Below are 72089 nucleotides of genomic sequence, written 5' to 3' on the forward strand. Positions count from 1 at the left end.
CCGCCAGATCCCACAAGGAGTCGCTTGTGTCACTTCTCACCTACCTACGGCCACCATCCCTCGGGATGACATCTTGCCGATTGTGTCATCCATACCCTCTCCATCTGAGAGAAGAGTAGACCATGTCCGTGCGGCTAGAAATCTATACTAAAAGAACATAAACCTCCCTATATAGAGGTTCTTAGATCGTGGGGTCCAAACCGTCCCTTAGAAATCTAACGATGATAAAAGAACAAAACTCACCCTCTATTTTTTAATATATTACAATACACTCCACGGAGGTTCTGAAGAAGTACCCGTGATGAGAGCTGCGAACGCATCACAGACGGAACTTACCAGAAAGAATACAATTAAGCCCTCATCTTTTGGAACTACATCCATGACTGTAGAACTAGGGCTTGATGGAGGCATGCAGCGTTCTACTTCAAGGTCACCCTCTTCATCCCTTCCTCCTTCAATAATGATCAAATCTTCAGCCCTAACAAAATTTCAGTAGGAACCAATCGGGGCGATTCTCGTGGGTCGCTTTGCATACTTGTTCAAGGAAAGGTTCACTTCATTGAGGTATATGGATGATGAAAGCCGCTTGTTCCCACACTTCCGTCAGATATAAGCGCCCTTCATAACCAGTGAGTAGCAAAATTCAGAGCTAATGTCACAACAAAGAGAATCTGAGGGGTACATTTATAAAGAGCGGATGCATCGGTGGCATAAGCGGACAAATAAATTACCACTCATCCAATATCTTGCTAAGTTCCCTCTGCTTCCCAAATTGAAGTGTTCCATTTTCATTTTGCACACATGCAATAGGGTTCATTCCATTATCAATAATTTATATGGGACAACACTACTGAGGAAATATCAATGTCGAGCAGATGGATATGAAGCTAGAAATGAGATTTGAAGAGCACAAACAAGAAAGAGCATTTGACAAACAAATACTTCTATTGGACACATACCACAAGAGTTAGGACTAAGGAAAAAAATCACAAAATAAAATTATTAGTCACTTCATGACAAGGCTCTCATATTAGGCCGATAATTTGTCTCATTTATTATTGGAATCATACATCTCCCAATCTTGTTCTACCAAATTCGTCCTATTAGAACATTCATGTAATTAAACTTACCTTAAATAGTAGGCTTTGTATCTTTCTTTGGACCTTCTTTGAAGAGAACCCGACAAGCCATTCTGCGAATCAAAATGTCCGTAACTAGATGAACAACCAACAGTCATAATCATAAGGTGAGTATCAACATAATTTACTCGGCCAGTCGCGGATAGAAAAAAACAAAATGATAAAACAAATCCTAAGACCTCAAAATTCTAATCGATTATCTAAGCCAAGCAACAATTACATGCTTTTGCATCAAATCCCAACCCAAGTAATACACAAATTTTACGGATACACTTTCAAGAATTCTCAAAAGTCAAAATGAAGTCGTCACCATGTTGTGAATGTTGTCCTTCCATTGTTGACCCAAAGTACCGTTTTATTTTTCCCCACATAATCATATGTTTTGCATTGAGTTTCTGACAGTTTTACACAAAGGCGAGACAAACACCATCACCGAAAGCGGGAATGAATGAAAAAAACGGACTCAACATCCCCGAGACCCAAAACAAACACCACCACATGCTACAAATGCTAAGCAAAATGTAAAGGAATATTAAAAGAAAGAAGAACCAACTGAAGAATGAATGTTTCCGACTTTTATTCTCTAGTAGTAATTTCAGATTCTACACCTGTAAAATAAATTAAAAGAACCAACCAGAAAAATTAACCCAAAAAGAATCCAAAACTAAAACCAATTAACCCGAAAAGTAGTAGCAACCAAAACTTCGAAGCTTGGCGGTTGATTGGCACTTAGTCCAATTGAAGTGAAAGTGTAGGTAGCTAAGAAATATATGCAATTGAATCTTTATTCGATGGTTTTTCTTTTGGGTTTTCTTTCGATCCTTATGCTCAACCGCCCGCCTTTTGCACGGTGCTCATGGCGCTTCTGGATAACGAGGCCACCTTCACAACCTATTATTTTTTTTTTTTAAAAAAAAACTGACTGTGCTCACCAAACTATTACAATAAGAATGTCAAAAAAATTCTTCAGATTACACAAAAATTCTAGCTCAGTAAGCATCTTCTAGTGTAGCATTCCACTTGTGCCTCTTAAACACAGCCACTGGAGCTCAGATATGAGGTTAATGTTCCGCAGTAAGACGATATGAAGTGTTTACACCCAAGGTAAGCCAACTTTTATGGCATGCCACTGATTTGTCCATTACAGAAAAGAATGAGAGATTATAGAGATTGCAGACACCTAATCTTCACCATCAGAGTCGTTGAAGGTGATCTTTTTCGACTTGGGAGCATCTGCAGATATTTCTTTGAAGTGGGCTCCATACAGCTTGGATTCCTTTTTCTTCACATGAGTACCAAATTTCATAAGATCAGTAGGCACAAGCTGTCCGGCTTCTCTGAGCACATTCACCAGCTCCCCAGCAAGGCCCTTGTTTTCTTGCATGAAGAAGGTGTGTGCAACACCTTTCTTACCGGCTCGACCGGTCCTCCCTATCCCAGTGCCGTAATCTTACGTAAGTAAGAGGGAAACTGTAGTTGATAACCACTTCCACATCAGGAATATCCAATCCCCGAGCAGCTACATCAGTAGCAACCATTAAAGGGCAAATCCCATCCTTGAATAGTGAGAGTGCATTGGTACGATCCCGTTGAGCTTTGTCTCCATGTACAGAAACAGCCTTCCAACCCCTCTTTTGGAGCATATTTTCAACACGAGCTGCTTCCTTCTTGTACAAGACAAATACTAATACTCTATTCTTTTGCGACTTGTGGTATTTTTCAAGCAAAGTGACCAAACGTGCATCGCGAGATCTATCATCCAAGACCTCTACTATCTGCATGACATCATGGTTAGCAGACAAATCCTCAGAGCCCACAACAACCTTAACAGGATTTGGGTCCATGAACTCTTGAGCTAACTGATGGACAGAAGGAGGCCATGTTGCACTGAACATTACCATCTGACGGATAGAGGACGTCTGGCTCAATATAGAACGGACTTCTGGTTCAAATCCCATGTCAAGCATTCGATCCGCTTCATCTAGAACCACATATGATACCTCCTTTAAGCAGCAAAACCCCATCTCAATCAGATCTTTCAAACGGCCAGGGGTTCCGATAACAATATCAACGCCAGCCTTCAGAGATGAAATTTGAGGTCCTTTGGAAGTTCCTCCATACACGCAAAATGAGCTCACGCCCGCGGGATTTCCCGGCTTCACGGAGAGGACATCACGCAATTTGCTGAGCTAGTTCCTAGTCGGTGAGAGGACAAGGCAGAGAGGATTCAGTCTCTTCTTTCTTCCCGTTCGTCTTATATGCATAAGAGCTGGAACCCCAAACGCCAACGTTTTGCCAGAGCCAGTGGCAGCAATCCCAATAAAATCACGACCATCTAAAAGAAAAGGCCAAGCATGAGACTGAATTGGAGAAGGCTTATTAAACCCCTTACAACACTCTAATACTTCCTCGGGAAGTTTAAACTTCATCGAACGAGCTCAAAGCCATTATACTTCACTTCCTTCACATCATTCCCAGACACAAACACTTCCTTCCCTCCTCCTATTTCCACGTCATCCTCTCCACTCTTCTTTTTCTTGATGGCGTCATCTTCGGGATCATCAATTTTAAGCTTTCTTTTTAAGTTGGCGGCTTCGGTTGGTGTATCTTCTTGTTGTGCTTTCTCTTCTTGAGGCTTTTCTTGTGTTTGTTTTCTTCTTTTTTTTTCGTCTTTTTTGTCTCCAAGGTGGAATCTTGTATTGGAGATTCTTAAATCGGCCAGTTTTGTTATTCTTTATTTTCTCGTTTTCCCTTTTTTTCGAGTTCCTCATTGTGAATCAAGAAATAAACTAAAAAACTTTCTTCTCAACTGGGTGGTGAAGTTTCTTCTAGGGTTTAGCACGAGTTTCTTCACAACCTATTATTGACAGAGAGTACAACGTACTATGAACACCAACAAAATTCAAAAGGCTCTTTTACTATCTCTGTTAACTGGGTTTTCAATATGGTGGGCGGCAGCAAGAGAAAAAGATGAGAAAAATAAACCCAATTTAGGTTTTGGATTTTACTTTTTTATTTTTTGGTTTTTTGTTGGAGCGCCAACAATAAAAATAGGCCCGCCCATAAAAAAACCTTTAGAAGAAATTAACTCCCGCCCATAAAAAGTCCAATAGCAACGCTTCTCTAGCTGCAACACATACTACATCCAATAAGACATGGACATTTACAAAAGGTTTTTACAACGAAAGTGGCGTCACAAATGATTGAGTTAACTTTAACAGCAACAATGGCGTGGTAAATGATAAAGCCCTCTATAAAAATTGCATTTTCTGTTTTTTGAAAAAAAAAATTATAACTATTTGCCACGCAAGAGGTGTCACAATAAATAAATTTATGTACAGTTAAGCTAATAGCACAACAAACCTTTAGCAGCCCCATATGGCGTTGCAATAGGTGACCTTTAACAACAATTTTTTGGCGTTGCAAAATGGTGCGCTGCAAAAGACCCCTTTTGTTGTAGTGACATTTGCATATGCATATGTCAGATGTCATATGTCATATGTTGGTAATATAATAACATTATATTGTCTGTTTTCGTATGTAATTTTGTTTTCACATATGCATAGTTATATTTTCATAGTCTATATCACAACCTTAGAGGGATGTTTTTTGGATTGGTCTTTCAAATTTGTAGATAAAATCCCGTATCCAGCCCCATTGGTGGCCCTTAGTACTCACTATAGACTAGTCCTATATTTCGGCTTCTTAATGAAATAGCAGTCCTGAGGTCAGTGTTGGATTTTAGTATACTCTCTATATTACTATTGGGAAGGCCCTTGAACTGCTCAAGTTATGTTAGACTGCATGGTGTATATAAAGTACGTAGACCTGTCATTGCAAGAAGTGTTGTAATTTGCACATGGTGCTTACGGGAAGGACTCTGTACAGTCCAAATCTGAAAATTTTGTCACCTAACTAGGTCTGTATTCCTGAAAATCTAGTTTGTACAGCGCCAGTTATAAATTTATCATTGATTGATTGTAGATTGTACATCCTTTCAAACAAAAGCAAAAGTTGATCAGTCAATCAATGTTTTTGGTGGAGATCTAGTTTTACTTTTTAGCATAATATTATTTTTGACAGAATTCATGTTAGTCGAGTAATTAGAGAGTTAGTTAAGGATGACCGACCACATTACTAGTTGTAATTAGGTGTATGAAAATATGAAAATATATTTACATATGTCAGGTGTATGAAAATATATATGAAAATAGAAATTTACATATCCAATGCAGATGTCATATGTAATATGTTGGAAAAAGAATTCTATGAAAATGTTGCTAATACAAATTCACATGTTATGTGCAGTACTTTTTGTATGAGCATGTGAAACTTTGTGAGCCAGTCCGCGAGACTTGCTTCCCACGGATTGCAAAGTGGTCGATGGAATGACTAGCGGATGAAGTACCAAAAACTTTCAAGCTAGAAAATGTTCCTAATTGCAATATTAAAGTAAAATTGGAACTGACCGAGGAAGAGAAAGAGGCATTATATGATAAAAGTGATTTTACGTATTCTAACTATCTATGCGTAAACACAAATAATCAAATTACGTAAATACGTGTTTATATCAATATTCCTACTCTCAATAATGAAGTAATATCAGAGAGTCAGGATTCGTTCCACTCTTAAACCTCAAGACTTAAACAAATTCAACTAATCAAACCCAAAAGGAACAATGGTGAGAGTAATGATTTGATGTGAATTTTCTATTCCTACCATTCCCAACAATTGAATCTAAACAAGACATAATATAAAGATTTGAACTTTATTTGTTTAAACTCAATTTGAAACTACTCATGCAATAATTGAATTAAACTAATAATAACAAATAAATAAATCTAAGGATTTAAGCTAATAAATAAATGAAAATGAAACTAGATTATGGAGAACTAATTAACTTTATTTATCTAATAGAACAATAAGAACAAGATATGATTGAATGAATAACAACTATTTTATTTATCTAATGAATGATATTCAATGATTTAAATAACTAAGCTAAAACAAAGAATGAAACTAATTAATGGAATGAAAACTAAGTAATTAACTAATCTAGATCTAACTTTTTCTAACCCTAAACTCCATTAACATTAGCTTCCTAACCTAACTCCTTTTGCTACCTAACCTAATTGCCATTAACAAAGAGTTAAGCTTTTGTTTTTATACTTCCAGATCCAAAATTCGTGCATGGGCTTGGAGCCATGTTTTGGGCCAGAGAATCAGGCCCAAAACCCAATTCTTTTAGTCCAAAAAGGCCTCTTCAGCTGCAGTTGGCTTCAATAGACTTTTCGTCCACTTTTGCTCCTCTGATTGGCTCAAGGCTTAGACCATTGGAAAGCTCTTTTCGAGCCGGTCGTTTTGACATAAGCTACTCCCAATTCCGAGATCTGAGTCCAAAGATACGGCCTTCGGAAGTTCTGCTGACTTGTGCACTATTTCTGCCCATGTTGACTTTTCAGCTTTTGACCGGGCTTTACAAAGGCTTTGTCTCCTTGAATCTTGGCCTTTATTCATAGAACTCCTTAGCAACCGACCTTTGCTCCTTTATCTCGCTAAAGTGGCATATTTCTGCACATAATAGACTTTGAAGCCTGAAATACATAAAAACACGTAATCAGTATTAACTCTTAATTATTACTCACATAATTGGTCTAAAAGTATGATTGTTAAGGGGTTAAAACTACAGTTTTGGGCTCTTATCAAACCACCCCCAAACAGCATTTTGCTTGTCCTCAAGCAAAGATGAGAAATTAGAATAAGTGACCAAAAATGGAGTTCTATCTACTCTCGTTTCGCTGAGTGCGATTGCATTGACCATATGCAACAAGGCCTTAAACCACTAGGAATTCCCTAGTGGACGAAGTTATAACCTCCTAGGTGAGAGTTTTCCAGTGAAGGTACTCACAAACTTCCTCTATACTACAACGACTAAGAAATAAAACTATTGTTTTCTCGTTCATGTCTCAACTATCTATACATCTCACTAGCAAATACATAAGAATAACCCGATCGAACCACTAAGCTAATATATGCATAATAATCAATCATCTAAAATAAACATATAACAATGAGTAATACTATGAAATGTAATAGCAGGTCCGTTTCTGAAAACTCGGAATAGCGTCCTTAAGTAGGTCCTCACATAAATGTCAAGACAAAAACCACTCTGATTTTTCCACTCAAGTTTCGCTGCTCCAGTGTGCAGTGGGCACACTTTACCTTACAATCTCAATGACAACAAGGAAGCCGGGGTCGATCAAACACATCTGCCACTTACGATCACACTAACCTATTCCTAATTGAGCTAGAGGTCTTTATTAGGTGTTGCGGGGATTAGGAGATGGTTTAAGAAGGAAGGAAATGGATATTCAAAAGGACAAGTCTGAGATAATAGAGTCTTCATATTATGTAACTAGAGAAACCTTGTTATTTACTTTTGCTTCTACACTTTGTTTCCATCCTTAGCCATATTTTACTTTTTCTTTTCTTTGGCTTTTGACTCCCTTTTATTCTATTTTTTGAGTTTTGATTTATTTCTATTTTTTTTTTTTTTTTTCTTTGGATGGAAACTTTTTTTTCTTTATTTCACGAAGCAACTAACTAATTTTTATTTACCGCAGGTTTTCTCTTTTTCTTTCTTCCTCATTCTATTCTCGGACTTATTCTAAAATAGGTAGGTTGATTTATTCTTTTTTTTTTTTTTTTTTTGTTTTTGTTTTGTAACGAGGGTAAAGGAATTGTGGTTTATGGAAGGCTAAAGAAAGGCTCGAGGCGACTAGTGGAAAATAATTCATAGGTTTGAATTTTTTGGCTATATCGATCCAAAGAGGGCCTAAATTCTAAAACTTAGGATATGGCATAGTGATCAAGCAAGTGGGCGTGTGATTTCTCTATCCGGATTTTACTTCTCCCTTGTGTCATTTCTCAAATGTTTATTTCATATAAGGCTTTAGGCTATATTCTCCGGGATTTGTAGAATAAGTACTCTAGCCTAGATTTGAAACTTACTACTAACAATCATAGATACTCATGTAATATATTTATAGATAGATGCAAAAATTATTACCTACATATTAATCTAAGTTTCTAACAATTATTACGATGCAAAAGCTACATGAGACTTCTAGATTGTTAAGAGCATAGAAAGAAAACAATACCAATATTCTAAGTGTATAGCATAAACTTATTTATTTATATTTTGAAATTTTTAACTTGAAAACAAATGCATATTATACATATCTATATCCTAACAGGATGCCTTAATTACCGTGTTTCTATGCCCCCAAACAAGAAGAATGTTTTGTCCTCAAAGCATTTAAATAAAGAGGGTAGAAAAATACCATGGAAATCGTGAAATTCGGAACATCTGCAAAACAAAGGTTAGAATATACTAATATAGGAAATAAAAAACTAGCATGACTCTATAAGAGTTCCCCCATTATGGGGTTAACAGAGAATTAAATTGCTTGGGACATAGCGGACCACTAGCTGAAACTAAAAAACTTACCTCCACTCCGGCGTTTACTTTCGTCATCCTCCTCTTCTATAAAGAAGTGGGGTTCCTTCACATCTGCCATGCCATTATAATTTGCCAAGCTTGCATGCCATTTATCATCTACGGATCCTAACACATTAAAGCGCCACTTGGTGGGATGGGGTGTAAGGTGCAACTTTGATGAGGTTGTATCCTCCACCCTTGCCAAGTCGTTACCTGAAAAGATCGAATAATAGAATTGGTGGATCTCACAATGTCGACCCCAACCCAGTCCGTGAAGCGGGCACAAAAATAGGGAAGAAACATAGTCTAATCGGACAAACTAATATAGGCATAAGAAGATACTTATGCCTCATGCTATGGGCTCGTGCTAAACTAGACATCAAAGTTCTAGGAAGGTCATGGCATCGTCCCTCGGCTAAAGCAAAGGAAAACATCGCCAAAGTGGCATCATTAGCGAAGAAAAATGCCACTCCCTAATATGTTTAGCATGATAAAGAACATTACCGTATCACATTAAGGGACAAGCTACCAAGGGCTACGTTATATGTCCGCGGTCCTCTACCGCCTGGAAAATGCGGACCCATAAGCCTCATGCAAAAGTCATAAGTGTAGACATGCATATTATCTACCCAATAGCATCATGGGTCTTGTATTTCAGCCGGGCATGGCAAGTCAAGAACAAATGCTAGCAAGAACCATAAAAGCGGTTCCCGGCCTACGTGTATGATCACCTCCTTGAAACCAAGCACCATAAGTAGTGCTTTGAAACAAATCTTTGAAAGACTGTTCGATATTATTATAGGAGATGTCATCTCGAACTCTCACGCTCTAGAACAGCTCGCGAATGAACCGGGAACAACCAGCGGAAAACTGGAATTTTTCTGGTTGGCGGAAGTCGAGGCGTGGCCCAGCTAAACTAGGGCGAAAGTCGCTCTGTATTTAAATTCCAGTGTTTGGCGAGAGTCGCCTTCGGCTTAAAGCGAACGCTCTAGGTCGATAGATGAGGCCGGTGCTTTATGAGATGAGGTCGTCATTCTGAATAAATTTTCCAAAATGTGAAGAGTAGCGGCGCTCAATAAATTTGAAAACGGAGTTTAGAGCAAAAAGAAGGTAAAACTTGGAGTGGAAAACGTTTTTTTTTTTTTTTTTTAAGGGCGAGGTGGGGGTAAGAATAGGAAGTTTAGTGATCAAGCATGGAAAAACCAAACACCCACCCCAAACAAATTTTGAAAACAGGGTTTGTAAAATTTGTTTTAAAACGATCAGGTCTTTTAAAATCGATTCCCTAGACTTAAAGTGATATATATGTATTTACATGCGGTTTCCCATATATCAATAATCTAAAAGTTGTGGGTCTTTCCACAAATAATTAACATGGAATGCACCATCAAACCGGAATTAAGCACCAAGATTTCCTATGATGTAGCTTAGTGGAATGAGAGTAAAGCCTTATAGATCTAAAACCTAATCGAGCATCTGGTTTCTTCTTTGTCCTCCTACAAAGGGATGCCAAGTAAATGAACATGAGAAAATTGATGGTTGTGGAAGATCGTTAGGATGTGGATAATTTTGAGAAGGGAAAAATGGAAAAATGGAAAATTGTCGGTGTTTGTCCTTGGGTGTTACTTCTTCACCAATTGGTTTTAGATAGTTATGAAGCATAGGAGAAACACCAAGGTCAAATTACAAACTCAATGGTTCTTTGAAAGGGTAGAGAGGCGAAGAACATTAAGTGATGGAAGGTGAATGAGTGACATGAGGATGTGAGGTGGGTGAATGGTGTTCAACTAGTGTTCTTAGGTCTATATCATCGAGAGGCTTTGAGATATGCAAGACATTCCTCGATAGGTGGGTAAGAAATCAATCAACTGGGATAGAGGGCTAAAATTCTTCTTATTAGTCGTGGCGTCAAAGAGATGAATGGATGTCGATAGGAGAGAACTCAAGGAGTCGAAGGAAATCTTCCTCGATGTTATCTACGTCTAGGGAGTAGAAATTGTGATCCTTGTCTTCTTCCATAAGAGGGGTATCTACTAGTGTGGGGACTAAAGTGTCGACCGCCCGCACTAATGTGAGAATACAAAACTCTCCGATGGACTTCACTTCCCCTTCTACAGAGGCAAACCTAGTTGTCCCTGTTTTTGTCTAAACATGTTAACTTCTGAAAGATTTCCAAAAAGAAAGAGTCATTGAGCCATCCGACAATTGATTTGGGCATTGGCGGTTGCCAAGAAAGGGCGCCCTAAGATGATGGGAATGGAATCATGAGCAACCACGTGTCGAGAATAACAAAAGTCAATTTGGATAGTAAAATCCGAACTTTAACGAGAATATTTTCAACTACACCCTTGGGATACTTAATAGAGCGATGCGGCTAACTGCAAAGTCATTTTGGTTGGTTGAAATTTTGTTAGACCTAATTGTTTATATAAATAAAAAGGGAGTAAGTTAACCTTAAGCCCCAGTCTAATAAAGCGGTTGTTATGAAGGTATCACCTAAAAGGTGCATTATGCGATAGGGCGACCCGGGGTGTCTTGTACTTAACAATTCCGTTATGTTGGATAAAGGGATATTGTTCGATTAAGAATCTTGCCGTGGGGTATGTTGGTTTTCCTCTTCTTGGTGCCAACTCTTTTAGAAACTTAGCGTGTCGGGTGATGTAGACTTTTATAGCTTCTAGAAAAAGTAGGTTTATAGTCAAATTTTTAAACACTTCCACTAATCTCATCAAAATTCTAGTCATTTTTAAACCTGACTAGTCTTTGGGGATATGGTTAGCTTTATCGCTATTTTTTAACAGAAGGGATAAAAAGTATTATTAGGCTTTGCTTTATCTCTATCCGTTTTCCATCTAGGTATCCGTATTGGAACCTCTCTACGGTGTAAGGTCTTCACTTTCTATTATTGGATCTTGTAATGTTTTCCCTTTTTGGTTGTGGTTTAACCGGTACTTCTCTGATTGTAGGGTCTTGGGTTTCTATTATGGTATGTGGTATGGTATCATTTTTAGTTTGTGGGTAATCTTTAGGCATAGTCACTTTGGTTATCAACTTCTACTGCCACGAGCGAAGGGTAGTGGCCCACAATGGTCCCCTTGGTTTATATTACCATTACTGGAATACTTTTATTTCCAAGGCGGTGTTTGTTGACTTAGGATTAGGCATTGCTTGACTTGGAAAACACCGGTTTGGTTATTATTTTGGTTAGAAGACATGTCAATAACCTTTTGGCACAAAAGACTGCATCATTTGCATTGTTTGTTTCATCATATTAGAGTTTTGATCATCTTTGATCTTTCATTAAGTTGGAGTTTTGTTGCATAATTTGATTTTGTTTCTCCAACAAGGTCACTACTACTTTGTCTGTAGATGGTTGTATTGGAATTAAAGCTTGTTGGCGTTCATGTCTTGATGTTGATAGTTAAGGGTTATGGGTACTAAACCTCTATTACAGTCACCTAAGTTCCCTTGTCCTTGATGTTGAGTTAACCGGTTGAAGTGTGGTGGTTGTGGTGGTGTTTGTGCATAGACAAGAGGACAATAGAAGTCGAATGCTCAAGACTTCAACAAACATTACAACTGGAAGTAGAGTTAATGTTCATGGTAGAGTGGGTTGTTGTTGAGCAACGAGATGGCATCTACCTTTTAGTGAGGGGCATCGATAAGAGTTTTAAGCTTCGGGATCATGTTTAACCTCGAGAAATAGGAGGAGGAGGAGCCGAGGAATGCGTTTCCTCCCCATTGTTGTTATTGCTTAGATTGATCTTCTAAGAATGTATAAACTCCCAAGGCTCCTTTACTAAGAAAACTACCCCAGTCATGATATCTAGAACCTCCTATGATGATGTAAAAGCCCCTTGAAGAAGGCACAAACAAGCGTGTCTTTTCGCAAGATTATGATGTGGGCATTCATGAGGAAGATCGGTGAAGCGATTCGGGGCCTCTGAAAAGGATTCATGAGGGATTACGGGAAGAAATGAATCTTTTGAAGCATTTCATCTGTCTTTAGTGGTGGGTAAAATTATTCCATGAACAATTGAACAAGTTGAGCCCATGATTCCACGAGTTTGAAACGTTTGGGCGTTAACCAAGAGCGCCTTGTCCGACTAGGGTGAAAAGGAAACACCAAGTTTAACTTGATCACGGACTTCAGCTAGGATGATGGAATGTAGTGAGAACTTGGTCTATCTCGCGTAATGCTTTGGTAAGGCTTCTCGTGGTCTAAACCATGAAAAACCCGGTAACAAGTTAAATATATTAGGGATTTGAAAATCCCCACTAGGTCTACAGAGCGATGCGCGACTTAGGGCCATCGTTTAGGGCTTTATAAAAATCGAGAGAGAGGGAGTCTCTTGTTCTTTGCCATTGATCAGGTGTAGTGTGTGAAATTCTAGATAGGCGTGTTATATTTATTTCTCGAAAAACAAGCCTGATTATACTAAATTAAAACTCCTCTGACGAGAAAGAGGCGAGGAGTGGAAGAAGGAGTACCGAATGCCTCGCTGCTGCAGCGTTTGAATAAGCGTCTTGTATCACGATTCGATGTATTTAACAAGTTAGAAACACTGAATAACCCGAAGGAATAAAATTGGCATTTACCTATGAAAATTGGGCTGTTTACACTGAATTTTCCCTTGAGGGCGCGAGTGGGCGCGAGTTGGGCGCGAGTGCCCTACGTTTTGTCGAATGTCCGTGTTTTGGGCCTTGGTCGCGCTCGGTTTTTGAAGCGCAGGTCGCGCTCCAGGGTTTTCAAGTTTTAGGCCTTTTATCGTACTCCAAAAATCTGAAAATTTTTACAGTAATTTACTAAGACGTCTATCAAAGTAGCCTGTAAAATTTCCAGGTCGATCGGGTTGTGAAAGTCCCTCTACAGCCCTTCAAAGTTTGCATAACGGTTTTCGGACACAATACAAACAACCGAATGGTTAACCCATCAAAACAAATCCAAAATTTCCAAATTTTTTTACTAGAGACTCATGAGAGATTCTAGTTGTTCCTGTAAAAGTTTAGAGCAATTGGGTTCTACAACCTCTCCTTATTGGATGGTGTTCCAGATATTAAGTGTTTGCAACACTGCAGAAACACACTGGAAACACTCTACTATTTAGGAGGTCAAAACAAATCAAAAACTCATCAAATTTTTACTACAAACTCCTGGATTAGGATAGATACTCCTGTAAAAATTATAAATTTTTAGAACTCCTTAAGTAACCTTACTTGTCTGTTTTCAAGAACATACGGTGTGAAAACTGAAATGCAGTACTGTAAAAGATCGTATTTGTTTTACAAGGTAAACCAACTCTGAAAAATCTGAAAATATTCTAGTAAATCAACAACACATTAAATATGTATGAATATTTTCAGAATTTTCGAAAAATTAGAAATACCTTCACCGCAGTGTTTTTCTCATGTGAATCCACCAGCCTATGCCTGAAACAGTGAGCAGGTTCGAAAATTCAAGAAATGGGAATGAAAAATTAAAAGGGTGGGTGGGTAGAGAATGGGGATTGCCCTGGATTCAAGCAATTGAATTCTTGTAATGAACGAGATTAAGATGGCAGTGGCAATTTTGATAACCGTAAAACAATAGAATCGAAAACTAGATTATGGAGAACTAATTAACTTTATTTATCTAATAGAACAATAAGAACAAGATATGATTGAATGAATAACAACTATTTTATTTATCTAATGAATGATAATAACTAAGCTAAAACAAAGAATGAAACTAATTAATGGAATGAAAACTAAGTAATTAACTAATCTAGATCTAACTTTTCTAACCCTAAACTCCATTAACATTGGCTTAACCTAACTCCTTTTGCTACCTAACCTAATTGCCATTAACAAAGAGTTAAGCTTTTGTTTTATACTTCCAGATCCAAAATTCGTGCATGGGCTTGGAGCCATGTTTTGGGCGGAGAATCGCCCAAAACCCAATTCTTTTAGTCCAAAAGGCCTCTTCAGCTGCAGTTGGCTTCAATAGACTTTTCGTCCACTTTTGCTCCTCTGATTGGCTCAAGGCTTGGACCATTGGAAAGCTCTTTTTTCGAGCCAGGTCGTTTTGACATAAGCTACTCCCAATTCGAGATCTGAGTCCAAAGATAATGGCCTTGGAAGTTCTGGCCGACTTGCACTATTTACGCCCATGTTGACTTTTCAGCTTTTGACCGGGCTTTACAAAGGCTTTGTCTCCTTGAATCTTGGCCTTTATTCATAGAACTCCTTAGCAACCGACCTTTGCTCCTTTATCTCGCTAAAAGTGGCATATTTCTCACATAATAGACTTTGAAGCCCGAAATACATAAAAACACGTGAATCGATTATTAACTCTTGAATTATTACTCACATAATTGGTCTAAAAGTATGATTGTTAAGGGGTTAAAACTACAGTTTTGGGCTCTTATCAAACCACCCCAAACAACATTTTGCTTGTCCTCAAGCAAAGATGAGAAATTAGAATAAGTGACCAAAAATGGAGTTCTATCTACTCTCGTTTATTGAGTGCGATTGCATTGACCATATGCAACAAGGCGCTTAAACCACTAGGAATTCCCTGTGGACGAAGTTATAACCTGCGTGAGAGTTTTCGGTGAAGGTACTCACAAACTTCCTCTATACTACAACGACTAAGAAATAAAACTATTGTTTTCTCGTTCATGTCTCAACTATCTATACATCTCACTAGCAAATACATAAGAATAACCCGTCAAAAACCCTAAGCTAATATATGCATAATAATCAATCATCTAAAATAAACATATAACAATGAGTAATACTATGAAATGTAATAGCGGGTCCGTTTCTGAAAACTCGGAATAGCGTCCTTAAGTAGGTCCTCACATAAATGTCAAGACAAAAACCACTTTCGATTTTTCCACTCAAGTTTACCGCTGCTCGAGGTGTGCGGTGGGCACACTTTACCTTACAATCTCAATGACAACAAGGAAGCGGGGTCGATCAAACACATCTGCCACTTTCACGATCACACTAACCTATTCCCTAATTGAGCTAGAGGTCTTTGTTATTAGGTGTTCGCGGGGGATTAGGAGATGGTTTAAGAAGGAAGGAAATGGATATTCAAAAGGACAAGTCCGAGATAATAGAGTCTTTCATATTATGTAACTAGAGAAACCTTGTTATTTACTTTTGCTTCTACACTTTGTTTCCATCCTTAGCCATATTTTACTTTTTCTTTTCTTTGGCTTTTGACTCCCTTTTATTCTATTTTTTGGAGTTTTGATTTATTTCTATTTTTTTTTTTCTTTGGATGGAAACTTTTTTTTTTTATTTATTTCTGAAGCAACTAACTAATTTTTTATTTACAATGGTTTTCTCTTTTTCTTTCTTCCTCATTCTATTCTCGGACTTATTCTAAAATAGGTAGGTTGATTTATTCTTTTTTTTTTGTTTTTTTTGTTTTGTAACAGGTAAAGGAATTGTGGTTTATGGAAGGCTAAAGAAAGGCTCGTGAGGGGCTTAACTAGTGGAAAATAATTCATAGGTTTGAATTTTGGCTATATCGATCCAAAGAGGGCCTAAATTCTCGCTAGGATATGGCATAGTGATCAAGCAAGTGGACGTGTGATTTCTCTATCCGGATTTACTTCTCCCTTGTGTCATTTCTCAAATGTTTCAGCTTCATATAAGGCTTTAGGCTATATTCTCCGCAAGATTTGTAGAATAAGTACTCTAGCCTAGATTTCGAAACTTACTACTAACAATCATAGATACTCATGTAATATATTTATAGATAGATGCAAAATTATTACCTACATATTAATCTAAGTTTCTAACAATTATTCTGCAAAAGCTTGAGACTTCTAGATTGTTAAAGCATAGAGAAAGAAAACAATACCAATATTCCTAAGTGTATAGCATAAACTTATTTATTTATATTTTTGAAATTTTTTAACTTGAAACAAATGCATATTATACATATCTATATCCTAACAGATGCCTTAATTACCGCGTGTTTCTCTATGCCCCCCAAACAAGAAGAATGTTTTGTCCTCAAAGCATTTAAATAAAGAGGGTAGAAAAATACCATGGAAATCGCGTGAAATTCGAACATCTGCAAAACAAGGTTAGAATATACTAATATAGGAAATAAAAAAAAACTAACGACTCTATAAGAGTTCCCCCATTATGGGGTTAACAATTAAATTGCTTGGGACATAGCGGATTACTAACGAAACTAAAACTTACCTCCACTCCAAATAAGCATCGCCATCCTCCTCTTCTATAAAGAAGTGAGGTTCCTTCACATCTGCCATGCCATTATAATTTGCCAAGCTTGCCGCCATTTATCATCTACGGATCCAACCTGTTAAGCGCCACTTGGTGGGATGGGGTGTAAGGTGCAACCTGATGAGGTTGTATCCTCCACCACCTTGCCAAGTCATTGCACGTAAAAAGATCGAATAATAGAATTGGTGGATCTCACAATGTCGACCCCAACCCAAATCCGTGAAGCGGGCACAAAAAATAGGGAAGAAACATAGTCTAATCACGGCAAACTAATATAGGCATAAGAAGATACTTATGCCTCATGCTATGGGCTCGTGCTAAACTAGACATCAAAGTTCTAGAAGGTCATGGCACATACGTCCGCGGGCTAAAGCAAGGAAAACATCGCCAAGTGGCATCATTCGGAAGAAAAAATGCCACTCCCCTAATATGTTTAGCATGATAAAGAACATTACCGTATCACATTAAGGGACAAGCTACCAAGAGGCTACGTTATATGTCCGCTTTGGTCCTCTACACGGAAAATGCGGGACCCATAAGCCTCATGCAAAAGTCATAAGTGTAGACATGCATATTATCTACCAATAGCATCATGGGTCTTGTATTTCAGCGGGCATGGCAAGTCCAAGAACAAATGCTAGCAAGAACCATAAGCGGTTCCCGACTTTTTACGTGTATGATCACCTCGCGAAACCAAGCACCATAAGTAGTGCTTTGAAACAAATCTTTGAAAGACTGTTCCGATATTATTATAGGGAGATGTCATCTCGAACTACGCTCTCTAGAACAGCTGCGAATGAACCGGAACAACCCGCTGAAAAAACTGGAATTTTTCCTGGTTGACGGAAGTCGGGCGCCGCCTTCCAACTAGGCGCCGAAGTCGCTCGTGTATTTAAATTCCAGTGTTTGGCCTTGAGCCGAAGTCGGCTTGAGCGCCGGCACGCTCTAGGGTCCATGGATGATGAGGGCGGTGTGGCTATTTCCGATATGAGGGCGGTCGCGCTCAATAAATTTTCCAAAATGTGAAGAGCCTGGTACGGCGCCTGAATAGCTGAAACCGGAGTTTAGAGCAAAAGAAGGTAAAACTTGGAGTGGAAAACGTTTTTTTTTTTTTTTTTTTTACAAAGAGGCGAGGTGGGGGTAAGAATAGGAAGTTTAGTGATCAAGCATGGAAAAACCAAACACCCACCCCAAACAAATTTTTGAAAACAGGTTTGTAAAAATTTGTTTTAAAACGTATCTTTTAAAGTCGATTCCCTAGACTTAAAAGTGATATATATGTATTTACATGCGGTTTCCCATATATCAATAATCTAAAAAAGTTGTGGGTCTTTCCACAAATAATTAACATGGAATGCACCATCAAACGTAATTAAGCACCAAGATTTCCTATGATGTAGCTTAGTGGAATGAGAGTAAAGCCTTATAGATCTAAAACCTAATCGAGCATACAGTTTCTTCTTTGTCCTCCTACAAAGGGGATGCCAAGTAAATGAACATGAGAAAATTGATGGTTGTGGAAGATACGTGGGATGTGGATAATTTTGAGAAGGGAAAAATGGAAAAAATGGAAAATTGTCAGGTGGCTTGTCCTCGGTGTTACTTCTTCACCAATTGGTTTTAGATAGTTATGAAGCATAGGAGAAACACCAAGGTCAAGTACAAACTCAATGGTTCTTTGAAAAGGTAGAGGGCGAAGAACATTAAGTGATGGAAGGTGAATGAGTGACATGAGGATGTGAGGTGGGTGAATGGTGTTCAACTAGTGTTCTTAGGTCTATATCATCGAGGCTTTGAGATATGCAAGACATTCCTCAATAGGTGGGTAAGAAGAATCAACTGGGATAGGGGCGAAAAATTCTTCTTCCGTCATGGCGTCCAAGAGATGAATGGATGTCAATAGGGAGAGAACTCAAGGAGTCGAAGGAAATCTTCCTCGATGTTATCTACGCCTAGGGAGTAGAAATTGTGATCCTTGTCTTCTTCCATAAGAGGGGTATCTACTAGTGTGGGGACTAAAGTGTCACCGCGACTAATGTGAGGTACAAAACTCTCAATGGACTTCACTTCCCCTTCTACAGGGCAAACCTAGTTGTCCCCTGTTTTTGTCTAAACATGTTAACTTCTACGAAAGATTTCCAAAAGAAAGAGTCATTGAGCCATCCCGACAATTGATTTGGGCATTGGCGGTTGCCAAGAAAGGGCATACTAAGATGATGGGAATGGAATCATGAGCAACTTCAGTGTCAAGAATAACAAAGTCGGGTCGGATAGTAAAAATCCTGAACTTTAACGAGAATATTTTCAACTACACCCTTGGGATACTTAATAGAACGATCGGCTAACCGCAAAGTCATTTTGGTTGGTTGAAATTTTGTTAGACCTAATTGTTTATATAAATAAAAAGGGAGTAAGTTAACACTAAGCCCCCGGTCTAATAAAGCGGTTGTTATGAAGGTATCACCTAAGGTGCATTATCTGATGGGGCGACCAGAGGTCCTTGTACTTAACAATTCCGTTATGTTCGGATAAAGGGGATATTGTTCGATTAAGAATCTTAGGTGGGGTATGTTGGTTTTCCTCTTCTTGGTGCACAACTCTTTTAGAAACTTAAGCGTGTCGGTAGACTTTTTATAGCTTCTAGAAAAGTAGGTTTATAGTCAAATTTTTAAACACTTCCCTAATCTCATCAAAATTCTAGTCATTTTAAACCAACTAGTCTTTGGGGATATGGTGCTTTATCGCTATTTTTAGAAGGGATAAAAGTATTATTAGGCTTTGCTTTATCTCTATCCGTTTTCCATCTAGGTATCCATATTGGAACCTCTACAGTGTAAGTCTTCACTTTCTATTATTGGATCTTGTAATGTTTTCCACTTTTGGTTGTGGTTTAAGCGGTACTTCTACTACAAATAGGGTCTTGAGTTTCTATTATAGTATGTGGTATGGTATCATTTTTAGTTTGTGGGTAATCTTTAGGCATAGTCACTTGGTTATCAACTACTGCCTCGAGCGAAGGGTAGTGGTACTGTAGGTCCCCTTGGTTTATATTACCATTACACTGAATACTTTTATTTCAAAGGCGGTGTTTGTTGACTTAGGATTAGGCATTGCTTGACTTGGAAACACGCCGGTTTGGTTATTATTTTGGTTAGAAGACATGTCAATAACCTTTTGGCACAAAAAGACTGCATCATTTGCATTGTTTGTTTCATCATATTAGAGTTTTGATCATCTTTGATCTTTCATTAAGTTGGAGTTTTGTTGCATAATTTGATTTTGTTTCTCAAACAAGGTCACTACTACTTTGTCGTAGATGGTTGTATTGGAATTAAAGCTTGTTGGCGTTCATGTCTTGATGTTGATAGTTACGGGTTATGGGTACTAAACCTCTATTCTGGTCACCTAAGTTCCCTTGTCCTTGATGTTGAGTTAAGCTGGTTGAAGTGTGATGGTTGTGGTGGTGTTTGTGCATAGACAAAGAGGACAATAGAAGTCGGAATGCTCAAGACTACAAATGAGACATTACAACGAAGTAGAGTTAATGTTCATGGCTGGAGTGGGTTGTTGTTGAGCAGAGATGGCATCTACCTTTTAGTGAGGGCATCGATAAGAGTTTTAAGCTTCGGGATCATGTTTAACCTCAAGAGAAGAAGGAGAGGAGCCGGGAGGAATCGTTTCCTCCCGATTGTTGTTCTCTTAGATTGATCTTCTAAGAATGTATAAGCCTCTAAGGCTCCTTTACTAAGAAAACTACCCCCAGTCATGATATCTAGAACCTCCTTATGATGATGTAAAAGCCCTTGAAGAAGGCACAAACAAAGCGTGTCTTTTTTGAAGATTATGATGTGGGCATTCAATGAGAAGATCGGTGAAACGATTCGAACCTCGAAAAGGATTCATGAGGATTTCCGGCGGAAGAAATGAATCTTTTGAAGCATTTCATCTGTCTTTAGTGGTGGGTAAAATTATTCCATGAACAATTGAACAAGTTGAGCCCATGATTCCACAGAGTTTGGCGTTTGGGCAGTTAACCAAGAGGCCGCCTTGTCGGCTAGGGTGAAAGGAAACACCCAAGTTTAACTTGATCCGGACTTCTGCCAGGATGATGGAATGTAGTGAGAACTTGGTCTATCCCACGATGTGCTGGTAAGGCTTCTCGTGGTCTAAACCATGAAAAACCGGTAACAAGTTAAATATATTAGGGGGATTCGAAAATCCCCACTAGGTCTGCAAGACGATGCACTTAGGGCCATCGTTTAGGGCTTTATAAAAATCGAGAGAGAGTCTCTTGTTCTTTAGCCATTGATCACGGGGTGTAGTGTGTGAAATTCTAGATAGGCGTGTTATATTTATTTCTCGAAAAACAAGCCTGATTATACTAGAATTAAAACTCCTCCTCGAAGAGGCGAGGAGTGGAAGAAGGAGTACCGAATGCCTCCTTGCTACGGCGTTTGAATAGCGTCTTGTATCACGCCGATTTCGATTGTATTTAACAAGTTAGAAACACTGAATAACTTGAAGGAATAAAAATTGGCATTTACCTATGAAAATTGGGCTGTTTACACTGAATTTTCCCTTGAGGGCGCGCAGTGGGCGCGAGTTGGGCGCAGTGCCCTCTTTTTTGTCGAATGTCCATGTTTTGGGCGCGGGTCGCGCTCGGTTTGGGCGCGGGTCGCGCTCCAGGGTTTTCAAGTTTTAGGCCTTTTATCGTACTCCAAAAAATCTGAAATTTTTACAGTAATTTACTAAGACGTCTATCAAGTAGCCTGTAAAATTTCAGGTCGATCGGAGTTGTGAAAGTCCCTCTACAGCCCTTCAAAGTTTGCATAACGGTTTTCGGACACAATACAAACAACCGAATGGTTAACCCATCAAAACAAATCCAAAAATTTCCAAATTTTTACTAGAGACTCATGAGAGATTCTAGTTGTTCCTGTAAAAAGTTTAGAGCAATTGGAGTTCTACAACCTCTCCTTATTGGATGGTGTTCCAGATATTAAGTGTTTGCAACACTGCAGAAACACACTGGAAACACTCTACTATTTAGGAGGTCAAAACAAATCAAAAACTCATCAAATTTTTACTACAAACTCCTGGATTAGGATAGATACTCCTGTAAAAATTATAGAATTTTTAGAACTCCTTAAGTAACCTTACTTGTCTGTTTTTCAAGAACATACGGTTGTGAAAACTGAAATGCAGTACTGTAAAGATCGTATTTGTTTTACAAGGTAAAACCAACTCTGAAAAATCTGAAAATATTCTAGTAAATCAACAACACATTAAATATTATGTATGAATATTTTCAGAATTTTCGAAAATTTAGAAATACCTTCACCGCAGTGTTTTTCTCTGTGAATCCGCAGCCCCCTATGCCTGAAAACGATTGAAAATGTTCGAAAATTCAAGAAATAAGAATGAAAAATTAAAAAATGGGTGGGTAGAGAATGGGGATTGCCCCTGGATTCAAGCAATTGAATTCTTGTAATGAACGAGATTAAGATGGCAGCGGCGCCATTTGATAACCGTAAAAACAATAGAATCCTAAATATTAATGCTAGACCAATGCTAAAACTTGAGGAAACAAAATGAATAGTTTACCTACGAAATGATAAAATGATAAATAGTTTACATGATTAGTTTACATAATTTACATGAATAGTTCATCATTTTGATAATGTAAAAATGATTAGTCTACCTACGAAATGAGTGATGAATTCACAACGTAAGTAAACTAACAACTATCTTTTGTTGCTTATTTATCAAAGATATTTTCTACTCTCAATCCTATGAGATATAGTGGAGTAGAGTGATTCGTTCCACTCTTAGTCCTTCCGTATGCTTGTTTTCTAGTCTCAATACTCTACTTAAAAGTCAATGAGAGCTTTACTGAAAAGGGACTAGACTACGATGCAACTACCCACGAAATGCACTAGTCGGTTATCGAATACTAAGGGAATGCTACGTTGATTCGATGTTAAGGAGTTAGAGGGCGATTGATTCCACTCAACTCAACTTAATCCACTAGCGACGAAGTGTTAAGTAATCCGAATTGAACTGCTAGCGAAACAATCGGTTCTTCCTAATCCCTAACTACACATGGCATTTCTACCAATTAATAATTAGCATGTGAACGATTAAACCCATTCTCATGGTGAACTAAACGCTCTAGAGTGGAAAGGAAACTACGACAATCTCCGAGATTGAATCAAGCTTTCATCAAGGTTTCTCAACCCCCTCTAATGGAGGTTTAGCCTTGAATCATTCCGCAATCATTTCCATTTAAATTTAAACTAAACATAATATAAAGCATTGAAATTTACTTAATGAAACAATAATGGAATCTAATTAATAACTAAGAATTGAATGATAACAAGAATTGAAATTAGATCTAATAAATTGTAAATGACAAAAATGAAATTGAATAATAATAACTATTTATTTGTCTAATGAAATGAAGAACAAGATTCAAGGGTTTTATCTAAACAAGGATTTGAAACTAATTAAATAAAACAATTAAATCTAGATCTAGAAGCTATTCTAATGGCTACTTTCTATTCTAAGCTATCTACCTAACCTAACTGCTATTGGTCATTAGCATTGTTTACCTAAATATTACTTACGCCGCTGCCATCTTAGTTACACTTTAGCATTGTTTTCATAGTAGAAGTAGTCATTTTTAAGTCCCATTAAACCCACCCACCCTTGTTTGTTTCATACTGTGGTTCCCCATTTCAAGCGTGACAAATTCGGGCGAAAATACCGTGCGGCCCAGCTTCAAGGAGAGAGCGACCAGCTAAGTTCTTGGAATTTTGTTTACCCCCTAAACCCAGCTTACCAAAGCGACCAGCTCAAACACTGGAACTCGACTTCCCACTAAGCGCGACCCGCCCCATTTGGAGCGCGACCCGCCCTAAAAACACTGTAAACTGAAAATTACTCGGAGCGCGACCGCCCAGTGTTAAAATTTCCGGATTTCCACAGTTTTGATTCAAACTTTGATCTTTCATATTTTTCAGTGTTCTAATCTCTTATATACACTGAACACGCTGCATTACAAGACGCTATTCATAAGCCGGGCAAGGACGCTATCGGTATTCCTTTCTTCCATACCTTGCATTTCCAGTTAGAGGTTTTCTACTAGTATATCGTAATTGTTTGGAGTGTTGCATGTTTAGTTAAGCTCAACTTAGTCTTGCATGAGATTAAGGTCCGGGTCGAACAAAACAACAAACGCGTAATTACACGGCAACAAACAAGTCTATCTAGTACACAACCCACCTACACCTCTAACTACTATCACACACACCATACCGACATAATGGTCAAGAAAGAGAGACTCCTCTCTCCCGACTTTTACAAAGCCTTGAAAGATAGCCCTAAATCGTGCATCGCTCTAGCAGGCATTAATTGGGGATTTTCGAATCCCCAAACATATTTAATTTGTTACCCGCTTTTCATGGGTTAGACCATGAAAAACCTTATCAGCACATTACACGTAGGGATTGAACAAGTCCTTATTTACATTCCACCATCCTACGGTTGAAAGGAGCAAATTAAACCGAGGGTATTCCCTTTCACCCTAGTCGATAAGGCGGCGCCTTGGTTAACTTCCCAAGCCTAATTGTGTGGACTTCGTGGGCTAAACTTGTTCACTGTTTATGGAACATTTTACCCACCCCTAAAGACGGATGAGATGCTTTCAAAGATTCATTTTTCCGGCGAATCTTCATGAATCATTTTCTCGAGGCATGGAATCGTTTCACCGATCTCCTTATAGAGTGTCCACATCATAACTTAGCTAAAGACACGTTAGTTCGTGCCTTTTCAAAGGTCTTCTACACCACCATAAAGAAGTCCTTGACATAATGAATGGGGTAGTTTCCTAAGTAAAGGAGCCTCTGAGGCTTACAAATTTTTAGAAGACCAAACTAAACGGAATAATAATTGGGGGTAGTGATGATATCCCCCGCCAGCCTAGTTCTTCTTCAACAAGAAAGGCCACGGGTATGTTTGAGAAGAAAACCGATCCAGACTTAAAAATCTAATCGAATCTCTAACTAAAAAGTAGAGGCTATTTCGCTCAACAAAAGCCTATCCCCGTCATGAATGTAAACTCCAACCCATGTAATTTCGTTTGAGTCCAGAGCACCACGACGATTATTGTCCTCTAGCTTATGAACAACAACCACCAGAACAAGATAATGTTTACTCTATTAATAACTATCCTATTCCTAACGCCCCTTGGAGACAACATCCCAACTTCAGTTGGAGAAATAATCAACAACACCTCCAGGGTACAATAATCAAAACGTTAGGCAAGCAAACAATTATAACCAAGCTCCACCTAAGCAAGGACAAGGACAAGGTCAAGGGAATTATAATAATTATACCAACCAAGCGCAACCACGGCAAGGTCAAGCACAAGGTCAGAATAATTATAATAATTATAATACCAATAGAGGTATCGTTCCGGTTAATAATAATAACTATCACAACCCACCCATAAATAATCAACGAGATAGTTCCAAACACCACCCAATTGACTACTACACCTACACAACCGGATCGTATCGATGCCTTTATACAAGTTACCCAACAACTTTTCCAGACAATGACTCAATCAAACCAACAGATTTTACAATCCATAAATCAGGGCATACAACAGTTAGCCCAAGCGAAAGCCCAACCAAAAGGCGTGTTTCCAGGACAAGCAATACCAAACCCTAAAACAGCAAACACAGCCTTTGAGGTAAACGGTAATTCTAGTACGGAAACTACAATCGTAGGTGACCTAAATGCCATCACCACTCTCCGCTCTGGAAGAGTGGTTGATAACAAAGTAACTATGCCTATAGTTACCCCATCAGTACTCCCTACACCGGATATCGAACTAGATAACCGAAATAGAAACCAAGAACCTACCAATCGTAGAGGTCCCAGTTAAACCACAACCTAAGAAACGAAAAGCCAAGGTTACACTTCAAGTCTAGCCATACACTAAATATAGAGCTTAAACCACTGCTCCTCAAAAATTAGCCATGCTAACCCGGGATACAAACTTTGAGGAGATTAGGAACGCTTTTCAAGAATCTAACGATAAACCTTCCTTTTCTCGAAGCTATTAAAAAGCTACCTAACCACGCTTAAGTTTCTTAAAGAGTTGTGCACTACTAGGCGAAGACCAATATACCTAAAGACCTTTTTAACCGAACGCTTCCCAACTTTATCCGAAAAATAATGGAATTGTTAAGTACAAGGACCCCGGTCGCCCCATCAGAAAATGCACCTTAGGAGATTCCCACACGACGAATCGCCTTTATTAGACTGGGGCGAGTGTTAACTTACTCCCCGTGATTACTTGTATAAACAAATAGGTTCTACAGAAATGCAACCTACAAAAAATAACGCTGCAATTAGCGGACAGTCAATTAAGTATCCTAAAGGTGTAGTGGAAAACGTGCTTGTTAAGGTTCGTGGATTTCTACTATCCCGCTGATTTTGTTATCCTCGATACGGTCGCTAATGACTCTCAGACCGATCATTTTAGGACGCCCCTTCTTGGCAACTGCCAATGCGCTTTATAAATTGTCGCGATAGAAAGATGTCCTTATCTTTTGGCCATCTCCCGTCGAGGTAAATGTTTTAAAATGATGAAACAGCTTACCGATTCGTCCAGATGGGGAGGTTAGCATGATCGAGTTTAGCTCAAGATTATTTTAACAACACGCTTCCTGAAAACAATATGTACAAATTCCTTTCTTTTTGACCTTCTCGATTTTGTAAATGACTCCTACTTAGAGGAAGTCAACACCATCCCCGAGTCCACACCAATTGTAGACCCGCGGTTGCTCCATATATCGATTACTAAAGACTTGCTACCTAAGCAAGTCTTCATTACGCAAGATAAGGACACTTATGAAACATCAATGGACATTCCGTCCGCACCGAAGCTTAAACCTCTTCCCCGAGTTAAAATATATTCAACTTGATCCGATGGTAGTCACCCGATAATTATATCTTCTCTCAATAACTAAGGATGAAGAGACATGTTTAATAAGGGTGATTAGGAACATCGGTCTCGCGCATTGGTTGGTCCCTAGCCGATATTAAGGGAATTGACCCTAATGTTTGCACTCATCGTATCCATTTGAGGATAACGCCAAGACTTCTCGCTAACCTCGCCGCTTGAACCCTGCCATGAAAGAGGTGGTTAGGGAAGAAGTCTTGCGATTACTCGATGCGGGTATTATATACCCAATCTCCGATAGCGAATGGGTAAGTCCCATTCATGTAGTTCCTAAGAAATCGGGAGTTACCATGGTACGTAACAGGAAGGGTGACTATGTTGTCACTCAAGGTCCTATGAAATGGAGAATCTATATTGATTACAGACGCTTAAATGCTATGACACGAAAGGATCACTTTCCTTACCATTTATAGATCGATGCTAGAACGCCTAGCTGGGTCATGCCTTTTATTGTTTTCTCGATGGCTACTCCGCTATTTTCAGATTATTATTGATATTGATGACCAAGAAAAGATAACCTTCACATGTCCCTTCGAACATATGCCTATAAACGAATGCCTTTGGCCTTTGTAATGCCCCCGGTACCTTCCAAATGATGTATGCTTCATATTTTTAGTGACATGGTAGAGCTTTATGGAAGTGTTCATGGATGATTTTTCTATCTATGGAGACTCCTTTACGTAATGCTTGTCTAACCTGCCTAAGGTCTTGACACGGTGTGAAGAAAAGAGCCTCGCTTTTAAATTGGGAAAAGTGTCATTTCATGGTCAAAAAGGGCATAGTATTAGGTCATATTGTATCTAGTGATGGCATCAAGTAGATAAAGCCAAACTAGATAAGATAGCTTAATTCTACCTAAACCACGGACTCGTCCGCGAGATTAGAGCCTTTCTAGGCCATGCAGTGGTTTTATAGGCGCTTTCATTAAAGATTTTTCAAAAATAGCTAGGCCTTTCACTAACCTGCTTTTGAAGGATGCAATCTTTGATTTTAATTTTAATCAGAAACAGGCTTTTGAAACCTTAAAAGCCGCCTAACCATCGCACCTATTATACAGCCTCCGATTGGTCTAAACCTTTCAACTCATGTGTGATGCTAGTGACTATGCACTTGGTGTCGTCTTTGGGACGTAAAAACTAGATAATAAGTCCACTGTTATTTATTATGCTAGTAAAACATTAAACGATGCTCAACGGAATTATTCAACTACTGAAAAAGAATTTTAGTCTGTCATTTACGCTTTAGATAAGTTTCTCGGCCCTTATTTGGTTGGTTCTAAAACTTTAGTTTACACGGACCATGCAGCCTTAGGTACCTTCTTGCAAAGAAGGATGCTAAGCGCAGATTTAATCCGATGGATTCTTCTCCCCGCAAGAGTTCACATTAGAAATAAAGGACAAAAAGAGGGGTCGAAAATGTAGTTGCCGACCACTTATCTAGACTTACAAATGACGATAGTAGTGATTCCGAGTCCATACCGGACTCTTTTCCCCGATGAGCATCCGTGATGCTATTTTTCATCACCATGGTATGCGGACATCGTGAAACTATTTAGCGGCTGATGTTATGCCTTATAATTGGACAAGAAATGAACGTAGAAGTTCTTGGCCGAGTCAAGTTATACTACTCGATGAGCCCTACCTTTTAAGTATTGTGCGGATCGATTATTCGTCGCTGCATTCCCCTGGGAATATAATGAAGTTCTATCGCTCGCCATGACAAAGAGTGGGTGGCCACTTTAGCGAATGAAAACAGCCGCTAAAGTTCTTCAATGTGGATTTTATTGGCCTACCCTTTTAAGGATGCCCAAGTGCATTGCAAGACGGTATTCGCTTGCCAACAACTTGGGCTTAATCAATGGCCGCAATATGATGCCATTAAATCCAATCTTGATAGTAGAAATTTTGATGTGTGGGGTATTGATTTCATGGGCCCTTTCCCCGCTTCCCCCACGGTTATATTTATATTCTAGTTGCCGTGGACTACGGTCTAAATGGATAGAGGCCCTAGCTTGCCGTGAGCAAATGACCATAAGACCGTGATATTTTTTATTAAAGAATACATTTTCTCAGAGGTTTGGCATTCCTAAAGCCATCATTAGTGATGGGGAACACATTTTTGCAACAGAGTTGTTGCATCCCTAGTGAAAAAGTATGGAATTACACACAAAGTAGCAACTCCTTATCATCCACAAACTAGCGGACAAGTAGAAGTTTCTAATAGGAAAATCAAAAAGATTTTAGAAACAACAAGAAACCCCGATAGGAAAGACTCGGGTCGGCGCCTATCGGATGCCTTATGGGCATATAGAACTGCTTTCAAAACTCCTATAGGTATGTCTCCCTTTTAGACTTGTATTTGGGAAACCATGTCATTTGCCCGGCTGAATTAGAGCACCGCGGCTCGTGGGCTATAAAAAGCCTTAACTACAATATTGATGAGGCGGTGTCAAACGCAGTTACAATTAAATGAGCTTGAAGAAATCCGTGAGCGATTCTTACGATCTCGCTGAAGGATTATAAAGCTAACATGAAACGGTTCATGATAAGCATATCTTGGCGCAAAGAGTTTGTGGTCGGACAAAAGGTTTTGCTTTACAACTCCCGCCTACATATTTTCCCAGTGGAAACTAAAACCCGCTGGTCCGGTCCTTTTCTCGTTATCAAGTCACCCCCTTACGGGCAATTACCTTGGTAAATCCCAAGGACAACAAAGGTGCCTTTCAAGTTAACGGTCAACGGTTAAAACATTTTCACTTAACTTCGCCCCCCGATATAGAGGAAGTCCTTTTACAGACCCTATATATGAGGAATGACCCTTGTCATTGGTGTACTTCCTTTCACTTCCATTTAATGGTAAGTGCACCATTCAGTAACCGGCCCTCCCTATGGAGTGTGTGGTCGAAGCACCGGATCCTAAGTCCACAGCTCACATAATTCACATTTTCCACTTTCGCGATGTTTTCTCGATTTTTGAGTCATGTTCCTCTATGGAGTGAATTATGTATTTATTGTTTTTCATGTTTCTTAACAAATAAAATTAAAATTAAAATTTTAAAAATCATAGACATAGCAATCCAACAAGTCTTGGGAATCCGACTTTAAACCACGACGCTTGTAAACAAATTTTGTGTTTAAAAATTTGTTTGGGGTGGGCAATCGATCCTTGCATCCGGATTGCTCGAAACTTCCTTTTCCGCTGCTTAGGTCCATTAGTATAGTTCATTGGGTTTGACGTCATCTAATTTAGTGTTCATTCGCTCGCGATAACTTACGCCACACACGCACTTCGAGGCGTCCTTCCACCCTCTCATACGTCACCCATGGTTGGAATCGAATGTTGTATGGACCATTGGATTGGAAATTCTCTCCTGATCATTTCCATATCTCATTCGCAAAAATCGGACTGATAACGAAGCGGGAAATTTAGTTTGAAGTTGCGCTAAAAATCGACGAAAGTCGAAAAATCAAATTGGGCTTGGGCCGAACTCGCTACACCTACAAACCGGCTTTTCCAAAAACAAATCGCGACTTCATCTTCTCCAACCGCTTGACACACTTTGAAATTCAAACCCTAGCAACCCAAATAAAAAAAAATAAAATTAAAATTAAAAATAGAATACATCAAAATAGAAAGACCACCCAACCCCATTGTGAAACACCAACACAACCTCCAACCGTTTCCACCAAGAAAACGCACACCAATCCAAGTTTTTCAAACCTGCCATCGTACCTACCATAACCACCACCGTTGTGTTTAGTTAGTTTTCATCAAACTCGCATCCACCACCATCTACAAACCCCAAATCAGTCCAAACTTCAATGGCGCTACGATGTAGAATTCTCGCCGAAAAAACGCTTTTGTTCTCGATAGTTTCGCCATTTTATGACGCCAACAGATGTTTAAGAGACATTGAACGGACTGTGGTATTCGACAGAGGATTTCTATCACTATGATTTGGTAGAACAGTTTTATAAGAAACGAGAATCGGAGGGAAATAGGATTTTCATTAGGATAGCAGGAACGCGGAGGGAAGTTACGAGACAGTTGTTGGCTGAGCTATTAGGAATCACGCCTGTAACCAACCTAGATATTTACCATTCAGAACCCCAAAGATAATCGCAGCCTCCTGTTTTGATGAAAGATACGGTCATAGAGGGTGAATACAATACGATATCTCATTGCGTTCGCCAGACGACCCTGAGAACCAATCAACTGGCTGTCGCTCAGTGGATTGGTAAGAACGTCCTCGGGAAAGACAAAGTCAGCGACATCGGACTTCATGTCCGCGACGCTCTCCTGGATTTTGCAAACGAATGAGTGTAATTTCTGCATCCTTGATTTAATTTTGAATGTGATTAGAGGAGTGGGAAAGAGGCGCCTCTTCCCCCGTATTGATCACTAAGGTTATGCTCTCATTTAGAGCCGCCGCTAAATCTGCTCCTATTAAGATCAAATTGCATTCTAATGCAAGTATTTATAAGGAATGCATCCAAAAGACTTGGCCGTTGTCCGCAGAGAATACAAAAGTTGAGTCGAATAATGAAGGCTAAGATATGACATGGTTGGTTGAGGATAATTTCGATAGTCATACTTCTAATTTAGAACGAATGATAATGCCGCAAACCGGGTTCGCGATGCGCTTATCGATATCGTGAAGATATCCAACATAGACAAATTGTAATTCGAATAAGCAAACGAACTTTCAGACGAGAGTTGAAATGCTCGAAAAGGGGTCGAAGATATCTTGTCTAACTTGGAGATTATCCACCGTAATCACCAAGCCCAAGATGCGACTCAAGATCGAGATGGAAGCACGCTTTGTTCAGATAGAGATGCTACGACGATGCCACTCGTAGATGAGTCCGTCTCACCGAGTCCGAGAGGCATGAGCGCCGTCGCCCAGCCGCCGATGGCTCAAGCCATTCTTCGCCACGTAACCGGGCTCCATCTCGTGGACCATCTTCTTCACACGCCTAGGTGTTCACCATCAGTTGTGTCCTCGTTATTTCATTGTTTTATTGTTTTGTTAGTGGAATTTTATTTCAAAGAGTTAGATTTAAATATTAAGTTGTTTGTTTTAGATTGCTTGGATTTCATATTATTTTAATATAATTTATTTTGATCATCTTTCGTAAGGTTGTCTTGGCGTAAAAGTTGAAAATAGTGGTAGCATGATATGTAGGAGAGATTAGATACCAGGGTTGTTAGGAAATCAAAACTATGGTTAGTTTCCGGTTTCGGGTTTGGCAGTTTTCTATTTCCGGAAATTGCCTTAAAACAATTGGCAACTTGCCGATTCGTTTTGGAAACCCAGAACCTATTTAAAACTTCCATCATTCTACACTCACAACCCACAATCATCTCTCACCTTTCACTCCAACCTTTTTCCTCTTGTTTTTCTTGTAAACTCGATTTCGACCTCTACGAAGCCAGCTTCAAGCAGAGCGCGCGACTTCGCTCTACAACACCGCCAATCTAAAAATCTTAAGAGCTACCGCGCTTCAAGCAGAAGACCGACCAGCCAAACACCGCAAATCGAAAAATCCTCTGAGCTCCCAGCTTCAAGCAGAGCGCGACCACCAAACACTCAATTCCAAAACCTACGAGCGACTGTGTTCTATAATGAAGGCCAGCGCTCCTCCCTCCCCGTAAGCAATGTGAAATTCAAATTTTTCTCGAGGTTTCTTCCGTGTTTTCGCAGCTCCCCTACAGAGTAGTTTTGAGATGACACCTCCTATAGTGATTCCCCGAACAGTCATTTGAGGACTTGATGGGAACCGATACCTATGGAGCATCGTTCCGCGAGCGGATCGTGCAGTTAGGATGGCGGCATCTTCTGGTAAGTGATGACGATTGTTTTTCACCAAAGCTAACTGAATTCTTCTATAATAATATTACTTTCTTTTGTACCCAAGAAGGAGAACAAAAATTTTCCCTTGCTTTTGATGGCACGACTATGGAATTCAGTAAGCACTTGATAGCTTTGGTTTCGGGATTGCCATTACCTGACCCTATGCACACGTGGGGATATATGACAGATAACTCATACCTATATGAATATGCCTATTTCCATGAGTATTATGGGGGAGGGGTGTTTCGTATCATGGACAAAGACCAATATAACATCGCCTCGAAAGTAGCCTATCGCTGAATGTAGGCATTAACCATGTTGTTCATCATGATGAACATTCTAGGAACGGCAGCTTTACTACGCCAATAATATCGGGCCGGTGACGCTTTCCTTGCTTTAGCCGAGGGACGCCGCCGGTATGACATTCCCCGAAGTTTTAGTTGCTACTCTGGCGAAGGCCATACCTTGAGGCATAAGTACCTTCTTATGCCCATCGCCTTGGTTTGTCGCCTTTACGCTTTTGCCTACCCGTGAGATTCTCAGATACCGCGATTACCGATTGGGAAAGGGTCGAAATCATGAGACCCACCAATCGTGGTGGTAAGATCATTCCGAGCCATGACTTGGTCGGGATGGCAGGTGCAACCACATTTGGTTGCCCCTTACACCCCATCGCACCAAATAACACTAGAAAGGTTAGCACTAGTTGATGATACACCCACGGAAGGCGGCAAGTTGTTATGGCATGGCAGATGCGAAAAGAACCTCATATAGAAGAGGAGGATGACGAAAGTAGATGCCGGGGTGCAGGTAAGTTTAGTTAAGTTAGTGTCCGCTTATGTCCCAAGCAATTTAATTCTGTTAACCCCATAATGGGTGGAACTCTTTATAGAGTTAAGGTCGTATTTTTATTACTATATTTGTATGTTTTAACTTTGTTTTGCAGATGTTCCCCGAATTTCACGCTTTTCAATGGTATTTTTCCAACCCTCTTTATTTAAATGCTTTGAGGACAAAGCATGCTTCTTGTTTTGGGGGGGCATAGAAACACGCGTAATTAAGACATCCGTTAGATATAGATAGGTATAATATGCACTTGTTTTCTAGTTAAAATTTCAAAAATTCAAAAATATAAATAAAAAAAAAGTATGCTATACACTTAGGAATATTGGTATTGTTTTTTTCTCTATGCTCTTAACAATCTAGAAGTCTCAATGAGCTTTTGCATCGTAATAATAGTTAGAAACTTAGGTTAATATGTAGGTAATAATCTTTGCATCTATCTATAAATATATTACATGAGTATCTATGATTGTTTGGCAAGAAGTTTCTCAAATCTAGGCTAGAGTACTTATTCTACAAAATCCTGTGAGAATATAGCCTAAAGCCTTATATGAGTGAAACATTTGAGAAATGACACAAGGGAGAAGTAAAATCCGGATAGAGAAATCACACGCCCACTTGCTTGATCACTATGCCATATCCTAAGCGAGAATTTAGGCCCTTTTGGATCGATATAGCCGTAAATTCAAACCTATGAATTATTTTCCGCTAGTCAGCCCCTCGAGCCTTTCTTTAACCTTCCATAAACCACAATTCCTTTACCCTGTTACAAAACAAAACAAAATAAAAAAAAAAAATCAACCTACCCAATTTAGAATAAGTCCGAGAATAGAATGATGAAGAAAGAAGAAGAGAAAAACCTCGTAAACAAACAAAATTAGTTAGTTGCTTCCAAAATAAAGAAAAGAAGTTTCCATCCAAAGAAAAAAAAAAAAAAAAAAAAAAAAAAAAAAAAAAAGAAAAAAAAAAAAAAAAAAATAATAGAAATAAATCAAAAAAAAAATAGAATAAAGGGAGTCAAAAAAAAGAAAAAAAAAAAAAAAAAAATATGCTAAGGATGGAAACAAAGTGTAGAAGCAAAAGTAAATAACAAGGTTTCTCTAGTTACATAATATGAAGACTCTATTATCTCAGACTTGTCCTTTTGAATATCCATTTCCTTCCTTCTTAAACCATCTCCTAATCCCCCAACAACACCTAATAAAGACCTCTAGCTCAATTAGGAATAGGTTAGTGTGATAGTAAGTGGCGATGTGTTTGATCGACCCCGCTTTTGTTGTCATTGAGATTGTAAGGTAAAGTGTGCCCACTGCCATTAATCGGAGCAAATAAACTTGAGTGGAAAAATCAGAGTGGTTTTTTGTCTTGACATTTATGTGAGGACCTACTTAAGGACACTATTCCGAAGTTTTCGAAACGGACTCGCTATTACATTTCATAGTATTACTCCTTGTTATATGTTTATTTTAGATGATTGATTATTATGCATATATTAGCTTAGGGTTCGACCGGGTTATTCTTATGTATTTGCTAGTGAGATGTATAGATAGTTGAGACATGAATGAGAAAACAATAGTTTTATTTCGAAGTCGCCAGAAGTATAGATGAAGTTTGTGAGTACCTTCACCGAAAAACTCTCACGAGGTTATAACTCGGCCCACTAGGGAATTCCTAGTGGTTTAAGGCCTTGTTGCATATGGTCAATGCAATCGCGACTCAAATAAAAACGAGAGTAGTTAGAACTCCATTTTTGGTCACTTATTCTAATTTCTCATCTTTGCTTGAGGACAAGCAAAATGTTGTTTTGGGGTGGTTTGATAAGAGCCCAAAACTGTAGTTTTAACCCCTTAATAATCATAATTGTTAGACCAATTATGTGAATAATAAGTAAGAGTTAATACCGATTACGTGTTTTATGCATTTCGGGCTTCAAAGTCCATTATGTGCGAATCGTGCCACTTTTAGCGAGATAAAGGAGCAAAAATCGAGAACTCCCGAATGCCATATCTTTGGACTCAGACCTCGAATTGGGCCTACCTTACATCAAAACGACCGCTCGGAAAGAGCTTTCCAATGGTCTAAGCCTTGACCCAATCAGAGGAGCAAAAGTGGACGAAATGTCTATTGAAGCGAACTGCAGCTGAAGAGGCCTTTTTGACCGAAGACTTGGGTTTCGGGCCGATTCTCTGCCCAAAACATGGCTCCAAGCCCATGCACGATTTTTGGATCTGGATGTATAAAAACAAAAGCTTCATTCTTTGTTAAGGGTAGCTAGTTAGACCTAAATTAATATATAGAATTCTAGATCTAGTTTTATTAATAAGATTAAGTTTTAGTTCCATTTCAATTCCTGTTTTAGATTAAATCTTTGAATGATTGTTCTTGATTGATTAGATTAATAAAATAGTTAGTTGTCAATTTCGAATTTTGTCATTTCCATTCTAGATCTAAATTAAATTCTTGTTATTATTCCATTCCAGCCATTAAATTAGATTCATTATTGTTAACTAAGTAAATCTCAATTTCTTACATTATGTTTAGTTTAGATTCAATGGGAAATGTTGGTTTGATGACTCAAGGCTAAACCTCCATTAGAGGGGTTGATGAAGCCTTGATGAAAACTTAGTGGTTAGTATAGAATTTGGTAGTAGAATCTATTCCACTCTAGAAGGTCGTGTTTCGCCATGAGAATGGGTGGACGACCTCACATGCTAGTTAGTATCCGGTAGGAATGCCATGAACACTAGGGATTAGACTCGAAAATTCTTGCCGTTAAAACGTAAGAATCGAGATACGACAATTTATACTAGGTTATTAAGTTGGAGTCGAGGTGGATTTAATTCCCCTCTATTTCTTTATCTAGAGTCAACAATCGTATTTCCGTAGCTTCGTAGATTATCTTAGTTATATTTTATCTTGTTATTTATTATATCTAGTTATTTAAAATAACGCGTCTTGTTAGCATAACATTTCGTAAAGCTCTCATTGACTTAAGAGAGAATTCTTAGACTTAGAGAACAATCCGTGCTAGAGAACTAGGAGTGGAACGAACTTCCTACTCCACTTAGTGCAATTCGCATCGAGAGTAGAATCTTTGATAATAGACTCGTAAAAGTTCAGTTTTAGTTTACTTACGTTTTGAATTCATAGTTCATTTTGTCATTATACCCTGAACACCACCAAAGTGAAGCTGAAAGCTTGAGGAGGGAAAATGCTGAGTTGAAGAGGGAGAATGAAGAGTTGAGGAAACTTAGTAAAGATTTAAGGGGTGAACTTGGTAGACTGACAAAAATAGTTTGTGAAGAGAGTCTAGAAGATATGTTTGAAAATCATGAACATAGAGATGTAGATATGGTTGAAGGGGTAGAGAACAGAGATGTGGATTTGGTTGAAGAGGAGGGCAAAAGAGAGTCCGAGTTATCCGAGAAAGAGTTGGCTGAAAAGGAAGAGTTGTCTGAGAAAGAGACATGTGGAGAGTTGGTTGAGTTGGCTGAAAAGGAAGAATCTGAGTTGGATGGAGAAGAGGAAAGCAGTGAGACAAAGTCAGATGAGGAGGAGGAGGAAAAAGGTGAGGGAAAACCTAACTCGATGGTTAAGAAAGTGAATGAAAGGGAGCGGATGAAGAAAACATCAACAATATATGAGTTCGGAAATATTAAGAAGCAAAAAGGAATACTAAAGTTGCTGAATTGGATGATGAACCAATGATTGATGCAGATAATTTTGAGACTCCACCACCCCCACCCGGAGGAAAGCCTATGTCAAAACCACATTCAACCAAGCTATGGAGTCTACTTGATAAAAAGAAGTTGTCGTTGGTGAAAAGTTTTTTCAGAAAAGCAAACCAGAAGTAAAATTTACTTTTCATAAATATTTGTAAGTTTTTCTTATCGTCTATGTAATTGCACAAATTGTTTTGATCGTGTATGCATATTGCAGTACAATTGTGTGGATGGACATTCAAATGCACTTGAAAATACAGGGGGAACACGTGAACCACCTGATGTTGAACTTCTTCATCAGTGACAAGGTAAATCTTTTGATTACTCAAATCTTTTGAAATGAAAAAACTTGCAATTTAGTAATTTTTCGTACTGTCTATGGTAGATCATTGATTGGTACGTGCACTTCCAACTCTTCAAGGAAGTGGAAAAGCTAATTGGATCTTCTCCACCAAAGTGTCTCCATTTCTCATCATTTGCATGGGTAAGCATCTTCCATGTAATTTAATTACTAAAGTTGAATATGTAAATTCAACTGAATATGCATACAAGGCATGAAGATATTGTTGTTCTTATTTGTTGTAGCTGGCTTTAAGAGATAACCAGAAACAAGGCATGAAAGTCTATGTCACAGATGTCCTAAAACAGTTGGACAACAAGGTCGCTCATCTATTTTTCATCATAAATAGTCCCAAGTTAAGAAAATTCAAAAATGGTTATCACTGGACTTTGCTTCATGTTGATACTTTGAATTGGGAATAGACGCACTATGACTCTTTAAGGCCAAGGAGCTACGAGAAGAAGAAATACATTCCGTTAGAAGATGCTGAACTATTGGTAAGTGAAAATTTATTTTAAGTTACTATGTAAATAAAGATTTACATAGGTCAGTTACTATGTAAATAAAGATTTACATATATATTTACAATGGGACTATTGTAATGTATTTAGCAATCTGCACAAAGCATTAACAACAACAAAGTAAGTTTCTGGAACCATCTCAGGCGACTGTTACAATGTAACATTTTTTAGTTTTTGACCCAACAAAGAAAATTTAATTACCAGTAATTTCTCTCCTGCTATATGCTTGGCATTTGCATACCGGAGAAGTTTTGCATAGACCCAAAGGAATAGCTTCACTCACTCTTGGGTTCGGTAAAATGAGTAGTTTTGAGATTATCTGGCCTAGGAATTTTGTTAGAAATTTTAGTAGTGGTCTCGTTTGTTTCAAACAGAGTGCTCTGTACGTTCTTGGCATCTAGACACGGATAACTGAAATTTCAAAGGTTCCATATATAAAGTCACTGCATACATGCATGATGTTTGACTTAGGTGCATGCCGCAAGTTGTTGTTGTTGACTCTTTCTAGTTTCTAGTATTAAGATCGAGTTTAAGAGCCTCTAATCACCGGAGGGCACGAACTGAAGAAGCAGTTGTTTACAGATTTAACACGATCTGTAAACAATGTCAATTTGTGAGGGGAAATCGACCCCTCACAATCACAATGTCAATTTTTCTATAGTATTGAAATTTATCTAAAATAATACAAAAATGTCAGAAAAGACACTTTACTTGTCTGACATATTTTGTACATTAACTGTAGATACTCATTTTAGAAAATCTAAGCTTGAGAGAAAATATTGGTCTAGCTTTATGTCAAATGTTCAATGGATAATTTTATTTTAAGTTACTATGTAAATTTAAGTTTACATAGGTCAGTTACTATGTAAATATAGATTTGCATATATATTTACATAGTTTTGGTAATTTTTTGTTCAATTTAATGCAGCAAGAGAGGGTGGTGGAAGCTATTAGATGTAGGCGTCAAGAGCTAAGGTTGCCAGATGTGGATTTGATGAAAGATATCAAAGTTGGAGCATGCCCATAACAAGGAGAATCGTAAGAACTTAACTTCCCAAACTTAAATGTCTTTTTAATCTCTTATCTCTTATCTTAAACTTCTTTTTTTGTATTTTCAGTTTAGATTGTGGTTTTTTCGTCATTTTGTTTGTGAAGCCTATAATATGTGGAAAAGCTATCCAAGATATAACGCTAGAAGCCGCGAAACAATTGAGGGTTAACCTGACATATGAGATCGTATCAAGTCAACAAGAAAAATGGGATCCAAAAGAAGAATGCAAGAAATGAAGAAGTAATTTTCCGTATTTCTAGTTGATTACGTTGTATTTATTTGTGTTAAAACATTGGAACCATTCTAACTCTGGAGTGTTCGATTATGATGTACTGTTACTGTTAATATGTTGGAGTTGTTTAGTATTGTTCTGCATATTCTGCAACTAGCTTCAGATTGCGTTTATATATAATGTGGTTCTTTCTGCATTTATATTTACTGTCAATTCTGTTTAATCTGTTTTTCAACTCTTTAGGTCGTTATGCTCTTTTAAATGTAATATGTGCTTCTTGATCTTTTAATGTGCAAAATACAAGGACCATGGTCCCATACGAGGCTTCTGCAGATTGCTAAATGCATTACAATAGAGTCCCATTGTAAATCCTTGGTTACATAACAACTGAAAGTAGGTTATGCATTTAGCAATCTGCACAAAGCATTAACAACAACAAAGTACATTTTTGGAACCATGATTGCTATAAATTACTGGTTAGGTGATTTTGGATTGTAGGTGAGAGGTGAGCCTTTGGGTTAATGATGTTTTTTGTAGGAAGCTTGTTCTTGTATGAAACTCATCCAACTTAGGCAACTGTTACAATGTAACATTTTTTAGTTTTTGACCCAACAAAGAAAATCTAATTACCAGTAATTTCTCTCCTGTTATATGCTTGGCATTTGCATACCGGAGGAGTTTTGCATAGACATCGGGCAGACCCCAAAAGGAATAGCTTCACTCACTCTTGGGTTTGATAAAATGAGTAGTATAACTTCATAACCTCCCTTAGATATAAAAGCCAAGCACGTGACGGCTACCCTCTTGTTCATTTCATTATTTATTACCTTTGTACAAGTCCATGGCCTATTTTAGCAAGAAAAATAAAAGTCCATGGCCTATATGTCCATTTTATGTTAAAGCCAAGAGTTATCATGCATGCACAAGTTTTGCTCTTTTGTTGTCGTCCAAGATTGTGCAAATTGGGAAGACGACAAACCTAAACTCCTGGAGTGAACAAATTTAGTATATATGAATCCAACTGATCACCATTTCATCTCAAACATCTACTAAATTGGATAGCAAAGCTAGCTCAAACATTTACTAAATTGCAAAGCAAAGCTTTAGTGTCTATGTAAATATAGATTTACATATATAATGACTATGTAAATCTAGATTTACATATATTTTGTCAGGTGTCAGGCCAATTTCATTCCCAAAAGGCATTATGTAAATTTAAGTTTGCATAGCTTTAGTGACTATGTAAATATAGTTTTACATATATATGACTATGTAAAAATACATTTACATATATTTGGTCTGTCTGGAACTTTTCAATCCCAAAAGTTATTATGTAAATATATATTTACATATATAATGACTATGTAAAAATACATTTACATAAAATTTGTCAGGTGTCAGGTTAATTTCATCCCCAAAAGTTACTATGTAAAACTATCTTTTCATTCTCCAACTAAAAAACATAACATATAAAATCCAACATTAAACTATAAAATCCAACAAGTTCATCGATGACAAGCCTCTTTTTGTGTATGTAGACGGTGTATGGTCGTTGAACAAAATAGAAACGTATCAAAACCTAATTATCCCTCAATAAGTAAAGGATGAGTAGGGTATCGTTCCACTTTTAAGTGTATGTTTATATGAAAGACAGGACTGGAAAGGGGGTTTGAGGGATTAAAAACTATTATTATAGATATTGTAGATTCTAATGCTAAACTAAACTAAACTAAAATATTGAGAATTTATAAGAGAGGGAATTCAAGATATTAGAATCAACCAATACTTTTGATTCAATGACCTTTTGCTTCATGGTTGTTCTCACAAGTAGACTACAATTAGGCAATCGAGCAAGTGCGGATGCCCTCTTGGACGAAACATCATTAACGAATAACTCTACTTAAGGTTGTTCCTATGTTCATGTTACTAGTATCTTCTTTCCTTTTATGTAAGCTTGGGTAGCTATTCAATGAATCACCATCTAAGGCAAACACAAGAAATACTTCCCTTACTCTAAAATATTACACAACTAGAAGAAAAGTAGAGAATAATAGTATAATATTCAATTACAATAAATAAAACCCTATTCTAGCATTATATTCAATTGCAATAAATAAAAGCATGTCACTAGCAAATATTCAATTGCAATAAATAAAACCCTAAACTAGCATGATATTCGATTGCAATAAATAAAAACCTTAATCTATACTTCAATCCCCTGGTCTGGGCAATGGAACTAATAACTAAAAACATAAAGAACTAACCTGATTGAAGAACACCATGAACCAAAAGAAAAGAATCAACAAACCCTAAACACCGGCTTCATCTTCTCCCTTGAAGGAGAAGATTAGCCTTCCATAAAGAAGGAAGAACACGAAGACTGAGAAGAAGAAGAGTCGAAGAACATAAGACTAGAAAGACTAATTTATTAAGACTCAGCTAGTTAAAACCAATCTTTTATTATTAATCTCTCTCTGCCTCAAGTTCTGGAGACAAGAATATAACTGAATTGGCGAATTACATGAGGCACTTAGGTCCTCTATTTATAGAGATTACAATGAGCTCTAGAAGTATTCCAAACCGTCATTTGTTTCCTAATACAAATAGACTTCTTTCAGAGTCCAACTTCGTCTCCAAAACTGAGAAGAAATTAGCTACAGTGTCGATCCATGCGTCTCAGACTCGAGAAATGCGTCTTGACTCACGATCCATGCGTCCCAGATGCGAGCATTGAGTCTGGACTCATGATCCATGAGTCTCAGACTCAGAAGTCTATTTTCCCTATTTTGCTCCATCCTTCTATCCTCTTTTGCGGGCTTTGGTCTAAGCAACAAATCCTTTGGCCTTGGGCTTCCAAATAGGCTTTAAAATAGGTCCAAGTCGCATCTTTAATAGCTTCAATTCCTTGGCCTTCTCCATGATTGTCCACGAGCTTCCCATGTGATCTTTAATGCTCCAAATTGCTCCATTTTACCCCTTTTTCTCTAATATTCTACAAAAGTCACTTTTTCTCCTGTAGAATCATAAAACATAACTTACAAACACTATTAGTCCACTAAGATGGCTAAACAAGAGGCATAATCGAGGGTTAAATTGCACTTTTTGAGCACTTATCACAACTCCCAATTACCCTTTTGCTAGTCTCTTAGCAAATAAAATAAAAAATAGATAAGTGATCAAAATCACATCCTAATAACAAAAATAAAAGCATAACTCACTTTCGCAAGCATCGCGATTGCATTTACCATATGCAACAAGGCTTTAAATCTTTAAGTTCCCCAAAAAGGACGAGTTATAGTCTCATGAGGGTTTTCAGGTGATATACCCACAAAATCAATCAATAGCATGTTCAAGAATGATAGTATTTTTTAGAGAGAGAAATTTCTTACCCACTTAGTGCTTACTCCAACAGACGGTCTCCATTGCTGACTACATTGCTACAAAGACTCATAGATTATGATGGGAGATAGTAAAAATTGACAAAATTCTTAATCAAGGTTTATGTGTGTACTCAGTCGATCTCCTATACTCTCCTATCCAAGAAACGGAATCCCTAGTTTACCTTTAGACAGATAATCTCGACTTTCAATCCTCGCCGGTCATACTCTCAGAAAAGAATATCTCAGAAGATGGTCTACTATTTTACCTCATGTATGTGAGGAAAAGAATAATGAATACAAACATTCCACATGCTACCTTGAAAAATGGACTTCTGGATGAAATTAGTCTCATAGAAAGAATGTCAATCACATATGAAGTGTCGGGTCCTTCACTTTAGCATCATCTCACCTATTCTAGACTTCGTACCATACTGTAATGATAAGTCATGGGTTGTAACTTGGCTTGGGTATTGGTTTATGAAGGAAAGGTAAAAAGGATTCAAAGGTTGTTTCTGAAAAACACTAAGGGTTTTGCTTCATTATTTGGAAGATTTGTTCAAAGTCTGTATTGCAGAGAAAATTATTCCTTTGTCTTAGCTTTTCCATCCATTCTATTCAACTTCTTCTTCTTCTTCTTCTTCTTTTTTTTTTTTTAATTTTTTTTTCTTTAGCTCAGTGGTATATCCTTGATTAGTACTGGATATGCTTGTTTTCCACTAGCTTCTTTCACTTAGAACAGAATGATGGTCTTCGTTGTATCTCTCTAATATTTCCTTGTAATCTTCCTTTTGTGCTCTTTCTTCTTCCTTGTTCCCCTCAGATTCTCGTAAAACATATGGGTATGGCTGATAAAGGTTTTTGGCTATACTCCTTGTCTGGAGTTGGGTAAAGGGTAAAGGGTTTTATGAAAGAAAATGGCTTATTGTAAGGCTTAAAAGGGTTTAACATGATGGTCCTACTAGGTGGGATAAAAGCTGAATGGGTTCACTACTTGACTTATCAGTATGATACTCTGTTTTGAATAGACTACAAGACCTAATGGCTATCTCCCCAGTTGATGTCACTTCATGATTAACCAAATCAACGAATAATGAGACTATATTACAACGACATAAAGAACTGAAAGATGTTGAGTCACTAAGACTCAGATTTTTCGTAAGAACTCTCCAAAGAATGGGTATAACGCTCAAGTCTCACAGGATAAGTCTAAAAATTCTACCTCCAGTTTACTAGGGGTTTAAATCTCTCTTCTAGCAAAAGTACACAAAACTGACCAAGTATTATGGTGATGATGCCTTAATAAAGAATTCTATCAACAAGAACTATGTCCGAGCATAATAAATAGTCTAAGCAGTAATGAAATCAATAATATCAACTATCTATCAAACTCATCACTAAGCAGTATAGAATATATATCCCAGACTCATCATTAAAATTCATTTTTCTCATGCTACTGATATAGAAACACAAATATTTTTGTTTTTGAAAACTAATTTTCAAAATTCATTTCTCAAGTACACCCTCCCCCTACTTATGCATGCATTGAACTCAATGTATAAAGAAGTAAATGAAATGGATGAGAAAAAGGTAGGATATTACCATTGATGCCGAATATCAAGAATTAGTTCAAGAAACAAATTTTTAGGTCTTTTTACGTCAGATCCCCAAGACGTAATGTGAGTCTTTTAAAGTCAGATTCTCAAGACTTTTGAGTCCTTTATAGTCAGATCCTCAAGACTATATATCATGCATTATCAGTTTGGAGTGAGGAGATCAGATTTTCTTACCCAAATCTGACGAATGTTTGGAGGACGAAGAAGTCTCACCTTGTGGTTTATCAAAAATACTCCTTAATATGCTGGAAAGATTGCTGGTGAAGTTGCTTCTCTACCTTGAACTATTTCAGGTCTGATGATTGTATGATAGGCCTTGTGGTTCCTCTGTGTAGAAGATTGACGAAAATCTTTCTTTCTAATAGGACAATAGTATCTAATGTGCCCTTTACCACCACAGTGATGATAATGGATGTCCGGGCCGATCATTTCCGGGTGGGCGGTAGACTGGTTCACATACTTCTCTCGTTCCGACAATGATGGTGTAGAAGAGGCTTCAACAGTGCAATGCTTCTTATCAATATGGTCCACTTTCTGCTTCGAAAGACTCATTTCAGTTTCTAGATTCTGTTGTTTTTCCAAAACTTCTTTAAGCTGATTATCTAGTAACTAATTTTTCTAGGCAGAAGTCTGTTGTTCATCCTGAAATGTAGAGTTCATTTTCTCAAGGTATGATACTCTCTCTACCAATTTTCCATTATGCTCACTTAAATCCTGAATTTTCTGCAGAGACTCCAAGAACATAGCTAGCAACGCCTCTGTGGTGGGGTTTTCAAGTTCATCACAGTTTTCTGTAGATTGAGCACTCTCAATTGTATCTTTGAATGGGAAGAATTCTTGTATCATGATATCAAGGAAGTACACCTCTCCACCTTCGGTGTCATCACAATCCTTATGCAACAGGTGAAAGATATTTATGTCCATGGACATCTTACCAAAGTTGATTTTCATTTCACCGTTGTGACAATTTATCAAAGCTTTTGCGCTAGCGTGGAAAGGTCAGCCTAGAATAAGTGGAATTTTATCAAAGGCCTCCTGGGTGTCTATCACAATGAAATCCACTGGATAGTAGAAATCGGCTACTTGAACAAGAACATCCTCAACTATGCCTCTGGGAATTTTGGTAGAACGGTTAGCTAACTTCAATTTGACTTTTGTAGGCTTTAGGTTCTCCAGGCCCAACGCTTGGTACACATGATATGGCAAGAGATTAACACTAGTACCAAGGTCTAAAAAGAGCATTACCCGTGAATTTTTCTCCTATCTTGCATGATATTGTAGGACTTCCTAGATCTTTGAGCTTGACTGGAGCTTGCTGATGGATAATAGATGTTGTTTGTCCAGCTAGAAACGCTCGCTTTTGAACATGAGTACTTCTCTTTATGTTGTATGCATCCTTCAAGAATTTGGCATATGATGGCAACTGCTTGATCGCTTCGAGAAAGGGGATATTGATGTTATCTTTCTCAAATGCATCCTTCATCTCTAAAAATTGCTGGTCTTTTTTTCTTTGAGCAAAAAACATAGGAAAAGGTGCATTTGGTACAAACACATCAGCATATGTCTGCTCTTCTTTCTCTTTGGCATTCTTACATATCTTGTCTTGGTTATCTTGACAAATGGGAGTTGAAAGGATTTCTCCCACTTCCTTTCGAACTTCATTTGAAATCTTGACCGATTGCTTTGTAACAATGTCATCATGAGAAGGTAATTCAACCTTGTTGTTTATCTTCAATTCTGATCTGAGAGTAGTAACTGAGCTGACATGATCATGGAGGTGATCAGTACTAAAAGTTGTCCCAATGTGGCATACATCTTCACTCTTCAATATTGGTTCCAATAAGCTAGGTTTAGTGGCTTGTGTCTTTACAGACAAAGCAGTGGTGAGTTGGTCGACCTTAGCCTCTAGAGACTCCATTCTAGAACATTGACTTCCCTGAGATTGTTGGAGATTGAGCTGAGACTGTGCAAGAAGCTCTAGAACACTTTCAAACTTCTAATTTTTTGTGATAGCAAAGTAATAAAGATTGTCCAGGTTGGCAAGGTGCGGCATAATTTCTCCTAGGATCGTGCACTAACTCTCCACTTGTATTGGAATTCTCGTTGAGAGTATAATTGTTGTTGAGGGACCAACCGTGAAGCTTGACTTGTCTGTCCGGGAATATAACTTTGATCTTGAGAACACGGGGTCCAAATTTCGTCTCCAATAATTACCTTGAAAGTTATTACCACCTTGGTTGGGCCTCTAAAATGAGTTTATATTGTACTCTCCAACTGATGCATGTTGATAGTAACCAGGATATTCTAGAGTTGCATGAGAAGTGCCTGAACAGACTTCACAGTATCAGCTAGCTTGCATGACTGGGAGAGATTAGCTTGAGACTTGTTGATCTTGGAGGGATTCATAGAGAACTGGTTGAATTTCTTACTTAGAGTTTCAATGCTGGTGGCCAGGCTTGCCAATGTAGACTTCAGTTCTTGATCTGCTTGTTCATGTGCTTGGTAACCAAATTGTTTTGGCTCCCCCTCCATGCTAGCAACATCCTTGTTGCTAGTAGTCCATTGTTGTGTTTCTTCAGCTAAATTCTCGAGAAAGTTGTAAGCTTCCTCTCCATCCATCGATGTAAACTTGCCTTTGTGCATTAACTGTATCATCTGCTTGTTCATCATCGAAAATCCTCGATAGAAAAAATGAGCCAGTGTGCTCTTGTCGTATCCATGATGTGGACATGAGACTAGTAGATTATTAAATTTCTCCCAGCTTTGATGATATTCTTCAGTCACCTTCCCTTTGAAATTTTTGATGGCTTGTTGCATAGCATCTGTCTTCTGGGGTGGGTAGAACTTGTTCATAAACTTTGTTCTCAACTTCTCCCAGTTATCTATTGAATTGATCGGTTGTGCAGTTAACCATTCAGTGGCTTTACTTTCGAGTGCGAGCGGGAATATAATGATCTTGATACTCTCATCCCTGATATTTTGGTTCTTGAAAGTTCTGAGGACTGATAGAAATTTGTTCATGTGAACATATGGCTGAACATTATCTGAACCATTGAATTTTGGAAGCATAGAGATTACTGATGCTCTAAGTTCAAACTGGTTAGATTTTGTCTCTGGAAAAACACTACTGCTTGGTGGGTCTCCAATGATTGGCGAATAGAAATCGCTCAGCTTCTTCCTCTGTTGTGCTTGCATGTGTGGGATAGCTTCAGGATTATTCAGGTCTACAACACCTCCATCATTGCATGCGGCCATTGTATCAATCCTGTCTAGTATTCTTGCTATGCGAAGATGATGAAAACTATCCTACTATACTTGAATGCAATTAAACTAATATGCAACTATTCTAAATTATGCTAATATGCAAAACTACTTTCCTTCAACTGGGTTGGGATTTGCAGCTAGTATCTCGCTCGTTGTCTAAAGCTGTCTCTTCTAGGATTATGGTGAATCACTTGGATTGCTTAAGTACCACGGCCCACAGACGATAGTCCGTTTGTCAAGATTCAGACAAGAAACACTAGAGTTTGATATTTCACTGTGTTGGCTTACAACTTCAATTGTTGAAAAGACCCTAAATGCAATTATACTATAAAGCAATAAAACTAAACTATGATGCAACTATACTAAAAAAGCAATAAAACTAAACTACAATGCAACTATACTAAGAATGAAATAAAAAGAATGAAGATTCGACTAACCTGGATGGTAGATCTTGTCTTCGAGATGTCCTTCAAGCTTCTCTCTTTCTCAAAAGGATGGATGATGCGGCTAAAATTACCTCAAGATCCAAACTTCTAATCTTGAAAGAAAATGTTAAACATAAACAACTTAAAACGGCAGCGGCGCCATTTGACAAGCCTTTTTTTGCGTATGTAGATGGTGTATGGTCGTTGAACGAAATAGAAGCGTATCAAATGCCTAATTATCCCTCAATAAGTAAAGGATGAGTAGAGTATCGTTCCACTTTTAAGTGTATGTATATATGAAGGACAAGACTGGAAAGGGGGTTTGAGGGATTAAAAACTATTATTATAGATATTGTAGATTCTAATGCTAAACTAAACTATTGAGAATTTATAAGAGAGTGAATTCAAGAGATTAGAATCCACCAATACTTTTAATTCAATGACCTTTTGCTTCATGGTTGTTCTCACAAGTAGACTACAATTAGGCAATCGAGCGAGTGCCGATGCCTTCTTGGACAAAACCTCGTTAACGAATAACTCTACTTAAGATTGTTCCTATGTTCATGTTACTAGTATCTTCTTTCCTTTTATGTGAGCTTGGGTAGCTATTCAATGAATCACCATCTAAAGCAAACACAAGGAATACTTCCCTTACTCTAAAATATTACACAACTAGAAGAAAAGTAGAGAATAATAGTATAATATTCAATTACAATAAATAAAATCCTATTCTAGCATTATATTCAATTGCAATAAATAAAACCCTAAACTAGCATGATATTCGATTGCAATAAATAAAAACCTTAATCTATACTTCCATCCCCTGGTCTGGGCAATGGAACTAATAACTAGAAACATAAAGAACTAACCTGATTGAAGAACACCATGAACCAAAAGAATCAACAAACCCTAAGCACCGGCTTCATCTTCTCCCTTGAAGGAGAATATTAGCCTTCCATAAAGAAGGAAGAACACGAAGAACGAGAAGAAGAAGAGTCGAAGAACATAAGACTAGAAAGACTAATTTATTAAGACTCAGCTAGTTAAAACCAATCTTTTATTATTAATCTCTCTCTGCCTCAAGTTCTAGACACAAGAATATAAGTGAATTGGCAAATTACATGAGGCACTTAGGTCCTCTATTTATAGAGGTTACAATGAACTCTAGAAGCATTCCAAACCGTCATTTGTTTCTTAATACAAATAGACTTCTTTCAGAGTCCAACTTCGTCTCCAAAACTTAGAAGAAATTGGCTATATTGTCGATCCATCTCAAACTCGAGAAATGCGTCTGGACTCTCCACGATCCATGCATCCCAGACACGAGCATTGAGTCTGGACTCATGATCCATGAGTCTCAGACTCAGAAGTCTATTTTCCCTATTTTGCTCCATCATTCTATCCTCTTTTGTGGGCTTTAGTCCAAGCAACGAATCCTTTGGCCTTGGGCTTCCAAATAGGCTTTAAAATAGGTCCAAGTCGCATCTTTAATAGCTTCAATTCCTTGGCCTTCTCCATGATTGTCCACGAGCTTCCCATGTGATCTTTATTGCTCCGAATTGCTCCATTTTACCCCTTTTTCTCTAATATTCCACAAAACTCACTTTTTCTCCTATAGAATCATAAAACATAACTTACAAACACTATTAGTCCACTAAGATGGCTAAACAAGAAGCATAATCGAGGGTTAAATTGCACTTTTTGAGCACTTATCAATCGACATCTTGTTTTTCATATACGAACAACATCAAAGAATAGATGAAAAAATGCAAATTCATTGAACGGGTGCAGAGCATGTTGTAAGAGTGGAGCCCACTCTTGGGTTGCGATGGCCATAGCAAGGGCCCTTGTTCTTCTTCCTACCTCTTGTAGCACCCGTGGTGTGCTTCCGTTTCTTGTCTGGTCTCCCCATCTTCTTTTTCAGATCCGGAGGTAGTAAATCAGGCACATTTGGTATCTTAGCAGGCAATTTACTGTTCTCCACAGGTACTATAACTCTTGAATAACTATCACAGAATGTCTGAGAATAGAAGAATTTATCACAGTAGGTATACACATTCAATCCATCAGCCAAAATGGAGCGCAGTGCATGGGCAAAAGGGAATCCTTCGATTCTCCACCAATTACAAAAGCAGTGACTTCTATTCAAGTCAACCAAGTGAGTATGAGTAGCACGCACCTCAAAATACCCTCCTTTGACTTGAAAACCACCCAACTTCTCCCCACCTCGATCCTCTCAGCCAATAAAGTTTCCATAGATGGATATAAGATAGTAGTCCAGCTCCTAGCTAACTCCCGCCGATCAGACATCATTTTCATAATTTTTCCACAGATCTTGTCCACCATTGCGGTGATAGGTAAGTGCCATTTTAGTAGGATCCAAGAGTTGAAGCTTTCCGCATTATTGGAACACATATCGCCATATCTATTTCCTTGAAAATAAGCATTACAACAATGTTCATAACCTATGGTGGACAAAAATATTTTCACTTGACTACCGCAAACATCTCGAAAATCAGCCATCACTTTCTCAAACTCATGGTGCGTCCCAGCTTAGGCAAGGTCTGAAAAAATATCAAGGGTATGCAAGCGAAAGCAATGGTTGTTAGCCATAGCTGAATTAAGATTATTTTTAAGGTGCCACAAACAATAACCATGATGAGAATCAGGAAAAACGCGAGGGACACCCACGAGTAGACCATGGTTTCTGTCATATATAAAAGTTAGCCTACGATCTTTGGAGACCACCAACCTAAGTTGCTCCAAGAACCAATCCCAATTATAATCAGTTTCAGAAATTACAACCGCCATAGCTACTGGAAAAATACCTGGAACACAAATAAACATCAATTACTGATTTGGTTTTGCGTACCATACTCATTATGAAAACTTAACTCATATATATAAAAATAAATTTTCATATGCTAAATTATTATGTAAATATTAAAATGCTTAGGCTAAACATCTTATGTGAACGTAAATTTTCATAGTTTATGCTTGTTCAGTTTTACAAACTACTATAAACTATTATGTAAAAAGTCACAAACTCAAAAAGACATACCCCCATTTGCATTTTTGGCAGTAGCTGACAAGACACACCCCTTGTATTTTGTTTTCACGAAAGTTCCATCCAAACAAAGCATAGGACGACATAAGTTAAAGTCGTGAATACAAGCACCAAATGCAACAAATAATCTCTTGAACTTTCCTGTTGTTGATTCCTTTTCCAAAACAACATGACTCCCTAGATTGGTTTCTTTCAGCTTTCCAACATACCAATGTAACTGATGATAAGATAAAGCATAGTCCCCATGTATCTCCTTCAATGCAAGATCTATGCCGGTATGCGCAAAGTAATAATTCAAGTTCACACCATATACCCTTAGAAAATGGTCAATGATTTCACCTGGCTTAATCAAAGGCTTGTCTCTCACCATATCTAAAACAATACTCTTTACAAGTTTACTATTCACTGGGGGATTGTTAACGTCAGCGAATCCAGCTCCACATGTGTGTTTTGCTTCCATTGTCTTTATTTCAAAGAACTTTGGCATCTTATACTTCTTGGATGTGAACTCTCCATAGACACCCGGTTTCAGCCTTCAAATAGCACTCAGCCGTGACTCTATCAAGATCATTCTTCTTAATGAGAACTCTATGTAATTATTAACAAGACAATGACATAAAAGCTCAACACGAAAATTGGCAGCACCACTAGGAAATTTCTGTCCCACACCAGTCAAAATAGGCAAAGAAGCGACATTAACATATTTTTCATCATATGTAGCAGAAGACATAGAAGAACTAGAAGTACAAAAAAAAACCTGAAGAGAGACTTTGGAACTAGAACCAGCATCACACAAAGCAAAAAATCCTCTTGACGATACTGATATCAAAAATGTATCAAGACTTTTAACCAAATTGAAGCAAACAAGGGATTGAAGCTCCGAGTCAGTATCTATCACAATACGCTTTGAATCCCTTGCAAAAGACAGTTCTATAGACAATGGAGTAAGGTCTTGCCACTTTTTAAAAATAGTACGCTTCAAATCAGAAATCATACCGTTAGTCCCGACACGGACACTCATAATTTGCGTCTCGTACATAATAGCAAAAAGAGCAGTCTCATCCATGTTTGTATTTGCAAAAAACAACAAAATCAAATTGATGAACATATGTAAATGTATTTTTACATAGTCAATATCACCACCGAAACAGTATTTTCAGCAATTTAACTTTTAAATTTTCATGGCCAAATCGTGTTATCCAAGCAATTTAACTCAGAGATTCATTGCAAAGAAGATGGAAAATAGGTGAATCTCTTCAACGTTTAACCTTCTTTCGTCAATTGAGAAACAAAGGAAGTCAAATCGTGTTATCCAAGCAGATGAATCGGTGTTTTTCTCAATTGAGAAATAAAAGAGGTCAAATCGTGTTATCCAAGCAGATGAATCAGCGTTCTTCTTGGTCGAAATTACGATGAATGTGGAAAAAGGGTAAAACGGGTAATAAAATAAAATAGAAAATAGAAATCGGACCAGAATTTCACTGTTATTGGAAAGCAGGGAGTTTATGTAATATGGACCGATAAATAGAGAAATTATGTGATATGGGCCGATAGGAATGGATTTACACTCATCCCGATTAAAACTAATGGGCTGAGGCCCATTTTTTGGATATGTATGTTAAATTGATTGGTGGTAGTAAGTTGTAAATAAAGGCGAAATGATCTTTTGGTAAGCACGTGGGCAGCAAGGAGTTGCTAAAGATGAAATCTAGAAGAGACAAAAAAGAGAAGTAACTATTGAAGCTCATCCATGTAGCAAAATAAGTTAACGGCTTAGGGCCCCACAGCTCAATTAATATATTCCCATCCAAATTACTTCGGTAAGGAAAAAAAAAAAAACGCAAAAAAAAAAAAAAAAAAAATCAGAAACGCCCCTGTCCGCCTCCACCATTTCCCGCCTTCAATTCTCTTTAATGCACCTCCATAACTAATCAACGTTCTTCTTCATCTCTTTATAAAACCAACAATACACTCTTACCTCTATCATCTTCTTTTTGTTTTCTTTGGTTTTATAATCCCGGCCTCATTCTTTCTGACTCTATATATTCTTCTTCTTCTCTCCATTTTCAAGAAAGATAAAAGAAAAGAAAAGGTTGGTGTCTTTTTTTACTTTAATTGTTATATTCTAAATTCTAATTTAATTCTAGTCAAACTCATTTTTTTCTTTTTTGGATAGTGGATAGTGGTTTTAACCATATAATTGGACTAGTTGCTTTTGCTTAGCCAAAGTGATTGTCGCCCATTGTCTACTTTTTACCCTATACTTCAAACGCGACTTCCTATCAATTAAGCTTAGTCTCCACGGTGATTGTTTCCATTTTATTTTATTTTTGGTATGTTATGTGACTATGTGAGGACTTATTGCTTATTGCTTGCTGCTTTGCATATTATTTTACTGTTTTGACATGAACCGAAAGTATAAATCCGGTAATAAAAAAAACGTCAAGAAAAAAAAAAGTAGATGAGGCGATTGAATCTCAAAGAGGAGCTATTTTTAAATTTATAAAAACTATAAACAAAGTGAATCGGTTAGTTTAAGTGATAATGTAGTAAATGAACAACCCCACCAACCAATAGAAGTGGATAATAATGAAAATATAGAACACATTGATACCGATCCTAATGTAAATTTTGCTCTAGTGTTTATGTTCAAGATAACATTGAAGAAAATCAAACAAATGAAATAAATGATAACTCAAACCTTGCTAGTATTGATGAGAACCTTAATGAACAATCCAACTCTTTAGTTCAAGATATTTATGACAAGACAATGGGGTAAAATTGATACAAAACTAAGAGATTTGTTAGTTAAGAAGGGTCCAATTAGAGTTAGTGATTTTTGATATGAAGACAAAAAGAAAATTTTCAGCTAAATTTTATACCCAAGTAGCACCAAATGGAGAGAAGTTTGATAGAAATTGGTTAGTTTATTCAAAATATTGCAATAAGGTCTTTTGTTTCTGTTGCAAGTTATTTAACTCAAGTTGCACCCAATTTCAATTAAACGGTGAAGGGGACTGATGATTGGCAAAATATTGGTACCAAACTTAAAAACATGAACTTTCTAATCGGTCGCATTGATAATTTGACACTTTGGGATGAGTTAAGCGAAAAGATTAAACAACAAAACAACAATTGATAAGCATATCCAAGAGCAAATTGATAGGGAAAAAAAGAACATTGGAGTAATGTACTATTAAGAATTATTGCTATTGTTAAGACAATTTCTAAAAACAATATGGCATTTAGTAAAGAATGAGAAAAAATTTATGAAGCTAATAATGATATGTTTTGAGCTTAATTGAAATGATTGCAGAGTTTGACCCAATTATGCAAGAACATCTCCGGCAAATCAAACATGATAAATTAAAGGTTCATTATCTTAGTCACAATATACAAAATGAATTGATACAATTGTTGGCATCTGAAATAAAAAATAAAATTATTCTGAAAATTAAGGAAGCAAAATATTATTCTACATACTTGATTGCACTCGATATTAGTCACCAAGAACAAATGATCATCATATTACATTGTGTAGATGTTTCCTCAAGTCTCATAAGAATCGAAGAGTATTTTCTAGACTTTATAATAGTAGAAGACACGTCGGGTAAAGGACTTTTTAATGAGCTATTACGTGTTTTAGAAGAATATAAATTAGATTTTAACGACATAAGAGGTCAAGGGTATGATAATGGATCAAATATGAAAGGTAAAAATCAAGGCGTCCAAAAAAGATTGTTAGATATAAATCCTAGAGCATTTTACTCTCCATGTGGATGTCATAGTCTTAACTTAGTATTATGTGATATGGCCAAAGGCAATATCAATTTTGGAATTTTGCAACATATTTATTGTTTGTTTTCTTCCTCTACAAAACGATGGGATGTTTTATGTAAGTATTTAACTAAATATTTAAGACTTTGTCACCAACACGTTGGGAAAGTCGAGTTGAGAGTGTTAAAGCATTGATTACTCAAGCACTAGAAATTAGGGATGCTCTACTTGAGCTAGCAAAAATTAGCGAGGATCCAAAAACAAATAGTGAAGCCGAAAGTCTAGCATTGCATGATTTAGAAAATTATGAGTTTTTGTTTGGAATGGTTATTTGATATGATATATTAGCTAATAAATTTGGTTAGCAAGGATTTACAATCTAAAGATATGCCCATTGACATGGCTATAAATCAAATAAAAGTTCTAATCACATTTTTTAAAAGTACGGGTTTATTTGAAAAAGCTAAAATAGCATCCATGGATATTGCACGTCAAATGGATATAGAACCGGTATTTAAGTGAAAAAGCGTGTAATTCGGAGAAAGAGACAATTTGATGAGAATGTTGACAATGAAGTAACTCAAACACCTGAAGAGTCATTTAGAACTAATTTTTTCTTATATATAATTGATCAAGCGATATCATCTTTTAATAATAGATTTGAACAGTTAAAAAGTATTGAAGAAACGCGTTAGGATTTTTATTTGAAAAAAAATTGAAATCAATAGATGATGATAGGTTAAAAGAATATTGTCTTAATCTTGAAAGTTTTTGAAACATGGAGAGAGTTGTGATATTGATGGTACAGATTTGTTTTTAGAATTAAGACTACTAAGAGAAATTTTAGATACCAAAAATGAATCCGCAATTAAAATATTGAACTATCTAAAAAGAATACAATCTTTTCCAAATGCTTATATAGCTTATAGAATATTGTTGGCATAACCGGCTTCAAAGAAAAGGAGTTTTTCAAAACTAAAGTTAATTAAATCTTACTTAAGATCAACCATGTCACAAGAAAGATTGAGTGGATTAGCTACATTATCTATATAGAAAGAGATTTTCTAGAAGAACTTAAATACAAAGATTTAATTAGTGATTTTGCAGCTCAAAAAGTAAGAAAAATGAAATTTAATTGAAGTTTGTGACATGTAAAAATTTCTTAGCATAAAAAAAAAAAAAAAAAAAAACATTTAAAATCCGGTTTTTGATAATACATTGCCGGTCCCAAGCCCGGATAAAGGATGAGGGTTTGCACTCATATGATGAAATAACATAAATAAAGCAATAAGTTGTAAACAATTTTTATTGGTATTAATTGTAGAAGGCCCCCTATTCGAACTTCGCTTAGGGCCCCGAATAGCCTTGAGCCGCCCCTGATTGAAGTTGGTACAATTAGTGCCCACTTTCCTAAGCCATGCATTCACCGCCTGTCCGCCACCTCAAGCTTTGGGAATATTCTTGGTATCTTTACCCCAGATCATATATTCACATTTTTCCATCTTTGTTTATTATTTCCCAAGTAAAATTTCCATCTTTCCATCCTATTAATCATCACCAGCAAATCATGCCGCCAGCCCATATAATATATTTCACACGCCCATTCCATTTTCATACAAAATATTTCCACTTAAATATTCTCCATTCTATAATTTTATGGGAGAAAATATATAATTGGAGAAACAATTCAAATTGAAAATCAATAACAAACCTGGATTGGAAAGCTTTTGCAAGATTTTATGCAAGAGTATATTTTGTTTGGTGTCTAAATATTTTGCTACCATTTTCAACTGTTTTGAGAGGGCAAGTTATCTATTGTTAGCACATTGTGAGCCTATAAATAAAGGCCTTGAGAGAAAAGTGAGTGAACACATTTATTGAATTCTTTAGTTCACTCTTAGATTCATTTTCTTAGATTTATTAGTAGAGATTAAAGTTTTAGATTAATAAAGAAGTTCATTGTAGAAGAAAAAGTTTACGTAAATTATTTCATTATGAATAAAATTTATATAACTTATTTATTCTACATGTTTCTAGCTTAATTTCTTTTCTAGGACTTCAAAATGTAGTCAATATAATAATTGTGCATTTTTTCTTAACTTCAATTATTATTCTTTTGCATGCCAAATAATTTTAGTTCCAATTACGAGAGTATATTTTTAGTTTTAAATATTTAATTAATATCTTTCATTGTGTGTACTTAATTTGACACATTATACTTAGGTTGAGTTGTAAAGCCCTGAATTATTATTAAGGGTATTTTTGTAAATTTCATAATAAATCTAGGGTCATTTATGTAAATTGGTCGTCGGGTTTATATTTCAAACGTACGTAACTTACTGAAACTTAACTCCGACTCCTAAGCCCCGTTAGATGAGCAAATCTTATACGAAAATTTGACCAAAAATTGCGGTTAGCGGTTTTCTGCGTGCGAAGCTGGCACGAGTTAACAGCTTACACGCATGATTGGGTCATCATTATAGCCTGCGGTGAGATAGAATATAGAAGATTAAATTTAACGGGATGGGCCGGAAAAATAATTACAACGCGACGTCAAACGAGTTGGCGGTTAGGAGTGTGAGGACCTTAAGCCTAATTGTAATATATTGGGCTTGGGCCTAAATATATCGGCCCAAATAGGAAAAACGAAATCGCGAAATCAAAAAAAAAAAAATCGCACCTAACTTCTTCTTCCCCAATTTTCGCACCTTTTAAAACCCTAGGAGAGAGAAACCGAAATTCTCTCAATTCCCATCGATCCAACCATAAATTCTTCACACCCAAACCTAGGAACACTAAACTGAAGTGAGAGAATTCAAAATCTCTTGGAAATTCGAGCATACCGCAGCCAAATCGCGGCGACAGGTGAGTGAATTCTCTCCGACCGATTAAACCCAAGAATTCGAACAACCAATCCCTAACAACACTCAAAGCAAGTGCGGGAATTCAAAATTTTTTTGGAATTTGCGTCGGGATTCGTGAAAGGTTAGTGAATTTCGTCGTACCGCCGCTGCCGGGTGAGTTTAATCTGCCTCAATCAACAAGTTTAAACTCGATGTTGATAGCTTGTGATGTATTGATGGAAATATTGAACGGGGAGTGTGGTATTTCGGTAAGAATTGGAGAAGCTAGTGAATTTCGAAGGTACCAAGGTCGGAGAGAAAGGTGAGTCGATTCCGTCTCTATTAGATAATTAGCTTTAAATTTCGATGGAATTGGATATATCGGTTATGGCCGATTGTATTAGGGGTGTTGAAGGTCGGCAATGGCAGTTTGGAGGAGCTAGAGTGGAGTGAAATAGTGGTGGGAACCGAGGAGGGATCGGTGACTTCGGTAAGAATTTTAAATATTCAATCTATTTTAGAGCATTGATGCTAGTTCACACTTGTTTAAGATCACGTTGAGTATCGAATAAGTGAGAAAGAACACCCACTTAGTAGTATTGGATTAAATGTGAATTGAAGAGTGGAATTTGTGGTAGTTAGAGTTGGGAAAAATCATAATAGTTAGGGGGATTGATAGATATGATTGGCATTGACGTGCGGTCCTACAGTGGCTGTAAATGACTACAGAGCCCTGTCAGAGGAACAATGCCAGAAATGGCCTGTAGCTCTGTTAACGGTAGTTAGATGAAAATTTATCCGAAACCAAATTCTTAACGTCGAGATTTCTTCTCGGCTTACACTAGTTAAGAATTCCTCGTTGTTCGATCAATTCTAACACCCGACGTATATGTATATGCTGTATAGGATTGAATTCGAGTTGATTCGGGTAAGGGGCTCGATTTGGTTAAGTGGGCTTGAGGAGAAGGAGCTTGCTAAGGTAGGAACCTACATACCAATATATAGCCTGCTTATTTTCATGCATGATTGAATTTTTTAAATAGGAAATAAATAGTTGCGTATCAACCATGCATGTATATATGATATTCATGTTTTGCACTGTATTTCCTCGCTATAAACTATATATATAGATAGCTTTCGTGTGAAATGGGTTTTCTGTAAAATCGGGGTAGCGAGGGATTGTTTTCTTTGTCAAAAGTGAAAAACTGGTTTTGGGGAAAGGTTCGCGTCTCTTGTTTCAGTAAGGAGACAGAGAGATGGATTTTGTAATGCGGGGAAGGATTTCCCGGTTGTTTGTAATTAGGTGCGAGGTTCTGGATTTTTCCCGGAATGGTTGTTGTTATTTACGATGATTCGCCGTTTGGGAATCATCGGTTGTTATTTACTATGACTGGCCCGTTTGGGACTCATAGGTTGTTCTACTCGATTCACGGAAATCCAGAACTCACACCTACATAATCAACAGGTTTTAAAAGAAAAACTAAATATGTAACTAGAGTATTTGAAAACAATCGGTAATACAGTATATATATAGATATTACTATGTTTATCACGGGGATTTAGAAAAGGAATTGTGAATTCCTATAAAGAAGGAACTGTTGTCGCATTTTCGAGAGGCAATGATTAAGCTCTAAATTCCAACCGTGTGTACACCTTTTCGAGGTGGTGGGCCACCTTTAAAGGGATGCATCACCGGATGTAGTCCGGGAATTACTTTTCTACTTTTCTAGATAACCATGTTTTTAGACGTGTCACTTTGTATGGTGATTAGCTTGTGTGGGGGTTACATGCTACCTCGATGATGAGGTTTAGACGCGGTGAATGAGAGTTTAGTCCACTCGGATGTGTGTCGATCCCGAAAGCGATCTGCAGTCGTCGAATGGTTGACCACCGTTAGGTAGGTGACATTATGGGGATGGGGGTCGTGGTCACAGAGCCCACCGAGCCCTAAAAGCTTTGGGGATTTTGTGTGTGTCTGAAACACAACAACGGCATTTCATCTCTCCACGCAGAAAAAATCAAGAAAACAACGGTGCATGGTTCACACCGGAAGTCTTGAACCGAGATTACTGTAATTGATTTGTACCGGTACCGCACCTCACCATTCTAATAGGATCACGGCGCCAATAGTTGTATGATGGTTGTGAAAGCTATATTTTGAATATTAAAGAAGCATGCCGATATGATTTATGCTAGCTAGTGACTTATTGTATAGTCACGATATTTTGATATTATTATAAAACCTCGCATGTTTTAACCGCTTTTGTTATAAGTAGTCTATTTATTGGCTATGTATGTTTCTCTTGGCATAGTTGTTTGCTCATCCTACTTAATATTTCAGGCGGCGATTCTTGGAGGGGGTTTCCCTAACCCTAGTGATGACCAGTTATGGTGATTTGGGAGGATTCCCTTATGCTTGACGAGAGACAGTCAAGTTTATATTTTAATCGTATATAGAAATAATCTAGGTTATTCTTTTGTTTGTATATAATGAGCATAGCTCTTTTTCTTTGGTTGTATAGTAATAGTCTAGTCATTTTGGTTGTATATATAGAGAGAGCTTAAATTCATTTTGATGTAATATTTGATGTATTCAAGTCGCAGCTTACACTTACGATGGTGGATGGATGTAATGTGGTTTAGAAGGTTGGGTTGTATATATATGGTTGTTGGAAGGCTGTAGTTAGGATTTCCAGGTTATGACAGGTTTATGACAGATTTATGACAGGTTTTAGGGTTTACGAATGTCGATCAAACAAAGAAAACTCTGCCGAAATTTCGGTAGAATTGGGATAGGTGTCGGCCTCGAGATTCATTCCACGTCCTCGGGATGTGTGTTGGGTCTCGGGGCGTGACATGAGTCCTTTGATAATGTGTACTTATTTTGCCATGCAATAGTTAGATTTAATTTATTCAGGGTTCAAAAGAGCGAGAAATTAAAGTTTATATATTTTACGTTAATATTGATGTCTAAAGATCGATTATCCGAATTAAATGCATCTAGTCATGGTGTAATTTGAGTTATATAAAATGAATGAGATTGAGAAAATTGTGCACAAATTATATAGATGAAACTTTGAAATCCTACTTTAGTTATAATATTTATTCCTAATTATTTTTCGCTTATTTTGATTAGTTAGAAATTTCATTAATTAAAAGGAAAACACCTATTGTTCTAGTTGGCAAGTCATTTTAAATAGAAGCATCTAGTTTCAGAGTTGAGTTTGTTATTAGTAAAGGAGATGGAGTCGTACGCACGGAGAGAGAAAAATATGCGTAGAAACTTTAATATATTTTTAATTTATTCCTACCTCGAAAAACCCCTCTAACCAATCCTAGATCCACACAAAATCACCATTAATTCAGCAAACTTTCTTTGAACATTAAAATCAGTGTTTTCTCATCTATTCCCTACACTTTTTTCTCATCAATATCAGGAAACTTTCTTTGAACATTAAAACCAGTGTTTTCTCATCTATTCCCTACACTTTTTTCTCATCAATATCAGGTCTTCTTCTTACTAAAAGCATAAAACTTTCTTTTTTATTTCTCCTTAATTACTTCTCTCTACAGCTCTTTTAAGTTCTTTCTTTCTGTTTATGGTTGCTCAACTATGGAAACGGAGGACGGTTTTATCTTAGAAGCTTTGGTTATTGATGATTTACAATCAGAAATGGAAAAGAAGTGGAATCTCCCATCTTTTCCAAGAAGAATAAGACTAGGAGACCTGAAAGAAAGTGATAAGAAGGATTGGGAGTTTTCAGTAGTAGGAAAACTTTTCTCTCCAAGAAGATTTGAAGACGAAGATATCAAAACCCAGTTAATAAAGAACTGGAAAATACCAAAGAAATTCTATCTATCATCACTCACGAAAGGTGTCTTTAAAGTCAAATTTACTACCCAGAAAGCAGTGGATTTTGTGCTTGACAATGGACCATGGCTTATACATGGGTTTGTCATCTCCTTCAAAGAATGGGTCAGAGATCAACCTTTAGATAAGTATGATTTTGCAAACTTCAAAATGTGGATTCAGATTTATGGGTTACCGGCGGAGAGATTACAATGGGAAAATATTCATAAAATAGGAAGTGCCTTTGGTCTGGTTACTGCTCTAGACGCGGTTGGAGGTTCAGAAGAAGGCTCTTCTTTCTCAAGGGTCCAAGTAGATTTCCCGATCAGAAGACAACTTGTTCAAGAATAGGTAATAGTATTAGAAAATAACAAAGAGTACACAGTTACTTTTAAGTATGAATGAGCACCTTTTTCTGTTATTATTGTGGCCACACCACGATTACAATGAGTGTTCGACATTCCTTGAAATCCCTAAAGTAAAACAGATGAAGGGGAGAGTTCATATAAACAGTCTGCTTAAATGATCTAATAAAACAAGGGCTAAAGCTTATAAGTTGGGTCGAGGTATTCAAGATAGAGTCATTTTAGAATGGGATCCATAAAAAGATCCTAGAGATGGAGATTTTTTGAAGGAACTACAAGATCCGAGGTCTAAATATAAAGGTCCTCGGAGCAAGGCACCAGAGAGGGTGGCAGTTTCAGATCGAATGGCGACAAAAAAATCTAGGAAAAGGACATATGGGGCACAGTCAGCAGGGCTACAACAGGCAGTGGGAATCAAGGAAATGAATTGGCGAAACCGAATCAGGAGAGTACAGGTGGCACCGCCTCAAAAACAAAGGGTCCTATTACTGCCAGACTCCAATTTGTGTTGGGCAGACCCCGAGTTGGGCCGGAGTCTGCCCATTGTGTTGGGCACAACTTGGACTCGTACACCCCCCAACCAAATATCCCATAAACTGGAAAACCGGCTACCACCTTTACCTTCAAACCCTCGTCGTTCTCGATCAAACCCACGATCTCGATCTCGATCAAATCAAACCAAACCCACGATCTCGATCAAATCAAACCCACGATCTCGATCTCGATCAAATCCACCATCTCGATCTCGATCTCGATCTCGATCTCGATCAACTAGATTCCTTTTTTTTTTTGATCGGTAAGTTTCAAATTCCTTTGAGCTCAAACATTTTAGATTTATTTGGGCGCTGATTCCAGAGTTCTTACCTGTATCACTGTGTATATGGGGTTCAGACCATAGTCTTGATCATAATTATACCATTTTATATTAGTTTTGATCATAATTAGACCATAGTCTGTATCACTAATGTTCAGACCATAGTCTTGATCACACAATACATTTAAAACATTTTAGCACTAACTCATTTCATTTCCTTTTTCAATACTCATTTCATTTGCTTCTAACATTAGTTTTTTTTTTTATTTTTTATTTCTTCTAATAAGGTTTTCTGGATTACGGGCGCCAGTCGCAGAATCGGTAAGCCACTCAATTACCACTTTCATTAGAGAAATAAAAATGCTTGTTTGCATAGCCATGTTCATAATTTGATTATTTAAGAGACCATTAGAATGTTGACATTATAATGTTGAGTATGTTGACATTATAATGTTGAGTATTAAGTATTTTTATTTTTATCGAAAAAAAAAGAAGATGATAGAAAAAATGACGGATTGTTAAATGTACTTCACTAGATCCACAGTTAATTTCCATTTAGCATATAGCAACCTGAATACACAATGTAAGTCGATTTATCCCGTCTTTTTAGATCTTGTATACATTAACTTCACTATAAGTATACACCCCCTTATAAAAAGAATACGATATTATTGAATCTCTGTTTTCCCAAAGGATCAGTAACCCTAACCCATAGACTTGCTATTCTCATAAAAAGTCCAACCATAACCATACAATACTCAACCTGTAGTTTTTATACATGTAACAAGTAGTATATTTACCTAGACGTACAGTTTTGGTGACATTATTATCATAGTATATGAGAATATCAGGTGCAATATGAAGAATCATTTTCATGCATTCACTACTTTTTGGTTTTCATACTCACCTATGTTTTAGACTTTTAGGGTGTTGATCACAAAATAAAAGGTTTCTCGAATAATTTTTTTTATTTGGAAAAGTCAATTGAAGGTGTTCCTACTGTATTTCAATTGGGTTTCTTTTGAGGTTTCCAAGATAAAGAGATCGAGTGGTGATCTTAGTTAACCGTGTCGAATCTGTTCATGCTTTTTGATGTATGTTGCTAAAAGTCGGTGAACTCATGCACCATGTTTTTATCTTTGTGCATTGTTCGAAAGTGCTTGTTTTCTCGTGAATAGTTTCACCTATTCGGAGAATTTTAAGTGGTGGATTATTCAATTCTAAGTCATTTACCACCAATCCGTCACAAATTCACAACCCTTAAGGAACTAGTGTCTTTGGAGGATCTCATAGTTCCCACATGGGGAATCTTATTCCTCTTCTATGTAAAGTAAGAAAATGTGATCCATTGTCCATTTGTCATGTCTTGTCGGACTCTGGACTTTATGAGTGGTAAAATGAGTGTGCGGCTTAAAAGTCACCGTGAGACATTTAGTCGGGAGGCACTTTATATTAGGTAATTTTGCTTTGTACATGTTTATGTAGGATCCGTGATAAAGAAATATGTCATGCCCAAGAGCCAACTAGCCGTAATGGATGGTACCAACTTAGGATATTGATTAACCTTCCAGGTTTAATATTCTTTCTTCTTGTTCTTCCCGGGATTGTTTTTCAGGTTTACTCTCAAGTCTCAACTATAATCAATTGGTTTAGGTTTTGTGACTTTTGTCGATAAATATTTGGTGAGCCCAACATTTGTATCTTCGCACCACGTGCACAAAAGTAGAAATGGTGTTTGGGCATCTTGTATTGGTTTTACCGAGGCTAATCTAGCACTTACACTCATTTTGCTAATTGTTCTCAAAAGCTAGGTTTTAGCGTTATGGACAATTATTTTCTAAACAAAATCTCCTTATTCTAGAATAGTGCTCTTTATCATTGCAAATCATCCCTAGAAAACGTTGGAGTCTTCTTGATTAAGCTTTATGTTGGATGGGTATTACATATTCATGATGGTCAACAATCGGAACACTTCTTTAAAACGGCAAATTTGAGGATGTTATGGTATAGATAAAGTTAACTATAAAAATTAAAAAAATTCATCGACGGATATGAGTTCTACTTCTAGGTTTTAGCCGTTAACTTGTGAATAATTAGTTTCCCTTCTCGCTTTTAATTGTATAGTTCTTGGCTTCTTGCATTGATACTTGTATAGTTGTATGTCATTGACGAACTTCAATACAATTATGCCACATGAGCTACCCTAACGACTCGGCCATAACTTCTCGTTTGTTTGTGTATCGTTATCTTGTACCTAATTGTTAGTTTAGGTAGGATTTCATAATCGATAATCCAGTTTGTCGATGGGAATAGTAGGGCCTTGATAAATTGTTGAAGTGAATTCCTCTTGTCGTGAAGCCATCATCATGCATGCATGCATGAGAGGGATATTGTAGTCCTGATTGTGCTTCCATGCTTGGTGCCGGAAACACCGACTATATGAAATTATGGAACAAATAAGTATAGTGAATGCCTCATATTTTTTAACTCCTATTTATTTTGTAGCAATGCCTCGAACAAAGAATGTGAATGTGAAGAATGTAGCAAAAAGTGTTTTCCGCGGTGCTAAGAAGTTGTTAGGTGGGGGAGTAGTAGTTAGTCATTAGGGAGCCCGAAAAAAAAGAAAGGCGGCAACAACTACCTCGGCATCGTCCGTAGAGGGGATCGGAAAGCGGATGATCCCAAGTAATGTAGTAAGTGGTGTAGAGTTAGGAAATCAAAAAGAAGAAAGCAAACAGTTATGAGTGATGTAGATTTAGATTTAGATGTAGATGTAGATTTAGATTTAGATTTAGATTTAGATGAAGATGAAGATGTAGATGTAGATGATGTAAATATGGATCGTGGGAAGAGAGTGTAGTTGTAGGTGATGATGAAGATGATGATAGTGAAGAAGATGACGAAGAGGGTGTTGGTGACGGAGGATGGAGGAGGAGGAGGAGGAGGATGAGGGAGGAGGAGGATGATGATGACGAGGAAGTCCCCGAAGTCCACAGACTGCACCTCCGAGTGAATATTGTGAGAAAGTCCAACAATGACTTGGAGTTCCGAGAGGTGTGTTTATGGAGGTGGCCCTCGTGTGTGTCATCTGTTATATGACTATCGCGGTGCACGTGGCTCGCAATATTTGGGAGAGGCGGAGTAATATTATTATATATTGTCTATTAGTATTTAAATTTTGTATTCTGAAAACCTTGTGCATACATTAATACTAAGTTTTTGTTGTTTTAAGGCGGAGGGGGTGTTGAAGTGTCATGGGCACCGAACAAGTTGGTACAATGGGATATCGTGGAGAGTGTTGACATTCTAAATTTTCATGTGGAGCTTCAAAGGACCGGCTTATGTGCTCGGGTCTTAGGTGTATATAAGCATCGGGATCCCGTGTTGGTCTCTCGCGTTTGTGGAGAGGTGGCATCCGAGACCAACACGTTTCATATGCCGTAAATTGAGATGACAATCACGTTGGGCGATGTTTCCCAACTCTTAGGAGTTCGATCGAGGCAAAAGCGGTGATAGGGACACCGATTTGACTCTGAAACAAAAAAAAGACTCCTCCACCAAGGTCTTGGCATACCCATGGACAAGATAGATCTGAGGAGATGAAATCCAATAAGTTCACTTCCAAAGTTAGGATGGATTTCTTGATGAAGCGATTTCTTTGGGAAGGTGACGGATGAAGATTTACTGGGATGAAAATGGGGTTGTTGTGAAGAAGCGTCAACCCAAAAAGAGTTCGCGATTTCTTTGTGAGAGCTTATTTGTTGTTTTTCTTTGGATGTCTTGCCTTCACCGACATCGTCCGAACTAGCAGTTCCGTTTGTTATCCGAGGCTTATGAAATTTGCGAGATCGGAGACTACGCTAAAAAGTGCGACCTTCTTTACTTACTTGTCTGAAGTCTTGGGACTGCCACAAGTGCCAAGGTGAAGGGTGTTTTAAAGCTATTTCACTCTCCTACGGTGTATTAGTTTTTGTTTTTTCTTTTCAATGTCAATTTTATATATCTATTACAATATTAACCGGGTGTCTATATTAATCTAGGCATGGATTTATGAGTACTTCGGTGTTCAGGGCCATTCCCAAACGATGACTATCGGTTGAGCATGTCGTACTCTCATAAATACTCGCCATACTCGGTCTTTTTATGCTAGCATAACAAATTTGCATTGAAGCATAACCGAAATGATGATTGATAATATGACTTGTACCGATGTAAGCATTTTTGTATATAAATAGTTTTATTTATTAATTGATATTATTAGTATGTGGTTAATGATTAATTTCCTTGATCATATGCTATTTGATAGGTTGAATGGTATCCCCTATCTTTGAAGTCCGAGCTATACGGCCGTGGATGAAATAGCATTTTTCGAGGGATTTATATGCTTTCTTGATAATGTCGAAAGCGATCTGAATGTTTTAGGGGTTGTCGCGTCGGTTAGGTCATGTATGCGGTTTTGTACCTTCAGATCCCCAAGACCAAAGACCTCGACGCTAACTACTTCGGACGACGGTGCGATGTGAAATTTAATGTTGTGTCTTCCTATTGGAGTAAATGGCGAGAATCACTTGATACAACTTGAACATCGAGGACCCATTCCGTCTTATCCATGGGAGTGTGTTAGTAGATACATGAGTTGGTATGAAAACAATAGCCATATTCGAATGATAAACCCCGATCATCTTAATCTCTACTCCCTACGAGTCTTCCATATCATAATCGGTGAGTTAATACTTTACAACGTTAGTTTTTTTGTTTTTATTTTGTTTTGTTTTGTTTTGGTATTTTATAAATGTAAATGTATATACTAATGTAGTTTTTCGTTTTAATTTTGGACTCGTCCCGTCGTTGATGAAATTTCTCGTTTGCTCAATCAAGGCCCCGCAATTGGGTGGATCATGATTCCACGACGATGCGGAATGAGTTCATGGAGGCATACAATTTGACCCGTGCAAGTTCATTGGCGGACGATATCGTTAAGGAGCATTGGATTTAGCAATGTTGAGTTTGGTTAGTTTAGGGTTTAGTGTGTTGAGCATTGGCACTCTTGTTGGAAGTCTTGTTGGAGTCTAGGGTGGAAATGTGTTATAGAGCTTGAGAGATTGAGTGTCTTTCTTGAGTCTGGAAATGTGTTATAGAGTCTAGGGTTTATTGTGTTGTTGTTATGTTTACTTATGCTTTTGTAACAAAGATGCTTATATAGAAAAAAAATCAAGTGATAACATTTTATTGTTCTTTGAAACTTCGAGAGATTTTTGTGGGATATGTGGAATACTTGTTGATATTCGACTTAGCGGTTTTGTCTAAGTTTGTAATCTAAGTTTATCTAAGTTTGTAATCTAAGTTTCATATTCGACTTAGCGGGTTTTGTTAGTCCGTTTACGAGATTTCTCAGATTTTTAAAGGGTACAATTCATTATGGAATTCAACCGCAAAAGAGAATCGAAATCACCGCTTTTGCTAAACACAAAAGAGAATCGAGAATCGATGGGGTTCAAGGAAACAAAACACGGTGTCTAGATCCTCAACGAGGCGTAATCTGAGAACACTTGCTTGCAACAACCGGTAGAAATATTTTGGTACGTGTACATTGTTAAAAGACCTTCATATATTTCTGCCAAAGCCACCGGTTATGTGGTGTGATAACTTAAAGTGCAATTCGTCCAAAGATTCCATGCAAGGACTAAACACATTGAGGTGGACTTCCATTACATTAGATAACTTGTAACCAACAAAGTTACGAACTCAAGTATGTTTGTCTGGAGGATCGATCGCGGAACATTTTACCAAAGGGTTATCTACTTCAAGACTTGAGTTTCTTCAAAACAAGCTATCAATTGTGCCATTAGTAGTTAGAACAACTTAAGATTCCCCAGTAACTATTTTCTGTTTTCTCAGTAAATGTTGTCTCAGAAATACAAGTGAAATCAATTAATGAAAATAAGAAAATTCTTGATCCTCAATTCTCATTCATTACGGGTAGGGTGGGCTGCATAGACAACACGAACATCTAAACTTGGGAAAAAAATGACTTGCTGTTTTTGCCTCTTTGATCGGCAGTGGCCACACCGTCCAAGAGGCAAAAAAAAGTCATTTTTTCCAAGTACTAGTTTCAACGACATGGCCACACCGTTTGATACTAAGTCCAAACGGTGTGGCTACATCGTCCAAATGCCAAAAAGCGAGAAATTTTTTTTGCAAGTTCAAATCTCAAACTACATGGCCACACGTTTTGACTTAGTCTCAAAACGGTTGTGGCCATGTCGCTTTTAATTACAACGACATGGCCATACCGTTTGAGACTAAGTCCAAACGGTGTGGCTACACCGAAAATGCCAAAAAGCAGAGAATTTTTTTTGCCAAAAGTCATTTTTTCCAAAATCAAACAAACATACATACATCCATACATTAATTCGACAAAAAATACCATCAAATTTAAGAAAATTGTATCAAAAAACAAAATTACAATTCCAACCACATGAACATTAATTACGTAGACTTATTCCTAGTCAACATCTATTATTGGTATTTCGCCCCATCATTAGTGTGCTCGTCTTCCAATACTAAATTGGGAATGTTCAATGCCGTAATTTGCGCTTTTGTCTTGCTTGTAATGCAGTATCCCAACTATCTGCAATTAAAGTGTCGAGCTCTACGCCATCTTCGTGATCGGTTTTGGAACCGGACAATCATCAACAAGTTCAACATGGACAAAATGACATCCCCTCATGCGTAAAGCGGTACCCAACACTTTCTTTTACTCTCTCGAGGATTTGCTTGGGTTCTCGGTGGCAAAATAAGATGGCGAAGACATACTTCCTAAATGTACGAGGGGCGACATTAAATCTCGAAGCAAATAGATATCCAAAGAAAGGGCATGCTCATCCACTTACGAGGGGTGCCCAACCGCGTTCATGGGAAATTGTAGGTTTCACGTTACCTAATCTCACCGTGAGTGTACAATGTACGATATAGGGGAGGTTGTCATTAAGTTCTTGTAACAACTCATTTCTCATCCACGACCACTCTTCCTCGACTTCTTCCTAATGCAATGCACATTGCTCTATACCAAGAATTGCCATCACCCACGGGTCATCCACTTTAACAATATATTTGTGCGGTTCTTTTGGAATGTCCAAACCGTAATGTCTCGGCTCCCTCGGGATGCCAATGTCTAACTTTTTGAGGTGATTTTTTTAGAAGAGTTATTCCGTGGTGTGGTTGTTTTAGGTGGTAAAGGTGATTTTTGAGAAGAGTTATTCCGTGGTGTGGTTGTTTTGGGGTAAAGGTAAAGGTGATTTTTGAGAAGAGTTATTCCGTGGTGTGGTTGTTTTTGTGGTAAAGGTGATTTTTGAGAAGAGTTATTCCGTGGTGTGGTTTTTGTGTGGCAAAGGTGGTTTGGAGAAGACTTCTCTGCAGTGGGTTTGGAGTAGCTTGGAATTTATGAGAAGGCTTGGAATTTAAATACATTCGATTGTTGCGTGAGACCCCCTCTTCATCATGCCACGTTGGGAATGTTCAAAACCAGATGAATCTCGTTTTGAAGAGTTCTCATCCTCGAGTTGGAAGCTTTCTCTTTGCAACTACCCTTAGGCCGACCTTTGGTTTTCGCCTCCTCGTGAGGTGGTTCTAGCCATGTAGTTTCTAGCACGGCAATCTCCATCAGTTTTCTAACCATAACCCTCGCTTCTTCTTGAAGCCATTTCATACCTTTTCATAAACATATCCATCGGGGTCTACAAATCGGGACCAACACCCACGAAACACTTGGAAAAAAATGTGAGTTTTCCAAAAGGGATCGATAGCACTCAAAGATATGGAACGTTCTTGCTTTTGAAGTTCAATGATTTACGTGAGCACATGACAATCCATGGTCATGCGCAAATAACACCCACAAATGAACTTCGAGTCTTTAGCGGCCAAAACACGGGTATCTAGTTCTTCATAAAGCAAGTCCAAACATTTTCTTGAGACCGGGTTTTACGAGTTCACGAAATAAAGGAATCCGGTGGTGGTCTTTGGTTACAATCGGACTCTTCTCGACGTACCTCTAATCTCGGGCAATTTGGGATCTCTAAAATCGGGTGGATCAAGTAAAACATACTTAGAAAATCATGTACGTTTGTGTTTCCTAGAACACGTTTCACCTGAGCATGAGACCGCCCGACTCTATTGGTCGTTGTACTCCCAAAGTGAATGTGTTGATCTCGTCGACAACATACTTAATCGATCCTTGTAAGGCAACCAAGTCTCTCGCAGATAACTAACAAAATTGGAGTACTCAACCCTATAGTGTTTTCCAAAGCGAAAGAATTTACGGTTGAAGATATCCCTCGATCCTCGATTTCACTACATAATCGCTCCACGAGAACCGGCCTTTTATCTACTAGTTACGTGGTGGGAAAAAATCATTGCATTTCCGAAGGGCGACATAGAGATATGCCATCTACGAGATGCTTGTCGCGCGTCGAAAACACAATATCAGCAGCACCCATCAAGGCCAAGTCCCCTGTCGGACCGATCACGATGGCCTTTCTTCACCCAAAGAAACCGTTAAACCGACGCAGAAAAAGCCCACTCATAGTCTATCGCTTGTTTTGATTGGAGCAACACTTTGATGACCGTGAAAGACTTCGGGTTGAAGTCACCCCCACAAACCGCATAAAAAGGCCACCGATACTTATTGGTTTTGTAGGTCGCGTCTATGATGAAAACTTTTGGAAAAGTCCGAGCCATTTTAACACCGTATGGATGGGCCCATAACAATCCCGTTATCTCATCCGTATTCATATCCTCTCTCACCTCCTCGAAATAATGGTTTTCGCTAACAACTCACGCAATCTCGCATTTTTGCGGCGACCGTTCATATCCAATGTCCTCACCTTGTGCCTAGCATTGTAGACTTGAAATATGCTAGATAGGTTATCAGGAAACCTATGTCTGATGGACTTCAAAACTTCTTTAGGTTTAACTCCATTTTGAGTCATCTCTGACAAGAACTTCGAATTAATGGAACGGTCCCGTCAGTAGCAAATGCATGTCCTTCAAGGGTGTTCGCTAATGGATGGTTGTGAACACCATTAAGATCGACAATTTTCCAACTATCGACGGCGATTGCCGTTGAAAATACATCTTAACTTAAATGGACATCCACGTTTCATGGTTCCCCGATTTCTCTTATTAACTTTCTCTGCTTTTTGTGTGA

General features: G+C 37.7%; 1 long non-coding RNA gene and 1 pseudogene across 1 annotated transcript; one reads left to right on the plus strand and one right to left on the minus strand.

The window, feature by feature from the left end:
- Positions 1–2061: 2061 nt before the first annotated feature.
- Positions 2062–33271, minus strand: LOC147504815 (DEAD-box ATP-dependent RNA helicase 5 pseudogene; annotated as a pseudogene).
- A 27997-nt stretch (positions 33272–61268) lies between these two features.
- LOC147504816 (uncharacterized) lies at positions 61269–65473 on the plus strand. Its single transcript, XR_015220462.1, has 3 exons — positions 61269–62056; positions 63172–63205; positions 65390–65473. It is a non-coding gene; the product is annotated as an uncharacterized LOC147504816 (long non-coding RNA).
- The last annotated feature ends 6616 nt before the right edge of the window (positions 65474–72089 follow it).

This window comes from Coptis chinensis, chromosome 4 (assembly GCF_015680905.1).
Source record: "Coptis chinensis isolate HL-2020 chromosome 4, ASM1568090v1, whole genome shotgun sequence".
In the NCBI taxonomy this organism is placed as follows: domain Eukaryota; kingdom Viridiplantae; phylum Streptophyta; class Magnoliopsida; order Ranunculales; family Ranunculaceae; genus Coptis; species Coptis chinensis.